This window comes from Glycine max, chromosome 14, assembly GCF_000004515.6.
Source record: "Glycine max cultivar Williams 82 chromosome 14, Glycine_max_v4.0, whole genome shotgun sequence".
NCBI classification, from domain to species: Eukaryota; Viridiplantae; Streptophyta; class Magnoliopsida; order Fabales; family Fabaceae; genus Glycine; species Glycine max.
The window spans coordinates 35,903,634-35,975,722 of record NC_038250.2 but is presented as its reverse complement, the minus strand read 5'-3'; the positions used below and the strand labels follow the sequence as shown (position 1 = coordinate 35,975,722).

At 35.8% G+C, this 72,089-nt stretch overlaps 2 protein-coding genes across 2 annotated transcripts; both read left to right on the top strand.

Moving 5' to 3' along the window:
* Window positions 1–38,700: 38,700 nt before the first annotated feature.
* Window positions 38,701–42,323, top strand: LOC100806349 (ubiquitin-conjugating enzyme E2 10-like). The gene is made up of 5 exons (NM_001254429.2): window positions 38,701–38,790; window positions 38,915–38,994; window positions 40,117–40,244; window positions 40,596–40,700; window positions 41,895–42,323. Exons 2-5 carry the CDS (start codon window positions 38,925–38,927, stop codon window positions 42,036–42,038), a joined length of 447 nt encoding a protein of 148 aa, NP_001241358.1. The 5' UTR covers window positions 38,701–38,790; window positions 38,915–38,924; the 3' UTR covers window positions 42,039–42,323.
* A 3,504-nt stretch (window positions 42,324–45,827) lies between these two features.
* On the top strand, window positions 45,828–47,264 carry LOC102665326 (uncharacterized). Its single transcript, XM_014766736.1, has 4 exons — window positions 45,828–46,112; window positions 46,286–46,642; window positions 46,836–46,946; window positions 47,034–47,264. The coding sequence occupies exons 1-4, from the start codon at window positions 45,828–45,830 to the stop codon at window positions 47,262–47,264; spliced, it is 984 nt and encodes a 327-aa protein (XP_014622222.1).
* The last annotated feature ends 24,825 nt before the right edge of the window (window positions 47,265–72,089 follow it).

The following is a 72,089-nucleotide window of genomic DNA, read 5'->3' as shown; positions in this document are numbered from 1 at the left end:
AATAAAAAGTTAAAAAAAGAGTGGAAGAAATAAGTCAAGATGAAAGAGAGAAAATAAGAGAGGAAGAAAGAAGAAAAATAATGAAAGAAATGAAAAGAGAAAAACATGCCTCCTATAGTAGTCATGACTCTTGCAAGAGTTTAAGTGAAGAACTTAGCAACTATTATAGAGGGCGCCATAGTTCACATACTAAACATCACTCCCAAAGAAGAGAAAAGGATAGAAGGCCTCAAGAGGTTAACATTAGCCTCCCATATTTCCATGGAAAAGATAATGTTGAGGCCTAGTTAGATTGGGAAATGAAGGTTGAACAACTCTTTGCTTGCCATCATATTAGCGATGAGAGAAAAGTTCCATTGACTACCCTTAGCTTTCAAGGGTATGCCCTCTATTGGTGGACTTCCCTTGTTAGGGAACGAAGGATTCATGGGGATCCTCCAGTAGAGTATTGGAATGATCTTAAGAGTGCCCTTAGGAAGAGGCACATTTCCCTTCTACTATGAAAGAAAGCTTATGGACAAGCTCCAAAGGCTTAGACAAGGGAGTATGAGTATTGAAGAATATAGACAACAAATGGAACTACTCTTTTTAAGAGCTAGACTTAGGGAGGAGGAAAGAACAAGCATAGCTAGGTTCCTTAGTGGGCTTAATATGGAAGTGAGGGACAAGGTTGAACTTCTTCCATATAGGGACCTAGATGAGCTAGTCCAACTTTGTATAAGAGTGGAGCAACAACTTAAAAGAAAGCCTTCTTCAAAATCTTATGGCTCTCACTCTTATCCAAGGAAGGACCAAGCCCATGGAATTTTGGGGGCTGCACCTTCAAAACCCAAGGAAGATAAGGGTAAGACCATAGAGAAATACACCCCTAAGACTAGTTCCCAAGAAAGGACTAGCAACATTAAATGCTTCAAATGTCTTGGGAGAGGTCACATTGCCTCTCAATGCCCCACAAAGAAAACCATGATCATGAGGGGTCAAGACATTTATAGTAGTCAAGAGGAGACTACTTCTTGCCCTTCCTCTAGTGGAAGTGAAGATGAAGTAAGGGGTGAAGAGTCTAGTGAGGAAGTCTACCCTCATGAAGAAGGTGACCTCTTAATGGTTGGAAGGCTCCTTGGAGATCAATCTTGTGATCTATCTCAATCCCAAAGAGAGAACATATTTCATACAAGATGCAAAATTTTAGATAAAACTTGTTCTTTTATTGTGGATAGTGGATCTTGTTGCAATTATTGTAGCACAAGATTAGTTTCCGAATTGAACCTCACTATCATTCCCCACCCAAAACCTTATAAACTTCAATGGCTCAATGTGCAAGGGGAAATGATAGCTAACCAACAAGTGAAGGTACCTTTCTCCATTGGGACATATAAGGATTAAGTTAATTGTGATATAGTTCCCATGGAGGCAGGACATATTCTTTTAGGAAGGCCGTGGAAATTTGATAAGAAGATCATTTACAATGGCCTAACTAATGAGATTACCCTCACCCATCTTGGCACTAAATTTGTGTTGCATCCTCAAACACCTTCACAGGTGGCCAAAGATCAACTAACTATGAAAGATAAGAGGGATGAGGAAGAAAAACAATAGAAAAAGAAGGATAGTAAGGCCTTGTCTTCAAAGGCCAAGGGGAAGGAAAAAGAGGAAAAGGATTCCTCCAAGAAGATTGTTAAGAAGGAAAATCATTTTGCAACAAAAGGTGATATTAAAATAGCACTTCTTCTTAAACAATCTTTCTACCTTCTCCTATCAAGGGAAACATCCCTTAGCACTGCCACAATTCCTACATTTGAGACCTTACCCCCAAAGGTCCAAGAACTCTTACATGAATTTGGTGATATATTTCCCAAAGAGATACCCCCTAGGCTACCTCCTTTAAGGGGAATAGAACACCAAATAGATTTAGTCCCAGAAGCAAGCCTTCCTAATAGGCCAGCCTAAAGGACTAACCCTCAGGAGACTAAGGAGATAAAGTCTTAGGTTAAAGAATTGTTGGAGAAAGGCTGGGTCCAAGAGAGCCTAAGCCCATATGCGGTGCCAGTGTTGTTGGTGCCCAAAAAGGATGGTACATGGAGAATGTGTACAGATTGCAGGGCCATCAACAACATCACTGTAAAGTATAGGCACCCCATTCCTAGACTTGATGATTTGCATGATGAGTTGCATGGTGCCAATATCTTTTCAAAAATTGATCTTAAAAGTGGTTATCACCAAATTAGGATGAAAAAGGGTGATGAGTGGAAAACCGCTTTCAAGACCAAGTTTGGTTTGTATGAATGGCTAGTGATGCCTTTTGGGCTCACTAATGCACCAATCACCTTTATGAGGCTTATGCATCATGTCTTAAGGGATTTCATAGGTAGATTTGTAGTTGTTCATTTTGATGATATTTTAGTGTACAGTAGGAGCCTAGATGATCACTTAGGACATCTCAGGCAAGTTCTTTCAGTCCTTAGGAAAAACACTCTCTATGCAAATATAGAGAAGTGTACCTTTTGTGTAGATAATATAGTTTTCTTAGGGTTTGTAGTTGGTAGAGATGGGGTCCAAGTGGACCCTGAGAAAATCAAGACCATCCAAGAATGGCCCACCCTAAAAAGTGTGGGAGATATTAGGAGCTTCCATGGGTTAGCAAGCTTCTATAAAAGGTTCGTTCCTAATTTCTCTACAATTGCATCACCTCTCAATGAGCTGGTGAAGAAGAATGTGGCATTTACCTGGGGTGAAAAACAAGAGCAAGCCTTTGCTTTTCTCAAAGAAAAGCTTACTAAGGCACTTGTTCTAGCTCTTCCTGACTTTTCTAAAACTTTTGAGCTAGAATGTGATGCCTTTGGAGTGGGAGTTGGAGCTATATTGTAACAAGGTGGACACCCTATTGCTTATTTTAGTGAAAAACTTCATAGTGCCACCCTCAACTACCTCACTTATGATAAAGAGCTTTATGCCTTAATAAGAGCCTTCCAAACTTGGGAACATTACCTTGTTTCCAAGGAATTTGTCATTCATAGTGATCATCAATCACTTAAGTACATCAGAGGGCAAAGCAAGTTAAACAAAAGGAATGAAAAATGGGTAGAGTACCTAGAGCAATTTCCTTATGTTATCAAATACAAAAAGGGAAAAACAAATGTGGTCGTCGATGCCCTCTCTAGGAGACACACATTGTTTTGCTCCCTAGGAGCTCAAATTTTAGGATTTGATAACATTAGAGACTTGTATGCTTTAGATGAATATTTCTCTCCCATTTACGAGAGTTGTGGGAAAAAGGCCCAAGATGGATTCTATTTGGCTGAGGGGTATTTGTTCAAAGAGGGAAACCTTGCATACCCCAAGGATCCATTAGGAAATTACTTGTGAAAGAGAGCCATGAGGGTGAGCTCATGGGCCACTTTGGGATAGACAAGACCCTTGTCTTACTCAAAGAAAAGTTTTATGGGCCCCATATGAATAAAGATGTCCATAAGCATTGCACTAGGTGTGTTGCCTGTTTACAAGCCAAGTCTAGGGTGATGCCTCATGGGCTATACACACCCTTACCCATCCCATCTGCACCTTGGGTAGACTTTGTCCTTGGGCTTCCTAGAACCCAAAGATGTGTAGACTCTATCTTTGTGGTGGTGGATAGGTTTAGCAAGATGACACACTTTATACCATGCCACAAGGCGGATGATGCTTCCCACATCTCAAAACTCTTTTTCAGGGAAGTTGTGAGACTCCATGGTTTGCTTAGGACCATTGTGTTAGATAGAGATGCTAAGTTCCTTAGCCACTTCTGGAAAACCTTATGGGCTAAGCTAGGAACCAAACTTCTTTTCTCTACCACTTGTCATCCACACACTGATGGGCAAACAGAGGTAATGAATAGGTCTTTATACACCCTTTTAAGGGCTCTTCTGAAAGGCAACTATAAGTCTTGGAATGAGTATCTTCCTCATGTAGAATTTTCCTACAACAGGGGGGTTCATAGAAACACCAAGCAATCCCTTTTTGAGGTTGTCTATGGGTTCAATCCCCTAACACCCTTAAACCTCATTCCCCTCCCACTTGACACTTCTTTTATACATAAAGAAGGGGAATCTAGGTCAGAGTTTGTAAAGAAGTTGCATGAAAGGGTTAAGAACCAAATAGAGAACCAAACAAAGGTGTATTCAACTAAAGGCAATAGAGGAAGAAATGAGCTAGTTTTTAATGAGGGGGACTAGGTTTGGCTCCATCTTAGGAGGGATAGATTCTCTACTAAAAGGAAATCCAAGCTTAGCCCTAGAGGGGATGGACCTTTTTAGGTCTTGGAGAGGATCAATAACAATGCTTATAGGTTGGACATCCTAGAAGAGTATGGAGTTAGTACCACTTTTAATATTTCTAATTTAATTCCTTTTTCAGGTGGAACTGATATTGAGGAGGAGGAACCGACAGATTTAAGGTCAAATCCTCTTTAAGGGGGAGGGGATGATGCAATCCTCCCTAGGAAGGGACCAGTTATCAGAGCCATGAGCAAGAGGCTCCAAGAGGATCTAGAGCTATTGAAGAAGGCCTGAGGGTTCTCATGAACCTCAGGGTATATTTTTTAGCCCATGTGATGCAATCCTATCCCATAAGGGCATTGGATAGAAGACTCCAAGTAGAATGGGCCAGAGATGCAAGAGAAGGCCCTAGGGTTCTCATGAGCCTTAGGATAGATTTCGGGCCCATAGGCTAAGTATGAGCCCACTTATCTTTGTACATATTAGATTAAGGTTTCATTACTATTGGTCCTTGTATTTAGGGCTCTATAATGTAGGTAGGGTACCCTAAAAATATAGGATTTTTCAGCCCTTGTATTTTAGGGCACCTAGACAAGTTTTTGTATTAGGCGTAGTTTTGCAATTTCACATGCACTAAGTGAATATTTGATGTGTGAGTTGGGAAATAAATTTAATTGAATTGGTAGAAGCCCAATCCAATTAAATTTTAGAGGGGCAAGTGAGAATTTGCTTACTACACCCTATTGCCACATCATATAGTCACACTTTGTGCATGTCCTTCATACTTTACATGCATCATGACACCTAAGCACACTTAGTAGAGAATATTGGAATTGATCTTAGATTAGTGGGCTGAACCATAACTGAAATTCACTAAACATAATTAGTGAAATTTTGGCTCCAAAATTTGGCTCCACAAATTCAATTTCAAATTCAAGTGAAATTTGAATTGAAATTCAAATTTCCCTCCAATTTTGTGTGACACTTAGGCTATAAATAGAGATCATGTGTGTACATTTTTTCAACTTTTATCATTTGAAAATTAAACTTCAGATTTTAGAGCTCTTTTAGAGCATAAAATTTTATGTTCTTCTCTTCCTCTCCCTCCATTCATCTCCTTCTTTCTCCAAGCTCTTATCCATGGCCTCCTATGGTGGTGAGCTTCTTTTAGACTCATCTTCTCCTTGAAGTGGCGTCTACTCTCAATATTCCTTGTCCATTCCGCTGTCATTCATCTTCCAAGAAGCAACGGATTCCATTGATGAAGAAGATCCTAGGCCGACAAGCTCCAATGGAGTTTACATCATGTAGTATCAAGAGCATCTTCATCTAGGTGTTGAGGAAAAAAGCCAAGAGTTTCAAGAACCTCTGGATTTGAGGTCAAATCCTTTTCAAGGCGGAGGGAATGATGCAATTCTACCCTGCAAGGGCATTGGATAGAAGACTCCTAGTAGATTGGGCTAGAGATGCAAGAGAAGGCACTTGGATTCTCATGAGCCTTAGGGTAGATTTCGAGCTCATGGGCTAAGTATGAGCCCATTTATCTTTGTACATATTAGATTAAGGTTTCATTACTTTTGGTTCTTGTATTTAGGGCTCCAAATTGCAGGTAGTGTAACACCCTGATATATATATCTATATATTATTAGTAATTATGTTAGATGTTTGATTATTTGTTGCGTTATTTTCATCCGTAATTATTTTTAAGGAAGTTAATTTAGTTAATAGAGGGGTGGATAGATAAGGATGTAGCTTCTCAAAGAAGCCTCTTGAGAAAGCTTCTCAAAGAAGCCACGAGGAAGCTTCTAGAGGAAGCCTCTTAATGAAGCTTTTAGAGAAAGCTACATGAAGCTGCCTCGGTAAAAACGCTGCTCAGCCTTCATTAACCGTTGGATCTTCCCGAAATTTGTTCTTCAACTTCACAAAACACTTTTCCATGATCTGACCGTTGGGATCTTTGACAAGATGTCTGCAGTGTGCTAGAAGCCTCTTAATGAAGCTTTTGGAGGAAGCCTCTTAATGAAGCTTCTAGAGAAAACTACATGAAGCTGCCTCGGTAAAAACGCTGCCCAGCCTTCGTTAACCGTTGGATCTTCTCGAAATTTGGTTTGCAACTTCACAAGACAATTTACCATGATTTAACCGTTGGGATCTTTGAGAAAATATCTGGAGTGTGCTAGAAGCTTCCGTTCCCGAGAGCATCTCTTATTTAAGCATTTTAGCCTTTGCTTTCTTGTAGCTTAGGAAAAATGCCATTTCTTCTTCTTTCTTTCTTCCAAATCCATTTCTAAAGTTCCAAGTACTTTCTCCATCACCCACATCCACCATTAGCCACCACAAACCATCATTGTTCTCCATTGAAAACCCACACCGAGAGGAACCCTTCAACCGAAGCAGAATTTCCAACTTGGCTTGCGGTTTCGGTAGAGAACGAAAACCCTAATCTGATCTTTCGTTTTCTTTCGAGGTAACCATGATTCTATGCTTGTTTCTTGTTAGTTTCATCCTATCTTTGCATCTTTTCTAACTTTGCAACCGCCATTTCATGTCTTATGCTTCCTTTGAAAAACCTTAGAGAAAGAGACTTTGTAAACATTATCCTTTCATGAAATGCATGTTATTTTCGTAACCTACACTGAACCCCGGTCACATTGGCGTGGTCGGAATTTCCAAATTACGTTCCTTTCTAAAACCCGAAATACTCTCAGCTCTTTCATGTAGTGATGTGGGTGTTTGACCCAGAGCACTGTGTCATACCCTAATTTCGTTCGGGGACCTTTGCTTAATGACATGCGACCTTTCTTTGGTCCTTGTGAGGTGCTTGGCACCCATCATTAGGCAATTTGTGAAATTCCAGGACATGCCGAAAAACCGAAAAAATATTGATGCACAATCCGTAAGTTTCCGTGACACACCGGAAATCAAATGAGAGCATCGTTGCATAATTAAGTGAGATTCCGTAACATTCCGTAAGTCAAAAAGGGGATGATTATGTAATCCGCAAGGTTCCGTAACATTACGGAAAGAAAACAAGTATCGTTACGAAATTCGTAAGTTTCCGTAACTTTACGAAAAAAGAATCACCAAAAAAAAGGCAGAGGGAGGTGTACTTAGTAAAAATGGGGGTGCAAATAGCACCCAGGCCCACTTGGGCCCTCCAGAATATTCCTCCAGAAGGCTGTTGCTTCTGGAGGAAGCAACCTAGCTCGCCTGGGCGAGCTGGGCGGCAACCACCTCCCCTATTTTGCTATAAATAGGGGAGGAAGTGAAGAAGAAAAGGGTTCAGCCCCTTAGGCACTTCTCTCTCTTTCGAATTTGCTTGAAAAAATTGTTTCCGTGAAGAAAATCTAAGCCGAGGCGCTTCCGAAACGTTTCCGTAACGTTTTCCGTGAAGAATTTCGCGAAGGTTTCGACCGTTCTTCGACGTTCTTCATTCGTTCTTCATCGTTCTTCGATCTTCAACGGGTAAGTACCTCGAACCAAGCTTTTCGATTCATTCTATGTACCCGTAGTGGTCCACATTGTGTTTCGTGCATTTTTATTCTCGTTTTGTCTACTTTTTATACCCCCTCTTGACGTGCTTAAGCCATTTTACTTAAGTCATTTCTCGCTTAACTTAAAAATAAAATAAATTTCCACCGAACGTTTGAATTGTATTATCCGTTAACTTCGGTTAAAATAAATTCCGACCGTTCGGTCGTGCCGTAACCACGTTGGAAATCAAAAAAGGAGGTAAAAAAATATATAATAATCAAAAAAAATCTTTTAGCAAAATAAAGCGGAAAATCAATCGGACGTTTTCTCTTTGGGATTTCTCATTCTTAATCGAATTGATTAATAACTAAAGTGAAACTAAGGCTAAAATCAACTCGCCTAGTCAAGCTCGTCCATAAAAATAGGCTTTTGAAGTTTGTCATTTCAATTTCTCACTAAGTAAAATGGAACATTTTTAAGGTCCAACGCCTTAAAATGATCACCACTTAAGTAAAAAAGAATCACTTGATAAGAAAGAACTACGTAGGTCTGATTTTCTCATCCCAAATTGAGGAATACGTAGGAGCAAAGGGAAACACCCTTGTCGACCACAAAAAAGGAAAAATATAAAAAGGGTATAAAGGATATAAGGACATAAAAGGGAACGTAAAAATCAAAGTCATGTTTGCACATTCGATTAAAGGCTGTCGTCCCTTGGGACGGACGTGTGGGGTGCTAATACCTTCCCCGTGCGTAAATACAACTCCCAAACCTTTCACTTAAAAGTTTGTAGATCGCGTCTTTTCCGGTTTTTCCGACGTTTTCCTCAAATAAACGTTGGTGGCGACTCCGCGCGTATTCCTTTCGTGGAACACGCATCCCGCGAGTCTCGCGTCGCCCTCCCGCCGAAGGGTAGGTTGCGACAGTTGGCGACTCCGCTGGGGAAACCCCATGTAAGTTTCCCACCAACCCAACAATGTCATTACTCAGCCAATAACCAACCTTCTCCTTACCCACCACCCAGTTATCCACAAAGGCCATCCCTAAATCAATCACAAAGTCTGTCTATCGCACTTCCAATGACGAAGACCACCTTTAGCACAAACCAAAAAAAACACCAACAAAAAGGAATTTTGCAGCAAAAAGCCCGTAGGGTTCACCCCAAATTCCGTTGTCATATGCTAAACTTGATCCCATATCCACTCGATAATTCAATGGTAGCCATAACCCCAACCAAGGTTCCTCAACCTCCATTTTTCTAAGGATACGACTCGAACGCAACGTGTGCTTATCAGGGAGGAGCCCCGGGGCATTCCATTGAGCATTGTATGACCCCGAAGCATAAAGTGTGAAGTCTAATTGATACGGGCTGGCTGAAATTTGAGGAGAATCGCTTGTTGAATCCTAACATTGACAAGCAACACCATACATGGGGCAATTCTGGAAGCTGTTGTTATGACTCATCAGGATTTTCAAGTTTATGCCATCATTGTAAACCACAGTTACAATGTTAAATGAAATGGATAAAGTTGATATCTTTGTCCCTCATCCTCTCACAAACGCATGTTTGCTTATTCAACTTTCACTGGAATGTGGGTGCAAGCCATTGGTCTGTTTGCTCAAGCGACCTGCGCTCCTGAGTGTTGACTTCTAAGACTGTTCAATCAGAGGTTACTCGTCTTGCACGTTGGCGTGGCTGCCGTAGAACAACAAAAAAAAAAAAGTTCAAAACAAATAATTTCATAAATAAAAATAAAAATAAAAATAAAAAAATAAATAAAATAAAAAAATAATAAAAAAGGTTCAAAAGAAAAAGAAAAAAGCATTTGATTGACTGTGTTTTCAAGACATTCATGTGACCTCATTATATCATTCTGGAAAGTTTGTCCTCTTAGAGAGAAGTGAGTTATCAAGAATAGGATGTTGGATAAATGGCCTTAGTTACCTTAAGAAAAGGGGGGGTTGAATTAAGATACGAAGATTATTCCCCAATTAAACTTTCACTCTCTCTTTTCGGATTAACAATGCACACAGGGATAACCCTTCCCTTGTGTTCAGGAATCCTCTACAACAAGAGACCCACGGTCTCTTAATCCCTTTTCAGAAATAAGAAGAAGAGAAGAAGAGGCCTCTCGTAAAAGAGGTAGATTGTAAAATGAAGCTCAATCAAAAATTCCTTATTGAATATGCAAGTGGTTGACCAAGGAATCTTTTTGAGAGGATAAGACGTTTCAGTTCAGAAAAAAACTCTTGATCTTTCGAGAGGATAAAACTGTTTGGGCAATGAAAACTCTCTTTAAAACATTTGAATGGCCGTTCATAAAACATTTGAATAGATATGTCTCTTGGAAATTATTTTCTGAAAATCCCCTCTGGTAATCGATTACAAGACTTATGTAATCGATTACAGGTTTTAAAAATTTGAATTAAAACATTTTCAACTACTGGTAATCAGAGAGCAAATCTCAATTTGAAATGATAGAATTCTTTGGTCAAACCTTTTGTTTGTTTCAATTTTGAAACTTCTTCCTAAAGATTCTAAGAGATCAAACTTGATCATATATCTTGATTTTCTTGGATTCTTGTCTTGAATAAAACTTAGAAGCACTTGATCCTTTAGCATCATCAAGACATCAAAACATCTTGCTTCTACATAGGAGTCATTTGACTTAATCCATCAACTGAAAGATCCTTCAATTATTTCTCGTCCTTGGAAAATTCTTTTTGCAAGAATCAACTGCTTCTTTCTTTCTTCCTCACTACGAGGTCGTGAAAACAAGACAACAATTGGTACCTCTAAGCCCTACACTGGGGCAACGAAAGGCACCATGCAAAAACCTCAAGCGAACCTAGGGGCAGATTAGAAGTTTTCACCCAATAGGTTCCCAGCTACAAGGTCATGACAAAAGATAACAATTGGTACCTCAAAGCCTTACACTGGGGCAATGAGGGGCATCGTGCATGAGCCTCAAGTGAACATAGGGGCAGATCAAAAGTTCTCACCCGTCGATGTTTTTAAACAAAAAAAGGGGGGGGACAAACCCTAGGATTTCAATAGATTGATTAAACGTCAAACAGCTCTATTGCCATCACTCCAAAATGGTCAAGTGACTAAATCAAACAGAACATACACTTTGAGGGGGTTCCCGAAGAGATTTGCAAAAGATAGGATAAGGTTGCATAAATTATCACCTTTTTCAGAAGGACAGTCAATCTGTGTTTTCCAAAAAAATTAAATCAAAATCAAAATCACAAAACAAGGAAAGAATGACATGAACATTGTACAAACTTTCCATTTCATTGCATTATTTCATATGAAGTCCGCATTTACCAAATTTCACAACAAAGGTTGCATGCATCTGCATCCCTAAAAATCATGTTGACTACATAGATTCCCTACATCTAAATGTCCAAATCTTTTGAATTTGGGATGACCGGCTCTCTCGATGAGTCGATCCCTTGCTTTCTCATAAGGATGGACCCTTGGGTACTAGTTACCCTCACCATCAGAGGGCTGCACGCCCTCACCTCCAGAGGACTACATGTCCTCGCCTTGAGAGGGCTACACGCCCTCACCTTGGATACTAGTTACCCTCACCGTCAGAGGACTACATGTCCTCGCCTTGAGAGGACTACACGTCCTCACCACCAGAGGGCTGCACGCCCTCACCTCCAGAGGACTATACGTCCTCGCCTTGAGAGGGCTACACGCCCTCACCTTGGGTACTAGTTACCTTCACCTTCAGAGGACTACACGTCCTCGCCTTCAAAGGGTCATGTACCTTCAACTTCAGAGGACTACACGTCCTCGCCGTCAAAGGGTCATGTGCCTTCACCTTTGTAGGACTACACGTCCTCACCTTTAGAGGACTACACGTCCTCGCCATCAGAGGACTACATGTTCCCCATTTTCAAAGGGGGACATGCCCTCACCTTTAGAGGATTGCACGTCCTTGCCATCATAGGACTACACTCCCTCGCCTTCAAAAGGCGACACGTCCTGAACTTCAGAGGGCTACACGCCCTCGCTTTTAGAGGACTACGCATCCTCGCTCTCAGGGGGCCCCATATCCACACCTTAAGATAATTTAAGGTCCTCTGCCCTTAAAAGCTTAACCGAGACTCGCGCTCCCGGTTAAGGGGCCAGTAGTTTCCTTTTAACGGTTCCTGGGCCACCCCCTGATATTGGAGGAGGGCCAACTGTGCGAGCACAACCAGAGAGGGAGGCTATCACACAGCTACTATGCATACCGGGGCAAGATTTCACCCGGGCCGCTGCAAAGAGACGAGTGTGGATCATGCGCACCAACATGACCACTCTTACACAGATATAAATGACGTTGTTACTTAGCAACATTCTGCCCAGTGATCGTAATGCCAATCTCCCCCTGCAGATGTATCGGTTGGTCTGTGTCGTCATGACATAGGTAAGTATGCACATGGTTCAATTGATTTCTGATGTCATCTATTGTTTGCAGGGATCGCGCCCACAAGACGCCCAGTGGGCCCGAAGAAGTCCAACAGGGCCCTGGGGTTTCCAGCTCTGGTTACGGGCCTCTGTAGTCCTATAGGGTGCTCGTTCCCCCCGGCAAGGTCACATCATCATAGGTAAGTATGCACATCGCTCAACTGATTTCTGATTTCATCTATTGTTTGCAGGGATCGCGCCTGCAAGACACCCAGTGGACCTGAAGAAGTCCAACAGGGTCTTGGAGTTGTCAAGCTCTAATTACGGGTCTCTGTCAGTTCTATGGAGTACCTGTCACCTCCAGCAAGGGCATCAGGCCCCCTACTAATCGAGCTTTCATCAAGAAGTACTGCGTCTCCAGGCAGGCGCAGGGCGAAACACCACAGCAGCCTGGGGATGGCCGGCAGCGGCAACAGACGCACCGCCATCACCTCTAGAGTTCACCTCTGCTCATCCACAAAAAGGTTTGAGTATTGCCTACACCACATGGCCGACCAATAGGCGACCAAGTCCAAAGCCAAAGGTAAGCAAAGTACTAGGTCATTGACCGACAAGTCATAAGGCGTCCAGCTCAAGACGTTAAAGAAGCGCTACTAGGAGGCAACCTAGTACCTTTTGAATCTATGCTTGTTATTTGATCACTTTTTATAGTAGGACACACCTAGTTGCTCATGATCCTGGGAATTTAAATAAAACAAGCGCAAGCTCGGAAGGTAGTCATACCTCACAAAATATATATATATGTATGTTTAGGTAGTGAAAATACCTTAGATATGCATGTATGTAAACAAAAAAACACTTCACAAAATATATATATGTATGTTTAGGTAGAAAGATACCTTAGATATGCATGTATGTAAACAAAAAATACTTCACAAAATATATATATGTATGTTTAGGTAGAAAGATACCTTGGATATGCATGTATATAGCAAAAATACCTTACAAAACATATATATGTATGTTTAGGTAGCAAGATACCTTGGATATGCGTGTATATAGCAAAAATACCTCACAAAAATATACACATGTTTAGGTAGCAAAATACCTCATGAAAAAAAAAGGGAAAAAAACAACAAAAAAAAAACAAACAAGAAAAAGAAATGAACAAATGAAAAAACAAGGAAAAAAAGAGAAAAAAGAAAAATAAGTTGTCTAGCTGAAAAGCCAACATGCTTTTGAAAAGAGATGACTTCCAACTTTTCTTTGAAAAAAATTCGCTGATCATAGCTAGTTTTTGGAAGAAAAAAAATGTGTGTACACCTGAAGGGTGAATGCTGTGAAATTTTCCCGAGTACCCAAAATGGACTCGGATGAATGCACAAATTGATAAAAGAACATATTTTGGAAACATTGGGTTGATTTAAAATAGAGTAAATGAATCCTGAGCCCTAGCATCACATGACCATAAAAATTTGACACTTGAGTGTCCGCATAGGTGCATGCATGACCAGTTTTGCATAAAATTTCCAAATCATCATTTTTGCATTTGTGTCATGGAAATAATGTGGGGCATCCCTTTTATCCTTGAACCAAACCAAACCCTGACATGTATCATGCCTAGCCATTCTACAAGTCTTGAGTCAAAATCCTGACTCACCATAAACCTTGACCTAGGGTGAGAATGTCAATCCTTACCCTCGGAAGCAAAAAAAAAAGAAGAGAAGGAAAATTTCCAATCAAAGAAAAAGAGAAGGGAAATTTCCAATCAAAGAGAAAGTAAAAAAAAAAGAAAGAGAAGGAAAATTTCCAATCAAAGGAAAAAAGAGAGAAAAGGAAATTCCCAATCAAAGAGTGGGAGAAAGCGAAAAGAAAAGAAAGAAAATTCCCAACCAAAGAGTGGGAGAAAGTAAAAGGAAGGAAAGAAAGCTCCTGATCAAGGATCGAAAGAAATCAGAAGAAATGTGCAGAAAGGTCTTTGGACCAGACAATATCTGTACAATACAGAATTGTCACCAAATGAACAAAAAAAAAAAGGGAAAGGAAACCATGACCTAAAGTGGTCTTCTCCCTTTGATTACCAACCAAAATCCTGTGCGTCGGTGACTTATTCGCCTCGCGCAAAACCAAAACAGAAAAGGAAAAGGGCAAAAACACACAAAAGCCGAAAAACCCACCAAAAGAACCCATTCCGAAGGGAAGCCCTATTGATCCATGATCCCGCATGTAATTTTTGGTTTGATAGGAAATAATTTGCAAAGTTAAGTCATGACATATCTATGGTTCGGAATTAGGATAAAACACTTACCTGTGCGAGATTGATACACTTTGAGTGATTTTCTTCTATTTTTGTCGAACCCAGTGTTTCCTCTAAATGGTCATTTAGAAACGAAATGCTAACATCCAGAATCTCATTTATGGTTATGAGGGTTTCATCAGCAGACTCTCATTCCCCGGTAGACACATTGTTTTTCACTCCAGAAAGCATATGCTGCTCTAATCAGTTGGAATATTTGTCTCTTTACTAAAGCATGTTTGCATTTTAGTGGAGAAAACACCGAGACTTTTTCAAGTCTCACAAGTTATCCAGAACTACGTAGGTCTGAGTTCCTCATTGGAGGATACCTATGAGCAAAAGCCTCGCTTTTGTCGACCACACTGCTTTTTGTTACCATGACCCAAGAGCTGGTAGCCCGCGGAGACACCTTACGGTTATCCGCACCTTGAGTGTGATTGATAAGCGGAGGCCAATATGGTCATCTGCGCCCTTTCCGGAGATGTAGGCATCTTCTGGTGGAGACTTTTTCAAGTCTCACAAGTTATCTAGAACTACGTAGGTCTGAGTTCCTCATTGGAGGATACGTAGGAGCAAGAGCCTTGCTTTTGTCGGCCGCCCCATAATCTTTGTCATACTGACCCTGAGGTCATGTGACATGCACCCTTGTGTCATCCAGAGGCGGCGGGCCCGATGACACGCGGAGATACCTTACGGTTATCCGCACCCTTTTGTCATCCAGAGGCGGCGGGCCCGATGACACGCAGAGACAAAATTTGGTCATTCTGCACCCTTATGTCATCCAGAGGTGGCGAGCCCGATGACACGCGGAGATACCTTACGGTTATCCGCACCCTTTTGTCATCCAGAGGCGGCGGGCCCGATGACACGCAGAGACAAAATTTGGTCATTCTGCACCCTTGTGTCATCCAGAGGCGGCGGGCCCGATGACACGCGGAGATACCTTACGGTTATCCGCACCCTTTTGTCATCCAGAGGCGGCGGGCCCGATGACTCGCAGAGACAAAATTTGGTCATTCTGCACCCTTGTGTCATCCAGAGGCGGCGGGCCCGATGACACGCGGAGATACCTTACGGTTATCCGCACCCTTTTGTCATCCAGAGGCGGCGGGCCCGATGACACGCAGAGACAAAATTTGGTCATTCTGCACCCTTGTGTCATCCAGAGGCGGCGGGCCCGATGACACGCGGAGATACCTTACGGTTATCCGCACCCTTTTGTCATCCAGAGGCGGCGGGCCCGATGACACGCAGAGATAAAATTTGGTCATTCTGCACCCTTGTGTCATCCAGAGGCGGCGGGCCCGATGACGCGCAGAGATACCTTACGGTTATCCGCACCCTTTTATCATCCAGAGGCGGCGGGCCCGATGACATGCAGAGACTGACATAGTCTTCTGCACCTTTTGTTCCTCCGGGAACAATGAGTCATTTACATGCGGAGATTTTATGGTCACCCGCGACTCTCGTCAACCGAGAGGAACGAAATTAGTGTCATACCCTAATTTCGTCCGGGGACCTTTGCTTGATGACATGCGACCTTTTTTTGGTCCTTGTGAGGTGCTTGGCACCCATCATTAGGCAATTTGTGAAATTCCGGGAACAACAAGTCATTTACATGCGGAAATTTTATGGTCGCCCGCGACTCTCGTCAACCGAGAGAAACGAAATTAGTGTCATACCCTAATTTCGTCCGGGGACCTTTGCTTGATGACATGCGACCTTTCTTTGGTCCTTGTGAGGTGCTTGGCACCAATCATTAGGCAATTTGTGAAATTCCGGGAACAACAAGTCATTTGCATGTGGAGATTTTATGGTCACCCGTGACTCTCGTCAAATCGAGAGGAACGAAATTAGTGTCTTATCTTTACTTTCCTTTTATCTCCAATAAAAGACAAGTAAAGAGGGGCAACTGTCATACCCTAATTTCGTTCGGGGACCTTTGCTTGATGACATGCGACCTTTCTTTGGTCCTTGTGAGGTGCTTGGCACCCATCATTAGGCAATTTGAGAAATTCCAGGACATGCCGGAAAACCGAAAAAATATTGATGCACAATCCGTAAGTTTCCGTGACACACCGGAAATCAAATGGAAGCATCGTTGCATAATTAAGTCAGATTCCGTAACATTCCGTAAGTCAAAAAGGGGATGATTATGTAATCCGCAAGGTTCCGTAACATTACGGAAAGAAAACAAGTATCGTTATGAAATTCATAAGTTTCCGTAACTTTACGAAAAAAGAATCACCAAAAAAAAGGCAGAGGGAGGTGTACTTAGTAAAAATGGGGGTGCAAATAGCACCCAGGCCCACTTGGGCCCTCCAGAATATTCCTCCAGAAGGTTGTTGCTTCTGGAGGAAGCAACCTGGCTCGCCTGGGCGAGCTGGGCGGCAACCACCTCCCCTATTTTGCTATAAATAGGGGAGGAAGTGAAGAAGAAAAGGGTTCAGCCCCTTAGGCACTTCTCTCTCTTTCGAATTTGCTTGGAAAAATTGTTTCCGTGAAGAAAATCTAAGCCGAGGCGCTTCCGAAACGTTTCCGTAACGTTTTCCGTGAAGAATTTCACGAAGGTTTCGACCGTTCTTCGACGTTCTTCATTCGTTCTTCATCGTTCTTCGATCTTCAACGGGTAAGTACCTCGAACCAAGCTTTTCGATTCATTCTATGTACCCGTAGTGGTCCACATTGTGTTTCGTGCATTTTTATTCTCGTTTTGTCTACTTTTTATACCCCCTCTTGACGTGCTTAAGCCATTTTACTTAAGTCATTTCTCGCTTAACTTAAAAATAAAATAAATTTCCACCGAACGTTTGAATTGTATTATCCGTTAACTTCGGTTAAAATAAATTCCGACCGTTCGGTCGTGCCGTAACCACGTTGGAAATCAAAAAAGGAGGTAAAAATATATATAATAATAAAAAAAAATCTTTTAGCAAAATAAAGCGGAAAATCAATCGGACGTTTTCTCTTTGGGATTTCTCATTCTTAATCGAATTGATTAATAACTAAAGTGAAACTAAGGCTAAAATCAACTCGCCTAGTCAAGCTCGTCCATAAAAATAGGCTTTTGAAGTTTGTCATTTCAATTTCTCACTAAGTAAAATGGATCATTTTTAAGGTCCAACGCCTTAAAATGATCACCACTTAAGTAAAAAAGAATCACTTGATAAGAAAGAACTACGTAGGTCTGATTTTCTCATCCCAAATTGAGGAATACATAGGAGCAAAGGGAAACACCCTTGTCGACCACAAAAAAGGAAAAATATAAAAAGGGTATAAAGGATATAAGGACATAAAAGGGAACGTAAAAATCAAAGTCATGTTTGCACATTCGATTAAAGGTTGTCGTCCCTTGGGACGGACGTGTGGGGTGCTAATACCTTCCCCGTGCGTAAATACAACTCCCGAACCTTTCACTTAAAAGTTCGTAGATTGCGTCTTTTCCGGTTTTTTCGACATTTTCCTCAAATAAACGTTGGTGGCGACTCCGCGCGTATTCCTTTCGTGGAACACGCATCCTGCGAGTCTCGCGTCGCCCTCCCGCCGAAGGGTAGGTTGCGACACACTGTTACTAGCTTTGTTTTCTTAAATCCATACTAAGTCTACTTCGTTTTGGCATGGTAGAGGCTTGTGTGGAATCGACAAGCAAGGACGAAAAGGAATCTTCAAGTGACGTGACGAGGAATCCGCGGGGTAGCTCATGATAGGTAAGGGGAGTTTATTATAAAATTTACTGTTTTAACACCATAGTTAGGGTCAGGGAACCTAGCTATGAGGATATCTGTCTGTCCCTGTTGCATGCTGATTTTTCTTCAAAGAAAATTACGTTTTAACTAATGGGATGAGATATATATATGTATTGTGATGAATGATATTGTTTTGGTTGTTTGAAATGTGTTGTTTGAAGATCGTGCGTGTGGAAATGATATTGTTGTGTTTGTTTGAATTGTTGTTGATGTTGCTATTGAGGATTTTAATTGATATGTGATGATAATGATAATTATGATGATATTGATTTGAGATGATGTTGTTAATAAAGACCATGTCAACATGAATTGTTATTATTGATGAATATGTGAATATGAAATGAGGTTGTTGTTGTTGTTGATAACGTCATTGAGATGAGATGATATTTATGTTGTGAATGACATGGAAATACGATTTGTTGATTGATGTTGGAAATGCATTGGCATGTGCATGTTGTGTATGTTCGTGGGGGGCACTGTGCACTGACCTTTCAGGGTCTTTGGCACTAGCTTTTGGCCACGTTCATACATTGGATGTTGTGTATGATCGTGGAGGGCACTGTGCACTAACCTTCCAGGGTCTTTGGCACTAGCTTTTGGCCACGATCATACGTCGTATGAAGTGTATGTCATGGGGGGTAGAGTGCACTGACCTTGTCGGATGGCCCAGACGTGGGTAACTAGCGTGGTTAGAGAATCTAAGCATCTCTGAGGGGATGCTTAGGTGCTTTAATTGGTCCATGGTCTTTGGCACTTACTTTTGGCCATGATCATAGCTCATACGACACAGGAAATAGAGTAATTGTGGCCAAGTGTACTTTGTACTAGGGGGCTGTCACCTGATAGGGAACACCTTTGGGCTCCCAAGCTGATCACCTATGGGAGGGGGGCTGTTACGTGCACAACCGGGTGGTCTCGACAAACTCAGCACAGTTCCCTAAGTGAGAGTGTCGTGTGGACATGCTTAGGCTATTTCCTGAGATTCGGTTGTTGTTGGTACGTACCACATTGCATCTGAGTGTTGAGTTAGGTGCATGCATCATTCTGTGCAGTCTTGATTGGGTCCATGGATGGATGATGAGTAATTGTTGGATGTGAATGATGAATATTTGTTGGATATGAGTGTTGAATAATGATTGTTGTGTATGCTTATCATGTTTGCCTATGTTCCTTGCTAATTGTGGTTATTTGGAATTGGTATTGGTTCTTTTATAATAAACTCACCCTTGCAATTTTGTATCGTGTGGTTGATACCTGTAATGATCATGATCCTTGTTCGTGGGAGCTGAATGACAGTGGCAGGGTGTAGGGAGTAAGATTCTGGTGAGGAGCCGCCGAGCCGACGTGATGACGTTGGCGTTATTTTGGGAGAGAGTTGTGTTTTGTAATCAACTCCTCCGTAGTTGGTTTTTAAGTTTTATTTTGTTGAGTTAAAGATGTAAAACAGGAATTTTAAATATATATATATATATATATATATATATATATGAACATATTTAATTTTCGTTATGTGTATGACATGTACCGAATTATTGTTTCTATGTAATTATGCATAGTCACTTAAGTAATGGCGTGTTGTTGGATGAATTTATGTTGTGACAAAATCACTTCTATTTTCAAAATAAAAAATTAAGGGAGTTCTTTTTATAAAAATTGAAATTATTGAATATTAGAGTGTGGATACCGTAGCGACGAGGCGGGTCGTTACAGGTAGGGCACCCTAGAAATATAGAATTTTTTAGCCCTTGTATTTTAGGGCACCTAGACTAGTTTTTGTATTAGGGGTAGTTTTGTAATTTCACATGCACTAAGTGAATAATTGATGTGTGAGTTGGGAAATAAATTTAATTCAATTGGTAGAAGCCCAATCCAATTAAATTTTAGAGGGTGAGGTGAGCATTTGCTTACTACACCCTATTGTCATATCCTATAGTCACACTTTGTGCATGTCCCTCATGCTTTAAATGCCTCATGACACCAAAGCACACTTACTAGAGAATCTTGGAATTGGTCTTGGATTAGTAGGTTGAACCATAATTCAAATTCACTAATCATAATTTGTGAAATTTTGGTTCCAAAATTTGGCTCCACAAATTCAATTTCAAATTCAAGTGAAATTTGAATTGAAATTCAAATTTCCCTCCAATTTTGTGTGACACTTAGGCTATAAATAGAGGTCATGTGTGTTTATTTTTTCAACTTTGATCATTTGATAATTAAACTTCAGATTTTAGAGCTCTTTTAGAGCATAAAATTTTGTGTTCTTCTCTTCCTATACCTCCATTCATCTCCTTCTTCCTCCAAGCTCTTATCCATCGCCTCCTATGGTGTTGAGCTTCTTCTAGACTCAAATTCTCCTTGAAGTGGTGTCTACTCTCTCTCTTCCTTGTCCATTCCGCTGTCATTCATCTTCCAAGAAGAAACGGAATTCATTGATGAAGAAGATCCTAGGCCTACAAGCTCCAATGGAGCTTACATCATGCGGTATTAAGAGCATCTTCATCTAGGTGTTGAGGAAAAAAGTCGAGAGTTACAAGAACCTCAGGATTTGAGGTCTAATCCATTTCAAGGCGGAGGGAATGATGCAATCTGACCCCGCAAGGGCATTGGATAGTAGACTCCTAGTAGATTGGGCCAGAGATGTAAGAGAAGGCCCTTGGATTCTCATGAGCCTTAGGGTAGATTTCGGACCCATGGGCTAAGTATGAGCCCATTTATCTTTGTACATATTAGATTAAGGTTTCATTACTTTTGGTCCTTGTATTTAGGGCTCCATGGTACCCTAGAAATATAGGATTTTTCAGCCCTTGTATTTTAGGGCACCTAGACTAGTTTTTGTATTAGGGGTAGTTTTGTAATTTCACATGCACTAAGTGAATATTTGATGTGTGAGTTGGGAAATAAATTTAAGTCAATTGGTAGAAGCCCAATCCAATTAAATTTTAGAGGGGGGGTGAGCATTTGCTTACTACACCTTATTGTCTCATCATATAGTCACACTTTGTGCATGTCCTTCATACTTTACATGTCTCTTGACAACTAAGCACACTTAGTGGAGAATCTTCGAATTGATCTTGTATTAGTGGGCTGAACCATAACTGAAATTCACTAATCATAATTAGTGAAATTTTGGCTCCAAAATTTGGCACCACAAATTCAATTTCAAATTCAAGTGAAATTTGAATTGAAATTCAAATTTCCCTTCAATTTTGTGTGAGGCTTAGGCTATAAATAGAGGTCATGTGTGTGCATTTTTTCAACTTTGATCATTTGAAAATTAAACTTCAGATTTTAGATCTCTTTTAGAGCACAAAATTTCATGCTCTTCTCTTCCTCTCCCTTCATTCATCTCCTTCTTCCTCCAAGCTCTTATCCATGGCCTCCTATGGTGGTGAGCTTCTTCTAGACTCATCTTCTCCTTGAAGTGGCGTCTCCTCTCAACTCTTCCTCTTCTCCATTCCACTGCCATTAGAATTCAAGAAGCAAAGGACTCCATTGATGAAGAAGATCCAATGCCTACAAGCTCCAATGGAGCTACATCATGTCTCTTTCCTTCGGCCTTCATTCTGCTTCTCCTACCTCCAAGCTCTTATCCATGGCTTTCTATGGTAGTGAGCTTCTTTTAGACTCATCTTCTACTTGAGGTGACGTCTCCATTCAGCTTTCTCCTTCTCCATTCCGCTGCAATCAGACCTCAAGAAGCAAAGGACTCTATTGATGAAGAAGATCCAAGGCCTACAAGCTCCAATGGAGCTACATCAGTTGCATCAGAGAGTAAAAATACAAGGTTCAATTTTTATTTGGATGTTTCTAAGCTTGAAGAGGGTCTTAAAGTTCTGACACCACGTGTTGATGGTATTGACACAACTGTCAGCTATCGTGGAGATTATTTCTTTATTAAGAGGAGAAGTGATAAGTTTTTCAATTCATAGGTTATAGCTTGTGCTGTCAATAACACCTCTTCAACTACAATTCTTATTCCTCACAGGAAAGGTTACACGATTTCTGTATCATTGCTCAGTTGTTTTGTTTATTTTAGGCCATAATCTTGAATAAATTAGATAATGACTTGGCTTGTGAATGTCTCAGCTACTAGGTAGTGTTGGACCTTGTGGCCTCAATAATCTTAAGAGGGATAGGCTTAGAATATAGAAGAAGCAACAACAATCAATTTAACAATGTTCTTTAAACATGCAAGACACAATTGATTGCAACAAAATAAATAAGATAAGGGAAGAGAGAATGCAAACACAGTTTTATACTGGTTCGGCCACAACCCGTGCCTACGTCCAGTACTCAAGCAACCCACTTGAGATTTCCACTATCTTTGTAAAATCCTTTACAAAGTCTGAACCACACAGGGACAACCCATCCCTTGTGTTCAGATGCTTTACAACAAGAGACTCACAGTCTCTTAACCAATCTCATTGAATAAGAAGAATAGAAGAAGAATTCTCTCTTCAAGAGAAGAATATTACAATGAAGATCATGTAAGAATCCTTATAGATTTTGCAAGTGTTTGGTCAAAAGAAGAATCAAACAAGGCTCATTTTGCTTCAAGATTAATACAAGATTTTTTCAACAAACAAAGCCTTGATTCAATATTTCTTCAAGATCAAGCCTTGCCTCAAAATGTAGAGATTTCAAGTCATCCAAGGCACATGTAATCGATTACCAATACATGTAATCGATTACCAAGGCACATGAAAGTGTGTAATCGATTACACATCATATGTAATCGATTACCAGAGACTCTGAACGTTGGGAATTCAAATTATAACTGTGTAATCGATTACACAAACATTGTAATCGATTACCAGTGGAAAGTTTTTAGAAAATCTGCCAACAGTCACATCTTTTCATTAGATTTGTGAATGGCCATCAAAGGCCTATAAATAGGTGACTTGGGCACGAATTTTATGCAGAGAGTTTTGCTTGGCAAAAATGTCTTATCCTCTCAAAAGACAATGAGAGAGATCTCAAAAGAACTTCATTGTCAAATGCTCTCTCAAGAAATCCTTGATCAAACACTTGCAAAATGTATAAGGATTCTTACATGATCTTCATTGTAATATTCTTCTCTTGAAGAGAGAATTCTTCTTCCATTCTTCTTATTCAATGAGATTGGTTAAGAGACTGTGAGTCTCTTGTTGTAAAGGATTCCTGAACACAAGGGATGGGTTGTCCCTGTGTGGTTCAGACTTTGTAATGGATTTTACAAAGATAGTGGAAATCTCAAGTGGGTTGCTTGAGTACTGGATGTAGGCACGGGTTGTGGCCGAACCAGTATAAAACTGTGTTTGCATTCTCTCTTCCCTTATCTCATTTATGTTATTACAATCAATTTTGCCTTGCATGTTTATAGAACATTATTAAATTGATTGTTGTTTCTTCTTCTGCATTCTAAGCCTATCCCTCTTAAGATTATTGAGGCCACAAGGTCTAACAGGTAGTGTATATTAAATATCAGTTAAAAGCTTTTTGAACAATGCCGTCATTTATCACTGATTTCCAGCTTTTTGGTTTGGTTATTACAACATGATGAATTGTTCTTATGCTAGGTATAATGTTTTATTTTTAATTATTTCCAGTTTATCATTCCAATTATAATTCAAAAACCAGTCATCAATTCATGTGTCTGAGAGACTTGTGTGTGCTGACAAAGTGCAAGACTATTTTTTCTCTTTCTTATGGTGGTGGTAGTGAATACATGAGCCTAGAACTAGTGTAATACTTTTTCAAGTATGCCATCTTCACCATGAATTCCTAGTATCATAGACTTTAATGTAGCAATTCCTAGTATCCAATGATGTGTTTCCAACATGAATTCTGAAAGGGAATTACGTGTTTGAACTTCATTTAGTACCAAATCACTTCATTGCTTGTACATTTGTTTGAATGTTACTGCATAATACCATACTGCATAGACTTTATCTATCCAGATTATGTGGGATCAAAAGTATGTAAAAGATATTTAGTAACTTGGGTATTCATTTCTTAAATTGCCTATTTGGAAGTTGTCAAGCTCCCGGTGGAAAAGTTCCTACTAATAGCATGCAGTCTAAAACTCCTAAAAAGGCATGTGCTTTATGGCTGTCTATTAAGATAGTTGCAAGTCTGCAACTTAATTTGCTTGTTCTTTTGTGCTATGATCACTTCAATCAATGAACTTTTCCTTCTCCTTTTACTTAGGCTTGTACGGAACACATTTTGTTTTCTTGTCTAATTTTATAAGTTTTTAAGTTCCAGTTAATTAATCTATGGTCGTGCCTTTTTTATTTACAGGAACATTCAGGGCAACAGTCTCAAAGGAAACATTCCAAAGTGCAAGCTCAGTGGAAAGGCAAGGCATCTTTAAGAAAGGCTCAACCTTTGTATGCAAGTATCAGCTCAGAAGTTCTTTGGTTAGACATTCAAGAATTTGCAATGGTTAAATATAAGGTATCAGCTATTACCTAACCTCAATATATAATATTAACCGGGATATTGAGGTTAGGTTTTTCCTATCCATTTAAAATAAGTCTGAAAGTATGTACATTTTGTTATTTTAACTATTTTTAGTTGAATGAGAGCTTGCCTTGGCACAATAGCAAGGATGTAGGATTATATGTTGTGTGAAAGAGATATACATATTGATCTAACACATGCGAATGAATTTAAATGACATATTCATATCAAATAGTAGAAGCTAAACAGCACAAGCGTACCTCTAGCCATTGCAGATCAAACACGAAGCAGCGCAAGCATGAACCCGAAGTCAGCTTTGTTTTTCAGACCCTTACTCACTCAAAATAGATGGTATATTTTTCTGAATAGAGAAGTAGGCTTGGTGATACTGTAACGACCCGCCTAGTCACTACGATATCACCACTCTAAACTGCTAGAAATTTCAATTTTTTTATGAAAACTTCGTTAATTTGCTTATGAAAAATGAAAGTAATTTTTTTCTCGATATACATTCACCAAACAACACACCATTACATAAGTAAATGAATATATATATATATATAGGTATAGTAACTCAGTACACATCATTCGCATAATGGAAAATAAATTTGTGATTTACATCCTCAATTCAACAAAAGAATTATGGAACTAGCTATGGAGGAGTTGATTAACAAAACACAACTCTCTCCCAAAATAATCCCAACGTCATCACTTTGGCTCAGCGGCTCCACAAAAAAATCTCACTTCTCGTACTCTACTGCAGTCATTCTGCTCCCACGAACAAGAGTTCGCAATCATCACAGGTACCAACCACACGGTAAAAAAATTGTGAGGGATGAGTTTATTATAAAAGAAATTAATACAAAAATCAAATAACCACAATTAGTAAGAAAACATTAACAAATATCATAAGCTTGCACCAACATTCAGTAGTCCAATACACACTCAACAAATAGTCATCATCCATCCACAATTCCAATTATTCATGCTCAATATGATGCATGCGCCTGACCTCAACTCTCATATGCAATGTGGTATCATCCCCAAGGAAATAGCCTAAGCGTGTCCACACGACACTCTCACTTAGGAAAACTAGACAGTAAGTGTCAAGGTCACGCTGTCGTGCACAGGCAACTCCCTCCACTCCCCCCGGTGATCAGCCCTGAGTCTCAAGGGAGTTCTAAACCGAGTGACATGCCCCCTAGTACAAGTATTCCTCCTCATGAGAAACTACAAGTATTTACTAACAAAGTTTATACTATTTCCATGTCATATGAAGTATGAAACATGGGCACCATCAAATGCACTGACCATGGATAATTAAAGATTCTAAGCCATCCTCCTTCAGAAATGCTTAAAACTCTTTAACCACTCTATTTCCCCCACCAGGGACATCCAACAAGGTCACTGCACCCCCCATGAACATACACAACATACAACGTATGAAACATGGGCACCATCAAGGCACTGACCGTGGATAATTAAAGATTCTAAGCCATTTCCCTCCAGAAATGCTTAAAACTCTTTAACCACTCCTTTTCCCCCACCAGGGACATCCAACAAGGTCACTGCACCCCCCATGAACATACACAACATACAACGTATGAAACATGGGCACCATCAATGCACTGACCGTGGATAATTAAAGATTCTAAGCCATTCCCCTCCAGAAATGCTTAAAACTCTTTAACCACTCTTTTTCCCCCACCAGGGACATCCAACAAGGTCATTGCACCCCCCATGAACATACACAACATACAACGTATGAGACATGGGCACCATCAATGCACTGACCGTGGATAATTAAAGATTCTAAACCATTCTCCTCCAGAAATGCTTAAAACTCTTTAACCACTCTTTTTCCCCCACCAGGGACATCCAACAAGGTCACTGCACCCCCCATGAACATACACAACATACAACGTATGAAACATGGGCACCATCAATGCACTGACCGTGGATAATTAAAGATTCTAAGCCATTCCCCTCCAAAAATGCTAAAATCTCTTTAACCACTCTTTTTCCTCCACCAGGGATATCCAACAAGGTCACGACACCCCCTGTGTACATACACATCACACAACGTATGAAACATGGACACCATCAATGCACTGACCGTGGATAATTAAAGATTCTAAGTCATCCCCCTCCAGAGATGCTTAAAACTCTTTAACCACTCTATTTCCCCTGCCAGGGACATTCAACAAGGTCAATGCACCCCCCATGTACATACACAACATACATCATCACAGTGTATTTTTAACATCATCAACATTTCATCTCAATATGCTCAACATCAACATCATCTCATCTCAATGACATTATCAACAACAACAACATCATCTCATATTAACATAATCATCAATAACAACATCAACTCATATTGACATAATCATCAATAACAACATCATTTCATATCAATATCATCATAAGCATCAACCTCATCTCATATCAATTAATGTCATCAATAGCAACATCAACAGTAAGTCACATTCCGCATATATATATACATCTATAGTTAATGTCTGAGATTCACACTCCCCAGGTATTCAGACCACACAAGTCTAATAAATAATAATGTTATTCTTTAATAATAGATACATCACATCTCATTAGTCAAAAATATTGTTTTCTTGAAAACCAGCATGCAACAGGGACAAGCATACATCCCCACAGTTAGTTCCCTGACCCCAACTACGATATTAAAAACTATAAACTATAATAAACTCCCCTCACCTATTGTGATCTCTCCTTCAGTTCCTATTTGTGTTGCTCAAAGGTCTCTCTCGTTCACGCTCGTCGGTCCAAACGCAAGGTACTATATGCCAAATTGAAGGGAATTAAGTATAAGTTTCAAAAACAAGGTTAATAACCATATCCGGAGTCAAATACCCCTATTAAAACATAAAGGGCTGAGGGGTGTTTTGGATTCTACTAGAAGGAGACATCGTTTTAAAATTCCGATCACGCCAATGTGACTAGGGTTCAGTGAAGGTCACAAAAATAACATCAATGTTATAAAATGATAATTTTTACAATGTCTCATTCTCTAGGGTTTTTCAAAGGAAGTGTAAAAACACCCTATTACAGTACCCAACACACAAGAGACACTAAGAGGAACTCAAACTAACTAGGAGAAGGGCTTAGAAGTCAAGATTACCTTAGAGAAGCTATGAAATGGTGGATTGGGGGAATTTTCTCCACCAAATCCTTGAGGAGGATTATGAGGATTCCGCTCCGATTAAAGTGCTCCTCTTGGTGTCGGGGTTCAGTGGCAAGCAACGGCGGCTTGCGGCGGCCACCGGTGGTCATGGGTGGTGGAGAAGGAGATGTTAGGGTTTGAGTGGCGTTTTGGAGAAGAGGAGTGAAAAATCGTGTTTTTCAAGCTGAGGAATGTATTTATAATCTACAAATATCACTTAGCGAGCTCGTCTCGCTAAGAAGGAGTCCACTTTTCTCACTCATCATGCAAATTCTCGCTCAGCGCAACTTCCTCTGCACTGTGGCTCGCTCAGCGGGCCAATTCTCGCTCAGCGCAATTCCCTCTCGGGTTGGAATTGCGCTTAGCGTGCCCTTTGCACTTAGCAAGACATAAAAAGTTGTTAATTTCAAAATCCTAACGGTTAGACTGTGGAGAGATGTCTTAGGAAGCTCCATAAAAAATTTGAAGACGATCCAACGGTTAACGAATCCGGGATCACGATCTTACTGGAATAGGTTTAGGTAAAATTTAAAATCTCATAATTTCAACTTAGTTCAATAAAACTCCACATATCTCAACATCCACATCAAGAAATTCACACATGACTAATTCAAGTCATACCTCCACTCATTCAAGTCAACCATATAGTCAAATAACACGATAAATATAGTTAAACATCGATTTATAACTAGTAATATTTCAGGGTGTTATAGATACAAAACTGAGAGCACCCCATCCTATTTATAGAGTCTGCCCATCATAGAACTCAACCAATTTTGATCAGAACGTGGGTTTGAGGATAAGGACGTGAGTTTTTTATTGAATGTTGCAGAGATAAGGATTGAACGTGGGAGCAAAATGGACCAAATTCAGAAAACAAATTCCCGAAAAAACTACAATGGGAAAAATAGAGGAATGTGGACCCATCCGAAAATTCTATCATTCTCCCACTTGGTCCATTTAACTCAACATCAACCATAACAAGAAACATAATATGTGATTCATGGTGATAGGTCCTCTGATGATGAGTAATATCTTCCATGTACCACAATATATCAAGTTTCTCAACACTAGCTCTCAACTTAATGAATAAACCATATCTTTATTCCTGATCTAAACCGAATGATTTTTATCGAAATAAATAAATATGTGCACAAATCCATATGAGAAAACATCTAACTGAATAAGAGTTTCATTGAAAATAACAAATGTACGTAAAATGAAATTACATCATGGAACCAAGTCTCATTCATACTACATGATCCTTAAAATTCTTTGGTGGCATGCCTTTAGTTAAAGGATCAATAATCATCAACTCAGTGCTGATGTGTTCAATGACCACTTTCTTCACTTTAACACGTTCTCTTATGGCTAAGTACTTGATGTCGATGTGCTTACTTCGACTTCCACTTTTGTTGTTTTTAGCCATAAACACCGCAATAGAGTTGTCACAGTAAAACTTTAATGGCCTGGAAATAGAGTCCACAACTCTAAGGCCAAACATGAAACTCTTCAACCATACACTATGTAAGGTAGCCTCAAAACAGGAAACAAACTCAGCCTCCATAGTGGAAGTAGCAGTTAATGTTTGCTTGGCACTCCTCCAAGATACAACTCCACCGGCTAACATAAAAATATAACCAGATGTTGGTTTTTGTGAATCAACGCAACCAGCAAAGTATGAATCAGAGTGGCCAATCACTTCCAAAAAATCAGTCCATCTGTACATGAGCATGTAATCCTTTGTCCCTTGAAGATATCTCATCACTTTCTTTGCAGCTTTCCAGTGGTCAATACCTAGATTACTCTGATATCTTTCCAAAACTCCAACAGAATATGCAATGTCAGGTCTGGTGAAAATCTGAGCATAAATAAGGCTTCCAACAGCAGAAGCATATGGAGTATTCTTCATGTGTTCCCGTTCAAAATCATTTTTCGGGCGCTGACTCAAAACGAGTTTTTCACCCTTCACAATGGGAGCTATATTTGGTCAACAATCTTTCATGTTAAATCTCTCTAAAATTTTGTTAATATAAGTCTTTTGAGACAAACCCAAAATGCCTCGAGATCTTTCCTTATGGATCTTAATGCCAATGACATAAGATGTCTCTCCCATATCCTTTAAATCAAAGTTCTTCGAGAGAAATTGTTTCACCTCATATAGCAAACCCTTATCATTAGTTGCAAGCAAAATGTCATCCACGTATAACACAAGAAAGAAAATCTTACTCCCATTGACCTTTTGGTATATACATTGATCCATGATATTCTCTTCAAAGCCAAATGAAGTGATGACATCATGAAACTTTAGATACCATTGGCGGGAGGCTTGTTTCAAGCCATAGATTGATTTATTAAGCTTGCAAACTAAGTGCTCACCTTTAGTAGAGGAGAATCCTTCAAGTTGTTTCATGTAAACCTCTTCCTCTAGATGACCATTAAGGAATGTCGTTTTCACATCCATTTGATGTAACTCAAAGTCAAAATGAGCTACTAATGCCATAATTACTCAAAAGGAATCTTTCTTAGATACAGGAGAAAAAATCTTTGTGTAATCGATTCCTTCTCTTTGAGTGAACCCTTTGGCAACAAGTCTTGCCTAATGTCTCTCAATGTTTCCTTGTGAGTCTTTATTGGTTTTAAAAACCCATCTACATCCGATGGCTTTTACACCACTAGGCAACTGTATAAGATCCCAGACTTGGTTAAATGTCATAGAATCCATCTCATCTTTCATGGCATTGTACCACAAGTTTGATTCTTTAGAACTCATGGCTTCTGAAAACATTTCAGGATCATTTGCAGCTCCAATGTTGTAGTCCGATTCTTGCAGATACACTACATAATCACTAGGAATCACTGACCTTTTGACTCTAGTAGATCTTCTTAATGTTACCTCATCATTTTCTTGAGGAACTTGTTGCTCAACCGGTTGTTCAATAGGTTGTTCAACATTATCTTGATATTCCTCATCAATAACTTGATCTGTATGATTGTTTCCAATAATTTATGGATTTTCAATCATTGGTTGTCTAACACCCGTTTGTACTTGAAGGGTGTGAATGAGAATCAATTTGTCACTTAAGCTAAAGGGTTAAGCTTCATAGTGATCCTTTTCAAAAATAATGTCCTAAAATTGATCAATCCCACTAATCAAGTCATTCTCAAGAAATTTTGTGTTTCTTGATTCCATAATCCTAGTGCTATGTGATGGACAATAGAATCTATACCTTTTGGACTTTTCAGCATATCCAATGAAATATCCACTAATAGTCCTTGGGTCTAGTTTGTTCTCTTGTGGGTTATAAATTCTCACTTCAGATGGGCATCCCCAAACACGTATATGTCACAAACTCGGTTTCCAACCTTTGAATAACTCAAAAGGTGTCTTTAAGACAACCTTGGTTGGAACTCGGTTTAATATATACACAGCCATCTTTAATGCTTCAATCCACAAGAATTGAGGAACTTTTCTATTACTTCTCATACTTCTTACCATGTCAATTAAAGTTCGGTTTCTTCTTTCTGCCACACTATTTTGATCCGGAGAACCAAGCATAGTGTACTGGGCAACAATCCCATGTTCCTGAAGAAACTTCGCAAACAGACCAGGTGCTTGTCCATTCTCTGTGTATCTACCATAGTACTCTCCACCTCGATCAGATCTCACGATCTTAATTTGCTTTTCACACTGTTTCTCGATTTCAGCCTTAAAAACTTTAAAGGCATCCAAAGCTTCATCCTTAGTACGAAGTAAGTAGAGATACATATATCATGAATAATCATCTATAAAGGTAATAAAGTATTTTGGACTACTTGTATCCATATCTGGACAACAAATATTTGTATGTTTGATTTCTAATAGGTTTGAGCTCCTCTTAATGCAATCCACACAAGTCTCAAAATCAACAAAATCCAAAGTACTAAGTACTCCTTCATTTACCAATCTCTTAATTCTCTCGATAGAGATGTGTCCTAATCTACGGTGCCACACCATAGAGGATTCCTCATTCACAACACATTGTTTAACCCCGGTGGCAACCTGCATAGAATTATAAGCAGCATCATTTTGCAATTCAATATAGTAAAGACCATCGAGTAATGCATTGGAACTAATAATTCTAGATTTCTTAATTAAACTAAAACCAGAATCTGAAAAATTAAAAGAAAAACCCAATGGTGCAAGTCTCCATACAGAAATCAAATTCTTAGAAAAACTTGGAACATAAAAAGTCTTTTCTAAATGTAAAATGAAACCACTGCTTAAAACCAAATTGCATGTCCCAATGGACTCCACATGTGAGCTCATCTTGCCTCCTGAATAGATGTGTTGCTCACTTCCCACTGGCCTCCTTAGGTTTTCCATACCCTGCAAGGTATTAGAAACATGGATTGTAGAACTAGAATCAATCCACCATGTGTTATGATTAATACTAACCATATTAGATTCATAACAAACAAAAGCAAATGGAGTACCTTTCTTGTCCGTCCAGCTCTTAATCTTTAAGCAGTTTTTCTTCATGTGTCCTTTCTTCTTGCATAAGAAACACTTGGACTCTTTCTTTATGACTGGTTGAGCAGGAATCTTGCCCTTGTTTTTGGGTTGATCCCCTTTCTTCTTTCCATGAACGGTTAAGTTCACCCTTTCGCCCTCTTGCATAATTAACCTTTCCTCTTCTCGAACACACATGGTCATCAACTCATTAATTGACCATTTTTCTTTATGTGTGTTATAAGAGATTTTGAAGGGAGCATATTGCTAGGGCAGAGTACACAAAATATAGTGTACTAGGAAAGAATCAGACATGGTAACCTCCAAGGCTTTTAATTGAGCCACTATATCCCTCATGCTCATGATGTGATCATGTACACCCCTTATCCCTTTGAGCTTTAAGGATGAGAACTACATTATAAGGGTTCTGACAAGGGCCTTATCAGATGTAATAAACTAATCATCAATGGCCTTCAAAAGATCCTTGACCTTTTCATGCTGATCGATGGAACTACGGATACTAGTAAATATATTAATCTTTATGAACATTACGGACAGACGATTAGATCTCTCCCACTTTTCATAAAGATCGACAGCATCTGGAGTGCTAGTTTCAGTAATGCCTGGCGGTTCGTCTTTCCTAATAGCATAGTCAATATCCATCCAGACTAAATGAAGGAGAATTATCTCCCTCCAAACCTTATAATTATCCCCTTTCAATTCGGGAATATCACACTTAATATCAGACATGTTTGTAGATTGATTAACTGCAAAGTTCAAGAATACATTCTCATTATTCATAATTTGAGACTCGATAAATTGTCATGTTTACCAATGTAAAATATGTATTAGTTTATGAACCTAGTGACATACAACTTGCATGTGGGCCAAAGTCCTACTCAATTAGATTCATACTTATGATAGAACTATCAAATTATGTTCCTTTTTCTCAATTTCTGTGGGTAAATTTAGAAATATAACCTAATATTTTATCCTAATTAATCATACAAATGTAACAAAATTCCTATGGGTATATTTTATCACATTAAATATGATTAATCACAACCAATGTTTTTTAAATGTGATTTTTACACTTAATATATAAACCTAATCAATTAAAGATGTTGTGACTATTCTCTAATTAATTAAATCATATTAATCACCTAACATTAATTCTTAATAAAGAGCTAAATATCTGCTTAATATTCTAAATAATCACACACAAAACTTCAAAAGTAAATAAATAATATATGCATACGATTATCCAATAGTTGAAACCATATAAGCTCTTAACCATTAAATTTAATATGCATAAATTATTTAGCTTAATATTGCATGCTTAAACAACAAAATAAACATACGATTAATCTTAATAAATAATTCAAACACACTAAAAGGCACTTAATAACTCATTTAAATCATATTGATTAATAGATGAATAATAAATTAATATGTTTTTTCCTACAGCTGAAGAGATGGCCTTATTACATGTATATATATATATATATATATATATATATATATATATATATATATATATATATATATATATATATATATATATATATATATATATATATAAGTTTCAATATACACTTTCAAACTTTAGGGACGGGTTTCCCGTGATATCAAGGGCCATTGGGCTTCAATAGAATAAGATGGGTTCATGACTTATTAAAACGTGTGATGTCATTGTGGGCCAAAAGTAGCAGCAAAAAGGAAAACCCAAAGGTTTCCAGCCATATTCAACACGAAAAAAATAATACTTTAAATCACAAAAGGCTCATCAATTTCTTTCAGATTTCTCATATTAGCTTGAATTAAAAGCCATCAAAACGAAATACCCATATTGAATAGAACAACATTACTGACATATAGTTCCAAAACAAAAGCAAGGCAGAGCCATACATCGCTATGATACCAAATGAAAGAGATATACATACTAATCTAAACACTCGAATGAATTTAAATGACATATTCAGATCAAACAGCGGAAGCTAAACAACACAAGCATACCTCCAGCCATTGCAGATCAAAAACGAAGCAGCGCAAGCACGAACCCGAAGTCAACTTTGTTTTTCCAGACCCTTACTCACTCAAAATAAATGGCGTATTTTTCTTAATAGAGAAGTAGGCTTGGTGATACAAAACTGAGAGCACCCCATCTTATTTATAGAATCTACCCATCACAGAGCTCAACTAATTTTGATCAAAACGTGAGTTTGAGGATAGGGTCGTGAATTTGTTACGAAACATTGCAGAGATAAGGATTGAACGTGGGAGGAAAATGAACCACATTCAAAAAACAAATTCCTGAAAAAACCACAACGGGAAAAACAGAGGAACGTGGACCCATCCAAAAATTTCATCATTGTGACCTAGAGGTCCGCGAAACAACCTCTATTCCAAGGTCTAATATTTTGTTCTAAAAGATATATGGCAACAATCTTTTCAGTTATGTTCTTTTATAGGAGAACAAATATAACATTATTCTTAATAAAATTGCTATTGGAATGAAATCACCGCCATTTATTTAAACAGAATATATAAGACTTAAATTTAACTAGGCAGAAAAAAAATTAATTCTTAGATATGAAAATTGAATTCTTTAATTAGTTCCTGTAGTTCAGAAAATTAGAAAGATGTTAATTAAAGAAGAAGAAAAAAACTTATATCTCTAAAAAGTGGCAAAGTTTGTAGCAACTAAGCCATCATTACTTAAATAATTAATATTATTTGAAAAAAGAAATCAACATATCATAATCACTTTTTTCATGAGGCTCATGCTTTGTTTTTTCATGAGGCATAAAAAATATTTAATTCTCACATATGAAAATTGAATCCTTTAGTTAGTTCCTATAATTCAGAAAATTAGAAGGATGTTAATTAAAGAAGAAGAAGAAAACTTATATCTGTAAAAAGTGGAAAAATTTGTAGCAACTAAGCCATCATTGCTTAAATAATAATAATTATTTTTTAAAAAATCAACATATCATAATCACTTTTTTCACGAGGCTCATGCTTGTTTTTTGTACTGCCTGGATACTTGTATGCATTGGTTATGTTTTCAATTTGTAGGTTTGGGTTAATTATTAAAATAGATAACATATTAAAAAAATGCAAAAAGAATATTGGTTCGGAAAGAAGCAATGTTGATCGATGTTATTTTTGTTTTTTTTTTATATTTCTTAATATATGACATCAATTTTCATAAAAATTGATCTTGTATAGTGTATGTTAACATCGATTTTTTGAAAATCAATGTTAACATTGATAATGTTAATGTTGGTAGTTTTAACATGGATCAAAAATCAATGTTAAAAATTAAAAAAATCGGTTAAAAATCTATTTTTCTAATAGTGGAGATATGATTTTGTTATTTCTAATCAAACTAATTGATGAAAAACATTAATAATAGTAGCAAATAATATTTTCCATGATATTTTTCAATCTTCTCTACATCAAAATAAGAGTTTGAATTTCATAAATAATATATTTACCAGATTTTGAATTCCATAAAAAATATATTTAGCATGTGCATTTTTCATTTCTAAAAGAACAAAAAGTTTAAAATTCTTAGACAATTAATTCAAGACTGATCATTCAAGCGTTCTCGACACAACCAACAATTGAACTTTCGTAAGTTTGTTTTCTGACATATTATTGTTCAATACTAAATTTGCATAGTTTTATTCAGTGAACAAGTAGAATTAGTTTTGTTTTTAGCCAGTAGTAATATCGTGATTTTATTTAATTGCAATAGTTTTTTTTTCAACGACGTAGTCAATATTATTCAATGAATTGGTACACGTGAACCATATATAGTCAATTAGAATTGAGAGAAATATGGTGTTCATATGATCATTACATGCACTAAGTCTTAAAAGAGGAGTAGGGGACTCTCGTTTATAGGAAGTTGGTGTTCTGGAGTATTGGGCAAAGCTTTTGCTTCGATCTTTACATGGGTTACGTGGTTTATAGGGGGTTGGTAACTCCTTACACTAGGTTTGAGTTTATTAATAATTTTAGCTTTTTGAAAGAAAAAAATAGAGTTGATTTTCACCTATCCATATCTAATGTTTTTCTTGGGTAGTGGACTATTTTATATGATCATATCTCGTGACTTACTAATTAAAATTTTTAAATTTTATAATTAAATCAATTTCAATCTTTAGATTATTTAAATTGAGTGACTGAAATTTAGTATAAAAATAAAAATCAAATTATATTAATATAACTTTGATGATTATTATATTATTTTTTAACTCTCATATATATATATATATATATATATATATATATATATATAATGTTTTAAAAGAAAACTCTCTTTATAATAAGAAATGAGAATTTTTATTAATAGCTCTTAGATTATAATTTTAAAAAACCAACCGCTCAGATTAAAACTCATCTAAAACCGCCTTTGTATATTTCTCTTCCTATTCAGATTTTCGTATACGTTTTCTTCCTCAGAGGCTCACGCCCACCGACGCTGCCAAAGCAATTCTTCACCTGTACTGTTGTATAATTCTGCGACATAAACACGATGCATTTATTTGTTCACCATGATCACGAACACGATCACACGTCAGGGAATATGGATTAGCCAATCAAAAAGGCCTAATTTCAAATTCCCATTAGCTTAACAAAGGAAAGGAAAAGAAAACAAAAATCTCTATTATTTGACACATTTACAATTTAAAAAAAAAAAACTTGAATTTTGGGTATTTTTATTGAGTTCCCCGATTTCACAAGACAAATTCGAACCAAAAAATAGAGTTCATTTATTCTGCAAACCAGACTAACCTAATCGTCTAAACTTACAGACTTCGTGGGATGAGCCTTAAACGAATTAGGTCATACCTAAGTCTATTAGTATAATAGAGATGCAAACTTAAACAAGCCAAAACAATATTTGTGTGTTTTTTTTTTTGTTTATTTAACCGGAAAAAGAACAATATATTCATTTTAATCATTACACGTTGTCAGTTTAAAATTTAGATTATTAATTTGTAATCAAATGATAATATAAAATAATTATTTTACACTCCAAATACATAATTTAGAAAGTTTTTGTTTCATGGAATCTTGATGGATGTCTAAAAATATATATTCTTATATTTGTTATAATTTTTAAAAATATTTTTGAGTATTATTGATTTATGTGAATGTTATAATTTTTTTTATCATGCTTTGTATTTATATTCCTGCGAAGAGAGAATGAAAAAGTGATATAATTTTATTTAAATTATTTTAAATTTTAAAAACTATTCTAAAAATATTAAAATATAATTAAACATAATTTTTAAAAATATCCAAAAATAATATATTTCTATATTATATTCCTGAAAATAACATTTATAAGAACAAAAGAAAATTCCTTTAAACAAACATTTCTTTTATTTTTCTATTATTTTCGTGTAAAATCCACCGTAGTCAGATAAAAACTTCCGGAACGCGGAAAGTATTGCATATAATGTTTGACCCAACATTTTATGCTGCTGGACGCGGTAAGAGAACGTGGTCGCGAAAGGTTCATCTTCTTCCGTAAGGTCAAACGCAAAATATAAACACCGGTCCTTTTGTTGGGGCGGCCACTTTTGTATTCCATATAGAACACAGAGAATCTCATTTCTTAGAAATAACGCAGAGTAGGCCCCCACTCAATGCCACACTCCATTTCACACACAAATAAAAATTAATTTTCTTTTACAAATATTATTAATTATTAGGAAAAAACAGACACTTGGTAACTACCTATCTTTTCATGTTTTTATCAGATTTGTAAAAATAATTATAAAAATAAAATAATAATTTATAAATGTAATTACAGAAATAAAATAGCATAAAAATATGTACACTAGTAATTCATCTTCTTGACTATTTCTTATATTTAGTTATAGATATAAAAAAATGTATTCCGCGTAAATAAATAAATAAATTAAATTAAATTCACTTAAGTCCGATTAATTTACTTAAAAAATTAATTTAATAAATAATAAATTTCTACAATTTATTACCATGAATTGTACAGTTAAATTACTACTTAATTTCATATTCAAATCCTTAAGGAATAAATTGAGTTAAATTTAAATAAATATGGTAAAGAAACAGTCTCTTTTCAAAGGTGTAGTTAAGTTAACCTCATTTCTGGCTGGCTTCCTGGTGGACCCTTGCAGGATACCCTCAATGACGAGTCATTCTTGGAACCAATAAATAATAAATAAATAATTACATAAAATAATAACAATAATTAATTATTAATTAATTAATTATAGAAGAATAACCCAAACCCAATCAATCACAGAGAAGAAGATCGATTCCGAAGCCCCACATACCATTTGTTATTCATATAAAAACTCGTTTTCCTTCTCCATTTCTCGTCGCACCTTTTCCTCTTCTCTCTCTTTCTCTCTTTCTAGTTCGTGTTCTTCGTCGCAAATCCGAAGTAGGATCTCTCTTGTTTTTTCTCTAGGTATGCAAATATTTGTTTATTTATTTATTTATTATAGGATTATTTCTTAGCCTACGCGTGTTTTGGATCTGTTCGTGTTTTGCGTTTTGATCTGAGCCGAGTTGTGGTTTCGATCTGTTGTTAGGTTTTTCGCGATGGCGTCGAAGCGAATTTTGAAGGAGCTTAAGGATTTGCAGAAGGATCCTCCAACATCTTGCAGTGCCGGTATATTTTTATTTTTTTGTTTTGATATTCTTTTCCTATTTTATTGTTGAGAATTTGGTTGTGTTTGTTTAAACAATTTGGATTTAAATTTTGGTAAGGAAGAAGCTGCGCGATTCTGATTTTCTAGCAGTAATATTTGTATATTGTAAAATAAAATTCCTGTTTAGAATTTTGTTTCTTAGGTTTTTTGTTGAGATTTATTTCAATCGGTTGTAGCGGATGTCGTTTGATATAGGTCTTGGTGCCGTTTGTAGATTAGAACAGTGTGTTTGATTCTGTGTTGTAGTGATTTCAGGAGGCTTGCCTGAGCTGCAAATTCTTTGAGGCTTGATGAAGCTGAAGGAGAAATAATTGTTTTTTTTGTAGAGTATTGAATTAATTTTTGCCATGGACAAAAAAATGTTTAGGGGAATGTACAATTCTAAGCATATATTGTTTCATATATTTTAAGGTGGGAATAGGATACATAGTCCCCAACATCTCCCTATGCAATTGTATTCATGATTCAGCGTTTTGTTTCCTGGATCATGCATCTGTTGGCGGCTCTGTCTGTTTTATGACAAGATTATGCAATAAAAGAAGTTAGAACTGCTGTAGTTGTAAATTTACACACTATTGATGGAGTGTGGTCCAAACCTTTATATGTGATGGTGGGTATTTTAAGGACAAAACTTGGTCATGTTCCTTGTATTTTTGTCATTAAGTTCTCAAATCAAATAATGACTAGAGGATTTTACTTTCCAACATTATATGTTTTGGAGGGAAAGGGAAGAGAGGGTAAAGTTTTCATTTTGAATAAATATTCTTTAATTTAATAATTATCATAAAATAAAAGAAATAAAATTATTTTAATATTGTCGTATTTAAGAGCAATTTAGTGCTAAACAGGCAAAAGATTAATAGTACTGTTCTAGTGTTCGGATGATAAAAGTTGCATAAAACTGTTAGAAATTAATATTTTCACCTATTTATTTCTCAAAAGTGACAATTTACTAATTAACATGATGGGGCATTATGTAGCACTATCATTTTAGGAATTTATGCACTCTATTAAATGTCTGCATTTATAAAAGATAAGTTGTGCATACGTCATGCTTTGTTGTTCGTTTCAAAACATTGCAGGTCCTGTTCATGAAGATATGTTTCATTGGCAAGCTACAATTATGGGTCCTCCAGACAGTCCCTATGCTGGAGGTGTTTTCCTAGTGACTATTCATTTCCCTCCAGATTATCCCTTTAAGCCACCCAAGGTCTGTATATTGATAAGGTGTCTATTTATGTAGTGATAAATATCTTCATTTCTTTATAAGTTTATTTTAAATAATGCTGTAGTGCATTTTCCCTTTATTTTGTTGGAATTGATTAATTGATTGTCTTTTAAAACTCATTTCTGGGAAATGATAAAAAAAATTTATGCATGATCTTTTTCTCTATGAAAAAAAAGGTTTAGTACTACAAGTGTGTGGTTCTATTGAAAAATTTTGTTAGGACCGAAATCCTTTTGTATATCTGAACATGTATATGTAGTATGCTGTCATGAGCGCTATATAACTCCCGACTGTTCTCGGGTGTGTACTTATGTATGGTGATGGATCTTTCAGGTTGCATTCAGGACGAAGGTGTTCCACCCAAATATAAATAGCAATGGAAGCATTTGCCTTGATATATTGAAGGAGCAGTGGAGCCCTGCTCTAACCATTTCCAAGGTTTGTTCATTTATCAGATAGTTAGAAAGGCCTTTGTTTCTTAAAATATTATTATTCTTTAAGTGCCATCTATCTCTGAAGGTTGAACTAGGATGTAGCAGTTCCTTAGACTCTGTCAAATGGTATTTTACCCAGCATTGTATTCATCACCATGACTAGTCATTGATATTAAACTTGGTCATCAAACTTTGTTGAAAGGCCTTTGTTTCTTAAAATATTATTATTCTTTAAGTGCCATCTATCTCCGAAGTTTGAACTAAGATCTAGCAGTTCCTTAGACTCTGTCAAATGGTATTTTACCGAACATTGTATTCATCACCATGACTAGTCATTGATAATAAACTTGGTCATCAAACTTTGTTGAATTACATGATTAGTTCAACTAATTAGTCACTTCTTGAAATGGTTGACTGGATAAATAAAGATATGACATGAGTCCATACTTTAAGATTTAAAAGGCTATAACACAAGTTTGTATGATATTAATCTAACCATGATAGAATTAGTGATAGTTAAATATAATTTTTTAATATTAATTAATAAATTTAACAGATATTAATATATCTCTTAAAAAAATAATAGATATTAATATACTGAAAGTATTATAATGTTATCTAGTTTAATCAATAACATTATTTAAGTGATTTGTAAAATTTAGCAGCCTGAAAAAAATTGAATTTAAACGAAATAGGTAACACCATAACCAACAATTGAGGTGACATGGTGATCAAGCTGGACTTGTTGGATGACCTGATTTCAGATTCTGAGTTTGACTCTTTATGAGATTAGTCAGATCACCTTTGATTCAAACCGATTGAACTGAGGCTGCCCTTGTTTGACTGCTTTTAATCGAATTCAACATAACAGCTAGAATATGTTGACTTCTGGCAGGTAACCTGGTGCTTGGACAAACTGGCTCAATCGGTCTGTCCAGTGCAGGCTTCCCAACACTAGTATTAGTCTATATATGATGTTCTTGTGTCTTGAAGTTTGAATGTCATCCATTGATCCATATAAAGCTTGGTTGTTTTCATTGTTGAAGTTATGCTGGCTGATTTGCATGAAGTTTGTATTGATGTGATCAGTTTTGAACTGATCCCATGCAGGGGGTTTAGCTGAGTCCAAAATTTCTTCTTTAAACTATGTACTTTGACATCATTGTTTACTTTGTTTATATGTATTTGGCATCTTTAGGTGTTGCTCTCAATTTGTTCCCTGTTGACGGACCCAAATCCTGATGATCCTTTGGTCCCCGAAATTGCACACATGTACAAGACAGACAGGAACAAGTACGAGTCAACTGCAAGAAGCTGGACCCAGAAATATGCCATGGGCTAATTGACATAGAGAAGAGAGCGATTTTTACTTTCAGTGTTTAGGCCAAACAGCCTTGTATGAATATTTGTGGTCTTCGATTAAGGCCCCTCCAGTTGAAGATGAATGGGGAAATATTTCTTCTGTTGTCTGTATTGCAGAATGCAAACGCTACTTTTAAAACAGTGAAATGTAAGCCCAATTAAAAAGTTTAAAATTTTAACCTTGTATTGACAGTATTGTCGAATATTTAGAGAATGATTGGTTTGCTCTGTTATTCTGTTTTAGTTAATAATTGTGATTTGTGAAGTACCCATCTCGATCTTGTATTAAGATTTTATAAATGAAATTCGTAAAACAGCCATTTTATTCAGCTTTTCTTGACAAAATCTTGAAAATAAAATGGAAATGAAGTAGTATTATTGTTATAGAGTATATAATTCAAATGGAAGACAGAAATTATAATCTCACCTTCGTTAAATATGGATTTATTTCTTTTGAAGAGAGGATTGAAGAGTAAGCAGAAATCTATTTCATCACTCGTCTGGTTCATGTGGGGTTGATTTGCACAATTCCTATTTGTTCTCTAGGTGATTTGGATTGGTGCGGTTGTCAGTTTCTATTGAAGAAACTGAAGCTTCCTTTGGTGTTGGATAGCTATACAGCCCCAAGTCTTGACTGGTTACATGAGTCAATGGTATCTGCTCCACCGTTCCAAATTTTGGTTCGAATGCCCGGATGATACTTAGGATGTGAACCCAACAATTATTACCTTAATTCCCAAGGTGGATGTTGTCAGTATCCTCACATTCTTAAGGTCATCACACCAATAGCTGAACCATATGATAAAATAAAATGGCCTTCGTGACATATTGTAATTCTTCAGTGTCTCTTACGGTTTCAGAAATAGATTTACACCAAGAGGAACCTTTATCTCTCCGTGTTATGTACTGAGCATATGGTATGCTATAGCGCTAGAGGTGAATGGAATCGCATCTCTCTAGACTAAGGTGGCCCTTTGGTTTCTCATATTTTCTTTGCCAATGACTTGGTGCTGTTGGGGTAAGCTTAATTCCACTCATCAAGCACAAACTTTTTTCATGGTTTTTGATCAGTATTGTGTTGCCTTTGGCAAGCAGATTAACAATGAGAAATCCTTGATTTTTTTTTTCTCGAAAATCACATATGTTGTCTTGACTAATGAGAGATCAGTTCTAGTCTGAACCAGTGATTAATGATTTTGGTAGCTATCTAGGGACCAATTATCTACAGAAGGAAATATAGAAGGTCTTATGCTCATTTGGTTTTAAAAAGCTAAGAAAAAGCTTGTTAGTTGGAAGATGAATAGCTAATCTATTGCAAGAAGACTTACTTTGGCTAATTACGTCAGGCAAACTTCAATCATGCTTATTGAAGTCTGTAGGGATTGAGAAAGCTTGCAGGGAAGGTATCTTATCTGGGTCTCTACTCAAGATTGAAGGAAAGGAGTTGTGAAGGTTTGGAGGAACGTAATTGATCGTATTTCACGGTTGGTTGTGGGCACTATATTGGGTTTTGGAAGGAACCCTTTTATAGTTTTATTCCTAGTTTGGGACCTCTAGATCAACATGCTTGTAGTAATAATAATGTTCCCTTATAGCAGGAGAACGTGAATGTTTCTCTGCTAATTATGGTGTGTGGCGTTGGGAAGTCCTCCAAACCAAAGGCTTCTTACCAATCATGCACCGATGCACGTATGCACTTGGAAGCTGGAAAAGCTCCTACTGATTCTGCAAATGATGATCGTCCCGTGAAGAAGTATTCTTTATAGTTGTTGAAAGTGTTATGTACTTTAAGGAATAAAAACTAAAAAAATAATTTTATAACAATGAAAAATAATAAATAATAAATTACAAAGATAAAAAAATGTATTTAAATCTATTTTTTTAATATTAATCTACTAAAATGGCATGTAGATACATTGTTGATTGTTACTTCTAGTGGCCTCCAAGGGTACAATTTGGGTGTTGCTAGGTGCACCGAGCAGTATTGTTGGTGCACCTAGCAATTATATGAATTGGCCATATTACCCTTATAGTCAAATATATTAAAAAAAGCTTTTTTGGACGTTTGATATTCTTTCGCCTTCATTTCTTTTCTTCTTTTCTTCCGAGTTCGCTTTTCTTCTCCTGTGCACCCAACATCTTCTTCCTTCTGCCATTGTCGCTCGTTGGTGAAGCTTTTTGGTGCATTTGTTGTGTTTGCTCAAGGTTAGTGCTTTGTATCTCCCCTCACCTTTTATCTGCTAGTATAATGTAGTTTAGGGTGGTTTTAGGGTAGAAGACTTATGGGTTTTTGGTCTGAGAAAGCGTGGTTTGGTCTGAGAAAGCGTGGGAGAGAGAAAGGTAGGAGACGAAGAGGTTATTCGCATACGAAAGAACGTTCTTTCGTATGAAGCAATCCTTCGTACGGAAGATCATTCTTCCTTATGTTCATACGGAAGAAGGTTGTTCCATAAGAACATACGGAAATGTTCTTCCGTATGAAGGATTTTTATGTTACGGAAGAACCTTCTTTCGTAAGTTCATACGGAACAACCTTATTACGTATGTTCTTACGGAAGAAGGTTGTTTCGTATGGAATTACTGAAGAACTTTGTTCCGTAACATAAAAATTCTTCATACGGAAGAACATTTTCGTATGTTCTTATGGAAGAACCTTGTTCCGTATGAACATACGGAGATGTTCATACGGAAATGTTCTTCCGTATGAAGGGTTTTTATGTTATGGAAGAACCTTCTTCCGAATGTGATACAAAATCTGAATTTTTAATTTTTTGTTGTTTGAAATTTGATTTTTGAATTGCTATGGTTGTGCATATCTTGCATGAAATACATTTTTCACATGCTATGTTTGAATATATGAAATACACTGTCACTTCTTAAGTGCAACCCTTGCCTTGTATATAATCATATAGACCAAAAATACCAAAAATTTGTATATAACCCTTGCTTTCTATATCCTTGAAAATAACAATGTCATGTTTGTAACCCATATGACATATAGGCTTCTCAATCTGCGAGAGTAGACTTATCCTTTGCAGACCCTTCCAATGCCATATAGAGTCAAAGAAAGGAATATTATGGGAATTATTCAAACAAACCAACTCATTGTACGTAGATCTCACAGTGAAAATACCATCAGTCATGCCTTATTCAAACAAATGGAATGACAAAGTTCATGGGGAAGAAATTGAAACATGAGATTCAAATTCCAATGTCCATCCTAACTGACAAAATCCCTAACACTCATATTCAAAATCCCTATCCCCATCTTCATCATTAAGGTAGACTTAACATTTGTAGTCGCTTTCAAACCCAATCCACCCCAAGCTTTAGGCTTGCAAATATTCTCCCAGGCAACTGTATGAACTTGTCTTTGATTCTCATTATCTCCCCAAATGAAAGCTCTACACTTTTGATCAACTTCATCACATTGATGTAGGCAAGCATGACATCGATCAACTTCATCTCTGATTGTCATCATCTCTGACTATCTCCCTTACCTTGTCTAATGTAGTGATTGGGCGAAGCCTATTATGACTATCTCCCTTAGTTCTTTAATAGTTTAGTTGTTTGTCTCTAAATTTTCAAAAGCAAAATTAAGAACAATTTCTCCTGAAACCAATATACACAAAATTGCATGACATACCTATTTGTGTTGCATTAGGTAGAAAATTTTAAACCAAATAAGTACTGAGAAACCTTATTTACCAATTATATGAATACTTAATTTGACAAAAAAACTACATTGTTCTTCATGATTTTTCAGATCATGGTTAGAACAAGAGGTCTAGCACGTGCTTTAGGTAGTGGTACAGGTAGAGGCACGGTTCGGGATGAGCATGATGTTGATGTTCCCTGGCGTCGTAGGCCTACTGCTTCTGCCCATAGGCAACGAGTTCAAGTTACTGTCGCTGAGGATGTTCCTCCTCAGGTGACTGAGGATCTTGATGATCTGGTGACTGAGGGTGTTGTTGATATGACCGAGGATGTCCATGATGTGGAGGAGGACGTAGATGCTGCGGACGTAGCTGCAGATGGTGCTGAGGAGTCACCTGTTGATCATGGATAGGGATTCCCTGGTGGGCCACGTGACCCATCGGTCCTGACATCGTTTGTTGACCATGTGGCGTACAATATTTGGACTGGCCAAGTAACTTTATTTTTTATTTTTTGTTCTCTTGTCTGTGATAATGAATGTTAACTTTTATGTTGTGTTATTCAACTCAGGAACGACCTGAGTTGAAGCTGGTCTCCCACGGTAGGAAAGTTGATAAAATTGGGAGTCCAGCGCCTGAGATTGAAGGCCTTGTTGCCGGCACCGGATTAAGTCCATTGATCGGATGTTCTGTGGTCATCGGCGATCCTGGACTGATATCCGCATTTACGGAGAGGTGGCATAGGGAGACCAACACCTTCCACCTTCCAGTGGGAGAGTTGACTATCACACTGGACGATGTGGCGTGTCTCCTCCATCTTCCTATCACAGGGGCATTACACAGGTTTGAGCCTCAGGTCGTGGACGAGGTCGTGTTGCTGATGACCGAGCTTTTAGAGGTATCTAGCCAGGAGGCTCGAGCTGAGACCGTATGTGCTCATGGGGGCTTATGTGCGACTATCATGGCTCCGTGACATGTATGAGAGTAGATGCCAGGCCTGACGTTGGATTGTAACGGCACGTGCTTACCTTCTCCACCTAGTGGGTTGTACTCTTTTTGCTAGTAAGAGTTCAACCTATGTTCATGTGGTGCATCTGGGGGCTTTTCGAGACCTGGGTCAGTCTGGGGGCTATGCATGGGGAGTTGCCGTCCTGGTTCACATGTATGACCAGTTGATTGAAGCTTCGCAGACCCCCACACGACAAATGGGTGGATACTTGACGCTATTACAGGTAAATTTTAAAGTTCGTAAACTGGTTTAAGTTGAAAAATGAATTTTAAAGGTTTTTTTTTATCTTATGTTCACTTTATTTGTGTAGTGTTGGATATATGAGTATTTTGGCAGTGTTCATCAGTGCGTGACTGATGATGCGTACGCTGAGACTACCCCACGTGCCTCGAGGTGGCTTATGATGAAGGCACACATGAAGGGGATCAAGGGAGCACCGTACAGGGCACGTTTGGACGCTCTGACGATCACAAATGTTTCCTGGTTGCCCTACAGTGACCACCAGGCAGTTAGGGGCTTCGACCTGATTTCATGCTATTAGGGGCAGCTCAGATGAGGTCATGTTGTGGTCAACATCCGACCAGAGCGGGTGGTCCGACAGTTCGGGTACATCCAGACCATCCCTCTGCCGCTGATAACTGCTCTATTGTCGTATGACGAGATAGACGACTGGTGGATGCATTTTGGGGACCATTTAGCACCGGCAGGTGAGATCTGTGTTATCCCCGGGCAGGTATTAGTGGACTACATGGACTGGTTTTTCCAAATCTCTCACCGGTTCATCACACCGACCCAGGAACGCGATCAGTCGAGACAGCCAGTTGCCCCAAATGTGATCAAGCCACATGTGCCGAAGGTTGCAGTCGCAGATGATCTCCCCAGACATTCAGTGGTATTTTAATTTGGTTTAGTGTTTTTTAATTTATTCTTTATTTGATATTTTGTTATAACTGTGTTTTTATGATTGTCACAGGTTTCTTGTGAAGGATGCGAAGCAATCGCAGAAAGGTTGGAGCGTGTGCTCAACCTTAGGATGGTGACTGCAGGAATTGAGTTACATGACATCATGGAAGATTGCCTGTGGCTCGCTAAGGGAGAGGCCATTGCTGGAAGTCTTAGGACGTGACGTAGACAGCGCATAGATTAGCTTTTGATATGATGTGTATTATTTTTGTGTTTCATAACATTATTGTTATTTCTACACTATTTTGGTAATACATATTTTGTTAATTATTTGTTTCATTATTTAATTTTTTGTGTAGTGTTTATGACTTACATAATCAATTGGTGAAAATAAAATCTAATTATGCCTAGAACTAAAAAGCACAAAATAAAAAAAAAAGGATTTGGACCGTAAAAAATATGGCTAAGTACCCCTGTTCGGTGTATTTTTAAAATTAGGTGCGAGTCGCGCAAGACATTCGAGGGACCCTATTTCTCATGTTTGCACGTCAAGGAACGCAAAAAAAATAATATTGTGAACCGGTTCCATCGAATAGGACCTGAAATACAAGCACAAAATTCAAAAAAAGTAGGATCTGGACCCTTGAAAGTATGCCCAAGTACCCATGTTTGGCGTTATTTTAAAATAATGTGCGAGTCGTGCAAGACATTCGAGGGACCCTATTTCTTATGTTTGCACGTTAAGGAACTAAAAAAAAATAATATCGTGAACCGGTTCCATCAAATAGAATCTGAAAAACAAGCACAAAAATAAAAAAAAGTAGGATCTGGACCCTTGAAAGTATGCCCAAGTACCCATGTTCGGCGTTATTTTAAAATAATGTGCGAGTCGCGCAAGACATTCGAGGGACCCTATTTCTCATGTTTGCACGTCAAGGAACGCAAAAAAAAATAATATCGTGAACCGGTTCCATCAAATAGGACCTGAAAAACAACCACAATTCAAAAAAAGTAGGATCTAGACCCTTGAAAGTATGCCCAAATACCCATGTTCGGTGTTATTTTAAAATAATGTGCGAGTCGTGCAAGATATTCGAGAGACCCTATTTCTCATGTTTGCACGCCAAGGAACTAAAAAAAAATAATATCGTGAACCGGTTCCATCGAATAGGACCTGAAAAACAAGCAAAAAAATAAAAAAAAAAAATAGGATTCGGACCCTTCAAATTATGCCCAAGTACCCATGTTCGGCATTATTTTAAAATAATGTGTGAATCGCGCAAGACATTCGAGGGACCCTATTTCTCATGTTTTCACGTCAGGGAACGCAAAAAAAATAATATCGTGAACCGGTTCCATCGAATAGGACCAGAAAAACAAGCACAAAAAAAAAGGATCTGGACCCTTCAAATTATGACCGCCTAAGACATTCGAGGGTCCGGATCCTTTTTTTTTATTTTGGTGCTTTTTTTTTCAGGTCCGATTCAATGGAACCGGTTCACAATATTTTTTTTTTGAGTTCCTTGACGTGTAAACATGAGAAATAGGGCCCTCAAATGTGTTACTCGACTCGCTCATAATTTTAAAAAAAATGCCAAACAGGGGTACTTGGTCATAATTTTAAGGGTCCAGATCCTATTTTTTTTTTATTTTGGTGCTTTTTAGTTCTAGTCATAATTACATTTTATTTTCAGCAATTGATAATGAAACAAATAATTAACAAAATTGAGGTGTCCAAAATAATGTAATAATAACAATAATGGTGGTGCAACCAGCAATTTAGTGTTGCTAGGTGCACCCAACAATTTTTTAATATCCCCATTTTGCCCCTGTGGTTATTTTCTTTAAAAGGAAAGTTGTGGTCCTTCCTCCCTTACGTTTTCAACTTTGTTTTTTTGCATATTTTTCTTGTGTCCCTACTAGCTTATTGTTTGAGAGTCATTTTTTCGGTGTGGTCCCGTTGCTATGTTAAAGTGTGGTTTTTTGAAACTGTTAGAGGGTTAGTGTTGTTGTGTACTTGGAAGGTGCTGCACTGGTTTTGACTCGAACGAGGTATTGGGTCTTTCGTATATTGTTCTTTTGTTGTGGATGAAGTTTCTTCGTTAAGGTTGTTATGAAAGAAGCTTTTCCTCATAAATTTGAAAATACGGAAGAAATTCTTCCGTAGGATACATATGGAAGAACTTCATCCATAATGCCAAAATCATACTTATGGAAGCACTTCTTCCGTACGTATAATGTTTCCATTACGGAGGAAGCTCTGCCAAAATCATACTTACGGAAGCACTTCTTCCGTACGTATAATGTTTCCGTAAACGTTGTTTGTTTGTATGGAATAACTTCTTCCGTAAAGTTTGTACGAATGAACTTCTTCTGTAAAAATGTACAAAAAATCTTACGGAAGATCTTTTTTCGTATAAGGTTACGGAAGAAGTTCTTCCATCAAATTTTATGGGAGATCAATATTGGAATAATGGGAAGTTGTTGGGTGCACCAGCAATACTGTTGGGTGCACCTAGCAACACCCGTACAATTTTAGTATGGATTCTCTTGTTAGTTGGGCATTTCCCCTCATGGTTTTTGAAGCATAATGTTGATGGTTTAGTGCGGAGTCCATACGGTTATTCTGCCTGTGGTGGGTCTATTATGAAGAGATTAGAGTTTTGTGTCTAACCTTAGTGTTTGTCCCGAGAAAATATTAGATGGTTAAAGATTACTATGTTGTTTAATAATATTTATGTCATAATTAAGAGTTATTAATTGTTTTTTTTATAAATTTAAATTTTTAAAATGTCATAAAAATTGATTGATAATATATGACTACTTAATAATCTCAATCTATCTAATAATATGTCATTTGCATAGTGATAAAACAGAAAATGAGTGCTAACGTGACACTCTAATACATTTCTATGAATATATATTTTTATTGGTTAAAATTTATTAAAAATTATAAAATTAAGAGAAAAAATCATTAAATAGGATATATGATCCACAAAATTATTGATTTTTAATAGATTTCCACCAATAAAGAGTTGACCATATATAAGAGTGTATTAGAGACTTTCTTCTTAACATTTCTCTGTATCAGAATTTTGGAGGTTTACTTCATGACTCACAATTGGCCCATTGTCTGTACATTAGGAAGGAGGCTGGTGGTGGAGGTAGATTCAAAGCAAGTGATCCAACTAGTGAAAGGCACCTGCAGTCATGTTCATGACTTTTTCATCTTGATCCATCAAACTAAACTCATGAAGCATGCCTTTATTGTTGGGCGTAAACCCAGTTCAGTATCTATGTATATAAAAAATAGACAGGCAATTGCTTCCTTCGTCTCTGAATTTGTTTCACGCTCCTTTTTAATCTTCCACAAAGCCTAATCCGAAATGTAATTTTACATTATGGATTAGTCTTTCCAAAATGTTACTGAAATGTAAATTTTTATATTGTTGAAGAATGACTAATTTGGAATGTAAATAACATTCTGACTTAGGGTGCCTGAACCAATTGCCAAAAAGACACACATATGAATTGTGTGTATTATCACTTTATTGTGAGCGAATGCCTAATTTATTTGGCTTAATTATTAATTTGGTTCTTAAATTATTTTAAATGACTCAATTTGATCCCTAAATTTTTAAAAGATTCAATTTGATCGTCAAATTTTTTAAAAAAATCAATTTGATTTTCAAAATTTTATAATGTTCAATTTGATCATCAATTTTTTAAAAATGAATTAATTTTGATTTTAAATTATTTTAAATAGTTTAATTGGTACTTAAGTTCTTAGAAATATGAAACCAAATTAATTCATTTTTAAAAATTTGAAGATCAAATTAATTCATTTTTAAGAATTTAAAGACTAAATTGAATCTTTTAAACATTTAAAGATCAAATTGAATAATTTAAAATAATTTGGGGATCATATTGATAATTAAGGCAATTGATTCCATAAGAAATAGCTAAGCTTCAAAAACTCTAATCTCTACATCTTAAAATTAAATGAATGAACTTTGGGTAGAGTTGTGAATTTTGGACGGATATGGATTGACCCATAACATCACCTTATTTTTGTCTTCTAGGCCGGGCTCGGTCAATTTAATTACAAATTAATTTTTTCTTGAATTTAATCAAACCCGCTGTGAGCTACAGATCAAATAGGCTTAGCTTATAGGCTTTTTTTTTTTTTTTTTTAAATTTAACTCACTTCTTATTTCATAGCAATATAAATTTCACCAAAAAAATATAAACAATATGATTAAAAAAATTTATTATATATTTAATATGAGTTTAATGTCTATACATTGACGGTGTAAAAATAATTTTATACTCATTTAATCATAAATCACCGTTTGAATTATTTTAAAATAATTATTTTAGAAGTTAACAACATAACATTTAGATTGTGATTAGATGACTCGATATTATTTTTTACATTGTCAACATATAATTTTTTTTCTCATTTAATATTTATGTAAAATAATCATTTTGCTAACATATTATATAATTTTAATGACTAATTTTAATATTTTCATAAATTATAATTAAAGATTGAATATAAGTATTTAATAGGTAATATATTCATGAGTCACAACTTGACGAAATTCATCACACAAAAAATGAGTTTAACATAATAAAAAGAAAGTTTGAAACTCATTAAAATAAAAACTAACACAAGAGGTTATCATATTACAAAAAGTGTGTAAGATAACATTAAAAAAAAAAATAGTATCACACCAATTTTCTCAAAGTATTTTCAAATATTTCATGTAAGTGTTTTGGCTTTTTTCTACGGTGGTTCAAAGTTCTCATATGTTTTGTAGGTAATTCGTAATTGTAAAACACTACTAAAAAAAAAAATCAACAATCCGTTTCCATGTTAATTGTACCATAATTCATATTTATATTAAATCATTAAAAAATAATGAAACCTGAAAATAAATTGTTAAACTCCAACTTTTATTATCTGCCTAAAATTTTCACTAATAATTAATTTATATTTGTTTATGTTAAACAGTAAACATATTGAAGTATAAATTAAGAGGTGTATTGAACTAGGATTTTAAAAGACTTTTTTAGTATAAAAAAATTCTGTGAATTTTATAAGACTTTGTGAAAATGTAACGACTTTTAAGATTTGTTTTAAAAGACTTTTATGATTTGAATTTTGTAGTATAGATTTTAATGGATTTATAAGATTTGGAGGGACTTTATGGATTTAAAAGATTTTAATAGACTTCCTAAATTTTTAGAAAACATTCAAAATTATAAGAGTTTATAAAAAAAAATTATTGATAATCTGCAAACTCTTCTTTTACTCATAAAAATCCAACGAACCTTACCCTTAATTTTTTTTTCATGGGAAATAAATGAGTTAAGTGACCCTTTTTTTATCCTATTTGATTCAACTTTTCAACAGAGTAAATCCTATTTAATTTACAATTGAAGCTAGTAAATTAGATTTTTGTTATTGCATGTTTTTTTTTTTCACAACAAATGATTTTTTTTTTCAAAAGGAAAAGCAAAATATAATATTGGTTATCAAAACAAAAAATAACATCCACAGAGTCATGAAGGAAGACACGCTACATGATAGGTGCACCATATGAGGAATAGAAGACTTTGTACAATAGCCACTTCAATAAAGAAGTTTTAATAGATGTGATGAGTTAGAAATTGTTGGGTCTACCAATGTTAAAAATAATGTTATTCTTCATCAACCAAATCCCTCAACAAGTTGCAGGCTAAAAAATGTATCTAAGTTTGCAAACCTTTATATTGTTGAAGCAAATCCTCGTTTGAGTACATAGTTGAGAATGATTGTATATGTATTAATAATAAAAAGTTGAATAAACCACAAGGAGTGTCATAAAAAATCCGTAGATACAAAAAGGTAGAGTTTCAATTCCATGTGCCAAAATATCTACGTGCTCGTAATACATGTACATGTAGATGATTATATCTATATTTTAATAATAAAAAATTGTTACAGAGAAGCAAGAGAAAACAAAAGCAACATGTACATGTCAGTGATAAATGATCATGCGGTTATTGAAAATTATGAAGGTATTGAAGATTAAGAAGTGTTGGACATAAATGTTTATATTGCCTTCAAGAAAAAGAAAATGAATTATGAGTAACGAGAAAAAAAAGTAAGAATACAAGAAAGTCATATGTCAAAATCCATACTAAAAAAAATTTATTGAAATTTTTATATTTTTTAATACTAAAGGACTTTTGTAAAGTTATAAAAAATCTTAACCGAAATTATTAAATTTTGTTGTATTTCTCAAAAAATCTTAATAATCTTAATTGAATAACATAAGGCTTATTTATGTAATTTAAAAATCTTAATTAAATATATCAAGATTTTTTTATATAAAAAAATATTTTAAAATCCATCAAAATCTCAATCCAATACATCCCTAAACATGAATGAATATTAAAAGATAGTTTGAATAATATATATTTTTTTTTATTGTTGAAATTCAAATACTTTATACTAGAATATTTGTAAAAATCAATCAATAGAAAATGAGAGAAACATATGACACAGAAAAGGAAAAAATATTTATCTATTTAAATAAATTACAATATATATATATATATAAAGCCTAATTTTAATTTATAAAAGTGAATCTTACCAGTTAACTAAGTGTTGGATCTTATCTGAATCATTAATTTATGCAATATTATATTTAATGGCTTACATTCAATGGTCCATGAAGGATCATTTTTGCTCAGGGTCCTCGTTGTATGTCACCTGTTTGGACAGTGAAATCGTTTTTAAAATGTAAACGTGAAGAATTTTATGGGCTTCGCTTCATACATTAAATATTCAATTCTCCACATTTAACAAAGCTACTTCTTTTTTTGTGACTTATCTTAACATTAATTCCAATATCATAGAATTTTTTTTTTTGAGATAGTAATAATAATGCTATGACCTACTTCTCTTGATGCGACAGTGTGAGTGTTGTTGGAATTTTATTCTTTATTTCCAAATTTTTATTTTCTATGCAGAAGTAAAAAAAAAATTACCGGTACATATCTTGGAATAATTCAGCAAAAGTTGTAGAATTTATAATATTTTTAATCATTAAAAATTAAAATACATATTTGAATTCGTTATGTATTTCTAATTTAAGTGTTTTTTAAGAAGAATTTTTGATAATTTTTTTGTCAACTTAAAGTCTCTTTATTCATTAATGGGAAATTGTAACTCTTCAATGGAAAGAAAAAAAATTATTTTGAGGTTTGGTATTTTGAATATATACATTTTTTTTATAGTGTGTTAACATAAAATATTATTATTATCCTTTAATAGGTCATTGACATATATTAATTTAAGTGCATATCATTTAATAGTTTTATAAATCTATTTAATTTGATCAGATAAAATAAGTCTATTAATAATACTAAAAAATATACTATAATTATTTTATAATATTAGTCCATTGGTTAATTAGGTAAGAAAATTATACTTCATTAGTGGGTGAGTTTATGATATTTTAAGGATTGAACAAATTAAAAGTTAATATTTAAAAATATTATGAAAAATATAATACCTTATATAAATTTATTTAAATAGTTAAATTTAATTATGTAAGAAAATTATATTCATTTGTGGGTGAGTTTATATATTTAAAAGGATTGAAAAAGTTGGCATTGGTATTTGCATCCGCGATGATCGTAGAGAATTTGTCAAAGCTAAAACTTTTTTGTTTTCGGGCATCCACCACATCAAGAGACGGAAGCTATGGGATTACTTGAAGCAGCAAAATGGCTTATGGAACTTGGAATCAACAGTGTTGTGATTGAGCTAGGCTGCAAATTTGATGTACTTCATTGTGGCTCGGTCTTTCACACTGAATTCGGCTCTATTTTTGTCTTAATGTAGAATCATTCTCAACAATTCTCAAAATTATATGATTAGTTTCATTCAGAGACAAACAAATCATGTCATCCATTTTTTAATAAAGACGTCACGATTTTATGTTGGCTATATTTTTAATCTCATATCATCTTGCATTGATGCTCTTATTTGGAAAAAAAAAATACAATAAGTTATTTGCTGTAAAAAGAAAAGTATTAAAAAAATTGAGTCGTCGAAATTACTACTATTAATGAAGGTTTTCAAACAATTTATGTTAGTTTTTTTTATAAACGCTACTAATTTTTTTTCCTTTAATTATTTTAAAAAAATTTTATCATTATTTTTTTCTTTTTGTAGTAGTGATATATTATTCCTGTATTTTAAAAAATTATGCATAGTACTCTTATTTTTCTGTATAGACAAACACACAGTATTTTTTAAAAAAATAAAATCATAAATTTGCAAAAGAATTTAGTATAATTTTCAAGGAAAAAATAAGTATAGTTAATACTAATATAATATTAAAGAAAGTCAATATTCTTCTAAAAAATGGAAAGTCAATATAATTGTTAATTTTTTTAACCTCTCTAAAGACTAAAATAACCTAACACAAATTAAGTTCTGTACAACCTCAATTTTCATGCCGCCTAACGTACGTTTGGAATCAATACCCAAACAATCTATGCTGTGAAACTTAAATAATACCACCAACCGATGGATGGACACTGAAAATTATTGCATGAACAGTTGTTGCCTCTAATCTAAAGGGGTCAAACATAAAACAATAGCCCATAGTCAAAGTCAGCTTTATCCGGAACATTAAATGGTAGTTGCCGCATTTTTTTATTTCTTTTTTTTTTTTTATAAAATGATAGTTGCCGTATAAAAAGTGCTGCTGTTATGAACAAGGATTGATGAAGAATTGCAGAATAAGAGACATAGTAAGAACTTGAGATAAAGAAGGGAAATAACTTATATCATTTCCTTTTCTTTTCCATACATCTTAGATATTTATAGCTAATACTATAACAAAATTGCCAAAATGCAAAGCACTACTAACAGTGCTAACAGAACAGAATTATTTCCTAATGATTATAGCATAGTGGAGCATTACGAAAATAGTAGAATTGGTGCGCAAACTACCCTTAAACATAATCTCTCAAATGCCGAGGTTAAACATGGGATTGGGGCGGGCGGGGATGAGTATTGTCTTCCTAGTTTCTGACTCCGACTTTCAAACATGTTTCCGTACCGTATCTGATACACGACGGGTTTAAAATTATTATTCCATCCCCGTATCCGTCGGATATCGGGTATCCCCGATCCTGACCCATACCCGATTTAAATTAAAAAAATATTTTTAAAAAAATATTAAAAATTTGATTTTAGAAAAAAAATTATTGTTAAATATTTATTTTCAACTACTTATATATATCATTAAATTTATTATAGCGTATGTGTCTACAAAATTCGTTAAGAAATGAATATTAAATTATATAAAAATTCTAAAATAAAATTAACTAGTAATAAATAAAATTAAGGCTAACACATTTGTCTAGCGTGATTTTATAATTCTTTAAGGTAAATAAAATACGTCAAATATGAAACAACATGATTCAAATGTTCATTAGTTCAAATTACACCAAATAAGAAATAACTAGAAAATGAAAACAATGTCCATCATCAAAATAACCACTAACTTCACCAAAGATGTCATCAACATTTCTTCTTCAACGCTCAACCTGGTATTTATAAAATCAAACATCATATTTTAGATGTTTCAAATCTTAAAATCATACATTGCATTAGTAAATAAGTATAGTTATTACTTTACCGATCAACAATAATGTCTACTAATCTTGCAAGCATTGAGTGATGCTACTGACCAAAGATCCACTTATATTTTAAAAATTTTGAAAAATTAGCTATGTATAATGATATCAAAATTTTTTTAGAACAACTAAAAGTGAATATACCTTCATCATCGGATTCAATCTCATCAGTAAAAGTTGATTCTTCAATTAATCTAGAGCCTATAAATAATAATTATAAAATAATAAATAACAAGTTATAAGTTTTAAAAATATAAGCAATCATAAAGTATCACATAAGCATTCAGAATTTTACCTGCATTCTCTGAATTCCATAACCAACTTTTAGAACACATCAAAGCTTCTAAAGTAGTATAATGAAGTCAGCTACGATGAGGACTTAATATCTGACCTCCAATACTAAATGTCGATTCAGAAGCTACAGTGGAGATCGGAATAGCTAACACATCCCTTGCAATTGCTTATAGTGTTGGATACTTTAGCTCATTCAATTTCCACCACATTAAGATATCAAAATCTGAACTTCTTGGTAAAACTTCCTCCTCTAAGTAATGATCTAACTCCATTTTCATAGTTGAGGTTCTTGCTCTTTTCTTTCTTTCAATGTATCTATCATAATCACACAATTTACTCTTTCCATCACTAACCACATCTGGTGATTCAAAAGAACTAGTAGAATCTTGATGCTTTTTGGCTTGATATTCTGAAACCAAATCATAACACAAGTTGCAATCCAATATGCTACACTATCTCGAATTTTTTCGACTCCATCCTTCACAACTCCTAAACCATCTTTTACTATCAAATTTAAGATATGTGCACAACAACGCATGTGAAGAAACGCTCCTTCCTTAATTAAAGTGCCTAATTTCAACTTATCCTTAATTTTTTCAATCATGCAATCATTTGTACTACAATTATCCAAAGTGATAGTGGACAATTTTGTATCAATGTTCCAATCCAGCAAACACTCAACTAATGCATTGCAAAGTCTTTCACTTGTGTGAGGTGAAGGAACATAAATGAACCTAGCATATAATATAACAATAAGTAACTTAATCACACTATCACAGAAAAAGATCTAACACAGTATATCAACACAAAAATATCTAAAAAATATCCAACACAATATATTGGGAAGCTATAAAATTAAGGATGTTGCTAGTACCTCAAAATGCGACTTTGCAAAGTCCATGAGCTATCAATGTAATGAGCTGTGACAGCCATATACCCTTTCTTTTGGTTGCTTGCAGTCCACATATCCGATTTAATTGCCACCCTTCCTTCATTTGTATCCAAAAACTTCATAACAATTGATTTTTCAAAGTCATAAACATTAAATATCTCTTTCTTTATAGTGTTTCGTGAAGGACATTGAAATTGTGGTTGGAGTGTAGCTAAAAATCTTCTAAACCCAACATGATTCACTATTGAAAGTGGATATTCATGCATGATAATAGCACATGCAAGCTCCTTCCTTGCATTTTCTTCATTATAACCTCCAGCAGTCAATTCTTGTCTACCTTGTGTAACCTTAGGAATAAGAAATGTTTGTACCTTCCCTTTGTCATGTAACCTTTTTTTGAATGCATTTCTCCATATGGGCATGCAAATGCTTTGTTCCATTCTTTGATGCTCCCCCGAGAAACTTTTTGCAGTATTTACATTGGGCCTTGTCTTGCCCATCAACAGTTTTAATCTTATCAAAATGCTTCCACTTAATACTTTTGAGCCTTCCTCCTCCAGTTTTTGTTGATGATACACCATGGTCATCCACCTCCAAGCTAGGTGGTTGTTGCATAGGTTCATTATTAGGACCTTCAGCTGTACCGGTAGAACTTTCTATTGGAGTTGGTTGGTGTGAAGACAACAAAATAGGATGGTCTGAAGACTGTGGAGTTAGTTGGTGTGAACTAGGTTCCTCATTTTGCATATTTTCTGCCATGGACTTCAACTAGTGCAGAGAATAAAAAATATTTAAATAAAAATCAGTTGGACAACATAGCAGGAGAAGTATTATTTTTTTCTTCGGGAGAATGCATACTAGTTTGACAATTCTCTTCCCATACCCCTCCAAAAAATTGATGTTTCAGAACTGAAAATGCATTGTCATAACAATTCTCATACACTGCCAATGCATTTTTAATTCAACACTGAAAAACAATGTTAAAACTAATATACAACAACAACTAACAAAAGCTTTCCTATTTTAAATCTAAAAGGCCTAAAAAGAAAACATGTTCTGACAAAATGTACAAGTTCAGTCTCAATCCAATAGTCAGACGAACACTATCCAATAGTCAGACGAACACTTAATTTAATGTAAGTAATCCTAGTCAATCTAATTCTAGTTTGGAAATTGTTTGAACATATCAAATGTAGTTTGAACAGGGGGCAGTTCGTATAAATAACGAGAGCAATTCAATGAGCTATCTTGGTTTTCATTTTAATTTCAAAAGGTTTAACAATAAGTCAGCAAGAAGTCATTATGAACAAAATGTATTCTCCTGAGATTAAACAAATAAATTGATGTTCTTCCCATACCCTTCCAAAAAATTGATGTTTCTTGTCAGAACCATGTCAAAAAATTGATGCTCTTCACACATAAATATGTCAAAATGGATCCCTTGCATATAGATGCATTGAAGGACATATATATGAAAATGGACTTAGAATGTAATGTTTTTCCTACATAATAACGACCAAGAGATTTTAATGATATTTTTCTGAAGTTTTTCTTTAGATTATACATAATCTCTTATTTCTTTTTAACATTTACAACACTTCTTATAAAAATATATGATGTGATGTTGTTTTAAAGATATTATTGTAATACATAAATTAATAATAATGTTTTTCAAACAATTAAAAGAATTAGTAAAAAGATAAAAAAAAAATATCCAGAGAAAAGTTGCCAAAACTTTAAAAATATCAGTATAATTTACTCCTTTTAATAGTGAGCTTCACAAAATTTAAATAATAGTTTGGTTTCAATTTCATTTGGGCTATATGTGTGAAATGATAAGTGAAGAATTTTAATCCCTCAATTTAAACTCCACTGCAAATAAATATTTGTTAAAATGTTCCGTGTTAATGTACCTAAAAAATAGTTGTATTATTCATATAATAATTTATACACAATTTATATAATTTTTTTCCACATAATTCATTACTTTTCATACTTCCTTATCCTCTTTTTCTTTATCTTTATTTTTGAAATTCTAAATTTATCACTTTATATAACGACATCATTTTTCTCTCTGTTTTAATTCTTTAAAATATAATTAATTTTTATTCTCTAATATAATTAATTTTTATATTGCACCTAAATTAATAATTCATATTTCATTATACTTTGTTATATGTTTTTTCTCTCTAATATTTTTCAAATTTAATTTTATATTTTACTTGAATCCATACATTTTTATTTTAATGTGGAAGCAACATTTGTTACAATGCATGCTGCACATAATCCAAGGCAAGATATTAGGTTAAGCTCATTTAAGCAGTAGCTGGAGTGTAAAGAAAATTAGAATGGTTTGCATGCAAAGGTAATTATGAAAGAATGAACAAAAAATAAAAAAGCCAAAAAGTATTTTCAAGAAGAGGCAAGAATGCAATATTTCTCGAGAGGGATATACTAAGGATCATTACATTTGGAAAAAAATAAATAGAGAAACAGGTCTACATCTAAAAGAGGAGGAGAAAAGAAGGCTTGGAGCATGAGACTGACAGTGCGAGGTCAGGTTTGCCCAAATGTTGTTCAACATACTTACTCCAGGAGATAACATGAATAATTATTATATTAAGCTTTGATAAGCTCCCTTGTCACATTTAATTCTTTCTAATGACCAACTTTGATATTTACTCGTACTTTTGAGTTAAAGAAACAAAAAAATATAAAAAAAAACTTTCACAAAGCAACAAAGTAAATGTTAATAAGGTATGATGCCCAGCCAAAATCCATCTTAAACCAATGACAAGTATACCCAATTTCCATAGCACAAACAAATTACAGTAGTAATAATCAAATGTTAAACAATGTAAAACAAGTCGAACCCTGAACTAATAGAATAAAACATATAACAGAAACTTCAGTCCAACATGAATGAATCCAAGAGTAATCTCAATTCCTATCATTTAGGTCAAATAAGTGAAAAAGAAGATACCTCGGGTAGCCAATTGGGGTTCTCAGCATCAGCCATAACAATGTTGAGCCAATTAGAGTTTCTGGTTTCGACTTCGGAGACAAATTTGAGCAAGAAATTGTAGAGCCTGCACTTGGGGGAGTATAACTCCAACAAAGTCGCTTCCTTCCCGCTTGTCAGAGTCAACGCAAATGCCTTTGCCTCTGCCTCCGACTCTGACGCTGCAATTGGACTCGTTTTCTTCTTCCAACTCGAAACAGAGCTCGCAGAAGGTGAGTGGATCTTACCGAGACTTGGAACTATCGATGAGAGAAATGGTTACCTCTGGGTTACAGCCAAACCTTAGTGTGTTTAGGGTTTTGCATAACATACATAGTCATGCGACTCATGCCTTCTTCATCGGGTTCGCTTTTGGGCCCAACGGAGTGTCTTTTCAATGGACCTTGGGCCGTGTTTTTTTTTGTTGGTATGATGGTCTACCAACTAGACGAACTTGTTCCTAGGTGCAGATTTTTATTTATGTTATAGTGGCGGGGTGGGTTCGGGGTCGGGGTCGGGGCGGATACAGTAATCCCATACCCGTACCCGTACCTGTACCCGACCCTTGGACATCGGGGAAAACCCGAACCCAAACCCATATCCGGTCAACTCGACTATTACCCGTCAAAGTCAAGACGGATTCGGGCGGGTACCCACGGGTACGGATTTTCTTGCCATGTCTAGCCGAGGTGGTTTAATCCTCCTTTTGGGCCTATCCTTTGGGTCTTGCTGCCTATCATTCCCCAGGGCATAAAAAATCACCTTGTCCTCAAGGTGATAAAGCATTCTTCAAAGTTACCAATTCCTCCCACGTAGTGTCATCAGGAGCTAGACTAGGACATTGAACAAGCACCTCTAAACGAGGTTCAGAGTTGGAATTATCCCAACTAGTAGTGATTATGGTTAAAAGAGTGATGACAGGATGATTGTCCACATCTGAAGTTCCGATTGATGGGTTGAGCAACATCTGGTGAGGATGAATTAAAAGGTTTTAGAAGAGAACAGTGGAATACTGGGTGAATTCATGAGTTTATAAGCAACTTTTCCAATTCGTTCAATGATTTGAAAAGGGTCATAGTAATGTTTAGCAAGTTTTAAATAAGGGGTCCCCGTTGCTGAGGATTGTTGGTAAGGACGTAGCTTCACCATAACCATATCCCCAACGGTGTAATGAACCTCCCAGCGCATGTGATCAGCAAAATGTTTCATTTGTTCCTGGGATTTGAGAAGCTTCTTGCACAACCTTTCAAATTCCTTGTCCTTGTTTATCAGTAGAGTGTCGATATCATCTAAATTTGAAGTTCCCTCTATGTACTGAGGAACAACTGGGGGTTTCCTTCCAAAAGTAACTCCAAATGGTGAAACACTCGTGCTTGCATTCTTGGAAGTGTTGTAAGACCACTCCACCCACGATAGCAACTTATCCCTGGTTGATGGTTATGAATGCACAAAGGATTGTTAGTATTGTTCTATAAAGCGGTTTAATACCTCCGTTTGACCGTCAGACTGAGGATGATACGCTGAGCTCATCCGTAACTTTGTGCCGGATAATTTGAACAATTCTTGCCAAAATTTGCTAATGAACAAAGGAACTCTATCCAATACCAGACTTTTGGGCATACCATGGTGTTTTGCAACAATGTCCATAAATAAAATGGCGACAATATAGGTTGTATAATGAGAAGGTAACATCCCTAAGTGTTGCCTTTATAAGAAGGGAGTCCCACAATAAAGTCTAAGGACAAATCTTCCCATGATCTAGTCGGATTTGGAAGAGGTTCCAAAAGTCTGACGAGTTTTTGAGGTTCATACTTAGTGTGTTTGCAGTTGCAACATTGAGTTACAAATTGGTGAGCATCCTTTCTAATGGTCAGCCAAGTGAAACTCTCCTGCTACCTAGCCAATGTCTTAGTGATGCCCATTTTGGCCCCTTGGAGGAGATGAATGAAATTCCTGTAATAACATAGGAATAAATTTCAGATCACTAGGTAATCATATACGACCCTTCTGCAATATCAAGTCCTCTACGAAGGTATAGTCTGGATAAGCAGCGACATGATCCCTTAATTCCTTTTGTAGATAGACAAACTTTAGGTGTTTGGATAATTCATGCTTGATGGCTTGCAAAAAAGTAAATTAAGGCATTGACAATAATAACAATGTCCCTGGTGGAAACTCAGGGATTCACGAGAGTGCGTCTACCACCACATTGGTTCTACCAGACATGTATTGAATGGTGAAATCATAACCCATTAAGTGAAGCAAATATTTCTGCTGCTCTGGGGTTTGTATGAGCTGGGCCATGAGTTCCTTAAGGCTCTTGTGGTCCATCAGAATGATAAAGGAATGACCTAGTAAGTACTGCCTCCACTTCTTGATTGTGGCGGTAATGACATATAATTCTTGAAAATAAGTAGAGGCATGTAAAAGTTTTGGGTAGAACTGCTTGCTAAAGAACACAATTGAGTGGCCATCCTCTGACAAAATGACACCCATTCCTGTTCCTGAAGAGAAATTTGGTAGGGGCAAAATCGGCACCGTGCTTACGGCCTCCTTCAATTGTTGAAAGGCAAGTTGGGCTTCCTCTGGCCACTCGAGGTGTTCTTTTGTCAAAAGATGGGTGAGGGGTGTCGCCATAGCTGAATATCTCCTGATGAATCGACGATAAAACCCTGTGAGGCCCAAAAATCCCCTAAGGGCTTTGAATGAGTTGGGTATTGGCCACTGTTGAACGATGACGACCTTGTCCTGAACTAGGGCGACTCCACTGGCAAAAACGATATGCCCTAAGCACTCCACCTGTTGTTGTGCAAATGAACATTTTGAAAGCTTAAGATAAAACTGGTGATCCTGCAGTAGTTGAAATGTTTGTGCCAAATGATGCAAGTGGTCATCGAAAGACTTGTTGTAAATTAGTATGTCGTTGAAGAAGACGATGATGAACTTTCGCAAGTACAGTTTGAAGGTGTCATTCATAGTGGCCTGAAATGATGAAAGTGTGTCACATAACCTGAAGGGCATGATGCAGAACTTGTAATGGCCCTGATGAGTTCAAAAGGTCATTTTCTTCACATCCTTTTCTCGCATGAGGATTTGGTGGTATCCCTGTAGGAGGTTGAGCTTAAAGAATCAGTAGACGCCTCCCAGTTCGTCCAACAATTCATCCACCGTCGGGATGAGAAAACAATCTTTAATGGTGATGGCGTTCAAGGCTCTGTAGTCCACACAAAATGATCCATCTCACTTCTTCACCAACAAGACAGGTGGCGAAAAGGTCTATTGTTGGGTCTGGTGATTCCATTTCTCAACATCTTATCCACTTGACATTCAATTTCCTGCTTCTAGAAATAAAGGTAGTGGTAGGGACGCACATTCATAGATGTGGAGTTTCGAAGAAGGTTGATGGTATGATTGGTGGGATGTGGTGGCGGTAAGGAATTGGGATGCTGGAAAAGGCCGTCAAACTATTGGAAAGGAGCTGTGACTCAAATATGGAAGAAAGCGCTTGTGCTATTAGTTGTGACCATTTGTTGAAGCTGCTTGGTATTGAAAGAGTCGAGGTCACCGTCACGGTTTCCCTGTAGTTGAATAACCCTGCCTGTGTGAAAGAACTGCATCGTTAAGTCACTATAGTTCTTAAGAATGAGACCAAGTGACTTTAACCATTGAACTCCTAAAACGAGGTCTGCTCCCGTCAACGACATGACGTGAAAATCAACGATGAAGACATGCCCTTGGACATGGATAGAGACATTGTTGCAAAGGTGAAGACAATCAAGCTCGTTGCCATTACGCACCATGACTTGTAGGGGATAAGTGGACCACTAATATCAACACCTTTTGATTAGTGATGTGACCCACTAACCGTAAGGTCTTAGGAGCAACATGGCCCGAAATCATGTGAAAGCTAATTTGGGCTTGAGATGGGTTAGTTGATTTAGGTTCGAGTTGAGGATCCTCTGATGGTGCATAATCCCCTGATGGAGGTTCATCCTCGTCCGCAATTAATAGGAAGAACTTGGAAGAGCAACGATGGCCTCTACTAAAGGGCTCATCGCAATTGAAGCGGAGCCCCTTTTCATGGTGCAGCCTATTCCTCCGGCGACAAGCGTTTATATTGGATGGTTGACTTAGGTGGTGTTGGTAGTAAGGGTGGTGGTGGTGGTAATAAGGGTGGAGGGGAAGCTTGGGTTGGTAGTCGAGGAGCGAAAGAGCCTTGGGAGGGGGTGCGATCACGAAAAGACTGACACGAATCAAGGAGTTTCTCCTTTAGAAGGTGTGCTAACGCTGTTGCGTGAGACAATGTGAGAGGTTGTAGAGCTTGGACCTCAAGGCGAATGTCTGATGACAAGCTCGAGATGAAGCAGCTGAGCAAAAAGGGAGGAGGGAAACCAATGATTCAATTGGTCAATGCCTCAAACTTCATGAGATAGTCATTGACTGTGCTTCTCTGAGTGAGCTTGAACCAGGAGCCAGTGGGATCATCGTAATGGGAAGAAGCAAATTGGGCTTCCAATACTTTTAAGAAGTTGGACCAGGACATGATTTGGCCATTGAGAGACATCCACTGAAACCAAGGAAGTGTTGGGCCATCCATGTAAAACGAGGCAATCATCAAGCGTTCACTATCAGGGGTCGCATGGTAGTTGAAGAACTGGGTGATCTTGAAGATCCACCTTAGTGGGTCTGAGCCATCCAACCGAGGCACTTCGTGTTGAACAAGTGGCCTCAATAACTTAAGATGGGGGTCAATGAAGTCTTACAAATTTCCACTAACAAATTTTAACCCCCTTTTAAATGATATATGATAGGCTCAGAATGCAGAAGAAGAAGGAACAATCAATTTAATAATGTTCTTTTAAATGCGCAAGACAAAGTAAACTGCAATAAAATAACTGAGATAAGGGAAGAGAGAAATGCAAATTCGTTTTATCCTGGTTCGGCCACTTCCCGTGCCTACGTCCAGTCCTCAAGCAACCCACTTGAGATTTTCCACTAACTTTGTAAAATCTTTACAACTTCTGAACACACCTTGGGATCCCTCTCCCTTGTGTTCAGGATTCTCACAAGTCAAGAGACAAACAATCTCTTGATCACAACAATGTTTTTAGAATGTACATAAGAATTTCTCTCCTTTACAGATGATAATACAAGTTGAAGATTTTAGAAGAATACTCAATTGACTTGCAAGTGTTTGGCCAATAGTTGTTTAGAGAGCATTTGACAATTAAGTTCTCTTTTTAAAATCTCTCTCTTACTTTTCGAAGTCAGACACACATATATATAGGTCAATTGTGCCTTTTCAAAATGATTTGAAGAGATGTGTTTTTTCAAAAAGCTTTTATGAAATTTTCTCATTGATAATTGATTATACAGTTATATTTCTGAAGAGTCATGACTTTTCAAAGGTTTTTTGAAATCTCTTCACTGGTAATCGATTATAGGATTCTGATAATCGATTACACAGATCAAAATTAAAACAGTTTTCTACCGTTAGTAAAAAATATCTTCACAAACTCTTTGCTAATTGATTGCACAGTCTGGTAATCGATTACCAGTTCAAAAATATCTTTTTGAATTGGTTTAGCCTTTGATAAAAGAGTGTTTGATACTAAAGATGTTGAGGCCAAACTAAAGCAATCAAATTGAGATTCTTTAACCAAATTTACTAAGTTCTTATCTTAGTTTTACTTGATCTTGTTATTTTTACTTGATTCAATCCATGCTCATCAAGTAAAATTTTTGGCATCATCAAAACCTGCATGATATTCATTCATACTTTGAGCTTCATATGATACGAGGTTGATGATGGGTGCAAAAAAGTGGGGTTGGCCGAGGAGGAAGAAGGTGATGTTTGGTTGGTTTCAAGGAAAGACATTTTCTGTATGAGGTCGTCAAGCTTAGTGGACATGGTGGTTTGGTTGGTTGTAAGGTTTAGTTGCGAAGAGGCAAGTTTTGCGATGACATCTTTCAGACGATCTAAGGTGGATTTAGAACGTGTGGAATCTGTCATGGGCACACAATGAAAGCACCAATGTTATGAACAATGATAGAGGAAGAATTGCAGAATGAGGGACATAGTAAGAACTTGAGATAAAGAAGGGAAATAGCTTATATCATTTCCTCTCTTCTTTTCCATACATCTCAGATATTTATAGCTATTAGTGCTTGTTATCAAACAAGAGCCAAAAACAAAATCACCTGTGCACTAATAGAGCACTATAACAAAATTGCCAAAATGCAAAGCACTACTAACAATACTAACAAAATTGTTCCTTAATGATTATAGCATAGTGGAGCATTACAAAAATAGCAGAATTGGTGAGTTCCTTAAACATAATCTCTCAAATGACGAGGTGGTTTAATCCTCCTTTTGGGCCTGCCCTTTGGGTCTTGCTGCCTATCAGCTACTGTTTAGGTTGTATTTAAAATTAAAATGCGATTTTTTTTGAAAAAATGATAGTTGCTATATTAGTTTACTTTTACTCATACAAAAAACATATAGTTTAAAGATTACACTGTATTTTGATTAATTTGGGTCAAATTAAACTTTATGGCAATTAAATTTTAGATTTGATTCCCATAAAATAAGCAATTCACTTAAGAAAATAAAATAAAAAAATCTTAATTTTCGATGAAAAAAATTAGACACAAACATACTTGCACATGTAATATTAACCATTGATTTTCGCATCAATGATTCTAATTACTTACTTTATTTTCTAAATTGAGATATTTACTATAAAGAAGTAAAATACTTATTTTTTTATTTATAAACACTAAATTTGATTATCTTTTCTTAAAATAAATTAACTTTCTAATGACTTGTACCATATTAGTAAAACTTTACTACCAAATGCATTGATCAATTGGTGTAGAGTTATTCTAAGTTAACTAGAGGTCTTGAATTCATGTCATGAGTGTGTAATTACGTTAAATATTCAAATATTCAGCACGAGAACGTTGTCGCCTGTAATAATATTATCTGGCTCGATAGGATTCTCTCAAATAAAAGATATTTTTGCTCTAGACCCAAAATAAAAAATAATATAATAGTTTATATTTTTATTTTAAAGATAGTGAAATAGTTCACCACTTTAAATAATGGAAATAAAAAGAAAATTGATTTTGATTCAAATAGTTATTCTACATGGTTATATAGCAGAATGACATTTCCTTACATTTGTAATATTGTTTTATGAAATACGAATAATATAATCTTTGCAATACTTTTTTTTAACGGATTCATTGTTATTCAATAAATTATATGTCTTATTAAATAAAAATGACTCCTCAAATTATTAAATAAAATTTACATGTTGTTTATTAAATAATAAAATTATATGCACAATTAAAGAGTGTTGGATAACAACTCACTATTTTCTAGCTAAACACTGCGAGCTAATTAATATGTTTATGTTATTGTATATCTTGATCATACGTGCATAACAAATGATATACTTAAGATTAATTATTCCTATCGAATATATATTCACTTTTCTATGAGTTTGATAAACCCGACACACATAACTTCACTTTCCCAAACAATGTTCAACGAACTATGTTTAAATATGTCGGGCGTCGTGACCCATGTCTTGCATGTTTTATAATGTTTCCCCCCCTTCTACAGTTACAGTAGTAAATATTCCATTTTTATATCCCATGTTGTGATCCATGTCTTCTAGCTGTTCGATATTGTACTTTCGTAGATAAATAATCAAGTCAAATTGTTGCTAGCAAAATTAAAAATTAAAAATATTTGCAAATTGGTGGTGCTAAAGAGTGGGAGAGAGCAAGGGTCCTGAAAATCCGATTCATTAATCTGTTAACCCAAATGCAAAACCCAAATCTCAAATTTGTGTACTTCTTGTGGCTTTGTCTCTTGATCAGTTTGTGAGGACAAACCCACAATGTTCGGTTGAATATAAGCCCTTGGAATCAACACAGATCCTAAGTGGACGCTGTTGATAATGTAGGCCATAAATTTCTCTAGATGAGAAGAAATACTATATATAATATTATAATATTTTTTATAAGATAATTGAAATTAGCTTATGCATGCATTAATTTGTAATTTTTCTAGCGAGAGTCGGAGCCAAGTTGCACTACTATAAAAAGGTTTTTTTAAGTCGGTTCTATAGTACATTTTATGACGATTTTGAACCGTCATAGAACGTAGTGTCATAAAATAGGTCAATAGATACAACGACGGTTAAGGAACCGTCTTTGTATAGTAGAGTTTCTAAGACGGTTATTGAAATAACCGTCTTAAAATATGCAGAGTATCAAAGACAAATATTTTAAAAACCGTCTTAATATATTTAACTTACTACGACGGTTATACGCACAACCGTCTTAGAAAGTTAGACATACTAAGACGATTTTTGAAATAATCGTCTTAATATTTTATTTGTGTCGAAGACTTTTTACGACGGTTACATGTATAACCGTCGTAGATTCCCATGTCAACCAATGACATATTAAGACGATTTTGCCAATAACCATCTTAGAATAATTTTTTTAAAAAAATTATTTTTGGTGCGGTTTTATTAATTGTAATTTTTTATTTCATTTTTTCTGAACATTGATTTGAAGCAAAAATATACTTATCATTTTTAACAATTGTAAAATCATTTAATTACATAATACAAGAATTTACATAATTAATGATAGTCTACAATTTTGCAAGAATTTAAATTACTATATAATATCTAACATTACTATGAATAAAATGTTGTTTTACATGCAGACCACATCTCTTTGTATTTCATGGCAAATTAAATAAAATTCAAAATTTGTAAGATCGCCACCAATACTAAAGTCTAAATAAAGAAAACATGCCTAAGGCAAATTCAAGTCATCATGGTCAAAGCAAACCATTAATTTTAGTCTTCATTCATGCCACCAGCTGGTTTTGCCATAATAATCTGAAAAACAAAAATGAAAATCAATTTCCACAATGATGAGAAAATTAGACAAAAATATTTCCCCAAAGAAAAAATTTGAGTTACATGATAAGCGTCTAATGATTATGGGATGACTTGAATAGGAATGAAGAGAGAGAAAATAAGTAAAAAGAAAAATATAAAAAGTGATAAATAATGCAATAAAAAAGGAATAAAGAGTAAGAAAAAATAAAATGAAAGTATATATGATTAGATAACATATTTTTATGTGACTACTTGAGAATTCAAAAGTTCGGCCCATTTCCAAATGGAGTAACAAAATTCTTTTTCATTATTTTGAAATTCTTAAATAAACTCATGAAAAGGTTTTAAAATTAAAATGATTCTTTGCAAAAATTATAAGAAACAAGCCTACGAAAGAAATAAACAAAGTAAATGATCAAGAATGTTTAATTCTAGTTAAAAAAGATAAAATTTAATTAAAAAAAAATCATTCTATTAGTTCGTTTTTAACAAAAAACTATTTGTTTTTAGTTTTTTTTTATTTTTACGTTATATTTTTTAATTGTTTATGAAACTAAAAGTAGAGATATCTTCTACTCCCACTTTGTTTTTCTAATTTGGACAGACATTTTTTCTAGTCAGTGGTGAGTCTATTCACACTTTGATATATATATAACTATCTTCAGTATTTACATATATAATTGTATATATATTTCTTAAGATATGTTAATTTCTAGATAAAATTTGTAGCAAAATCTTTATCAATACTATTATATTTTTGAAAAATTATATTAAACAAAAAATAAGTCTGTCTATTATTCATGCTTGAAAAGCCATTCTGCAGAGTACTTTCCTTTTGACACTTCATTCACACTTAGCTGAATTAAGTAACCAAAACCACTGTCAATATCTTTGCCATGTGTCAATGTTGTATCCAGTTCAGTAACATTCACAGGCCTACCCTAAACTAAGTCTATGCCCACGATTTAACAAACAAGCCATCAAGCAACAAGTAAATAAGGACACAAATGAAAGGGAAAATATTCAAACAATCAGCCATGTAATGAACACATCACAAATGACTTTGCTTTTAGAAGATTAAAAAGGAAAAGTGCTTTGGAAACCTTTTAGCTATCTTGTGTCACAATTTACAATAACTACATTGTAATGTTCTAATTTTCTGCAGTAACTTAACCCTTCCATTTAGAGGATATATATCCTCTGCTAATTGTACTTTCCCATTTTACATAAAATAAAATTTCAATTTTCTTAAAAAATCTCAACTATAGATTCCTATCCATGTACCTCAGTAACTTTTTTAATTTATAGATTCTTTTAAAAAAATTAATAGTTAGTGGGGTTCTGCTAAATGTTGTCATGACAAGAGTATATTCATTAGACATCAAAATGGAAGTTATAGTCCCCTTGAGCTAGCAGCATTATTTTCCCCTGATATTTCTCTTTGATCTTTATAATTTGACAAATCTAAATGTGTTAAGCACTTACGTAGATCAAGAACTCTCTCTATATCAAGCTAGTAATGAAATTGATTTCCAGCTGGAAATTCATGTTTCTTATAGCTAAATATTAAAGAATCTTTTGCAAAAAATTCAGTTACCTGTGAGTCCTATCTTGGTCCAGAAGATGCTACTTTTCGTT

Excerpts from the sequence above, each read along its gene's own strand:
- LOC100806349 (NM_001254429.2), top strand. The coding sequence starts at position 38,925 with ATGGCGTCGAAGCGAATTTTGAAGGAGCTTAAGGATTTGCAGAAGGAT. Across the intron at positions 38,995-40,116 it reads TCCAACATCTTGCAGTGCCG|GTCCTGTTCATGAAGATATG; the intron begins GTATATTTTTAT and ends AAAACATTGCAG. Across the intron at positions 40,245-40,595 it reads ATCCCTTTAAGCCACCCAAG|GTTGCATTCAGGACGAAGGT; the intron begins GTCTGTATATTG and ends TGGATCTTTCAG.
- LOC102665326 (XM_014766736.1), top strand. The coding sequence starts at position 45,828 with ATGGTTAGAACAAGAGGTCTAGCACGTGCTTTAGGTAGTGGTACAGGT. Across the intron at positions 46,113-46,285 it reads ATGGTGCTGAGGAGTCACCT|GAACGACCTGAGTTGAAGCT; the intron begins GTTGATCATGGA and ends TATTCAACTCAG. Across the intron at positions 46,643-46,835 it reads AGGAGGCTCGAGCTGAGACC|TCTGGGGGCTATGCATGGGG; the intron begins GTATGTGCTCAT and ends GACCTGGGTCAG.